The sequence below is a fragment of the Sarcophilus harrisii genome, chromosome 6, assembly GCF_902635505.1.
Source record: "Sarcophilus harrisii chromosome 6, mSarHar1.11, whole genome shotgun sequence".
Taxonomy (NCBI): domain Eukaryota; kingdom Metazoa; phylum Chordata; class Mammalia; order Dasyuromorphia; family Dasyuridae; genus Sarcophilus; species Sarcophilus harrisii.
The window spans coordinates 58,860,599-58,932,687 of NC_045431.1; the positions used below are offsets into that span (position 1 = coordinate 58,860,599).

Here is a 72,089-nt window from a genome sequence, read left to right on the forward strand (position 1 = left end):
TAAAATGAGATTTGAATTTTAACTATTGACAGAACTATTTTGAGTTCTAATGGCATATGAGATGATTTTCTATTTTGGTGAAATAGAGACAGATGGACAGAGAAAAACAAAATAGAGTTTTTAGGAAATAGAAGTCACTGTCTAGATTCATAATTATACATAATAGCATGAGCACTTCTTGTTTTTGTTAGGAGAAAAGGAGAAGTGGAGGGAAGTGATTAAGTTACAGAACAACATGGGGGAAGGAGATTAACTCCAAGGGCTCTATCTTAACCAGTCAGATTATAAACATTTATTAAGAGCCTATTATGTGTTAGCCCATTTTTAAGTGCTAGGGAATAAAAAGGGGGAAAATACAATCTCTGCACTTGAGAGTATAGCCCAATGGGGGAGACAATAAACAAACTACATACAGGATAAGCAGAAAATAATTAGGAGATGGAAAGCACTAGAATTAAAAGATGTTGGGAAAAGCTTCATGGCAAAGGCACAGTTTTAGTTGGGATTTAAAAGATGCCAAAAAAAGCAACTAGACTAGTAATAAGAAGGGAAAGAATTCCAGGTATGAGGAAAAAACAGAAAAAAAATAGCAAGAACCAAGAGATGACATGTCTTTTTTTGCGAAACAGCAAGGAGGTCAGTATAACTAGATCAAATAGTGGTGGAAAGTAAGGTGTAAGAAGGTTAGAATGGAAGGAGGGTGATTAAGAAGGACTTTCTATACACTGTCTCTTCATTCCCTTTGGTTGAAATCTCTTTTTTAAATTCTGTTCAATTGTGTCCACAGTGAAAAGAAAAGTCATCAACCTTCTTAACTGTTGGCCAGAATGGAAGAGAAAATGTTTTGATGCACAATGGAGCTATTACTGACACAGAAAAGACTAACAGTGTTTGAGAAACAGATTGGAAGGACTCATGCCAAACATTTCTTGATACCTCATTAGGCTGATACCTCATTACAGAAGGCCAAATCAACATAATCCAAGAACATAAAGTTTGAAAATTGGACCTCAAGTTCCATTTCAGAAATCACATAAAATAAATGGAATAAGCAAACTCTCAAACAGAAAACCAAATACTTAGCCTGATTTCAGATTTTTATTCATAATTTTCAACCAAAAGCATTCATTCATTTTGAGAGATTTTTAAAAAGCTTCACCTGATTAGGCTGAATAAGAAAACATATGTCACTGTTAATGCCCACCAACAGTTAGGAAATTAGTAGATTGTGCCAGTGTTGATGTTTTTGTTTTCTGACTAAGGGTTTCTTTAATAAGCTGATCCATGCTGTCTTCCCAGAAGGTCTATTCTCAAATCAAAATAGATCCTGTAAACTGCATAATGTGAAAAAAAAAATACAGTGTTTTAAACTCTTTTATTTACAAGGTTAATGAGATGACTTTAAATATATATTATTACTTATATATTTTTGACATATTTTAAAAATTGAGTTCCAGATTTTCTACTTTTCTACCCTTTCCCCACCCACATAGGGCAAGAGAGAGAGAGAGACACAGACAGACAGACAGAGGGACAGACAGAGAGAGAGACACAGAGGGAGGGGGATGTAGAGATACAGAGAGATATAGAGAAAGATACATAGGAAATCATGTTAATATTTCCATATAAGCCACATATCAGAGAAAAAACAAGAATCTATGACCTAAGGAAAAATGAAATTACCTATGACCACAAATAAAATTGAAATATTATAAGCATAGGTAGGATGCAATATATCACTATCATTTACCTAGATTAAATTAACAACATTATTATGAATATGAATAACAAGAAAAAGAAAATAATTTGCTTAGTTGGAATGTAAATAGATTAAAATATTGTCAGTGCTAGTATTATAAAGGAAACCATGAAAGAAAAATAAATTGAGTAAGATTTGTAGTGTATTGGAGAGATCCTCTTTGTAGGAGTTATGAAAAGACACAGGATAAGAAAGCATGATTTAGTTGTGATCTACTAGAATTCAAAAAGTACTTTCAATAATGATTTGATAAGATCCAAAGAAATGAAGGTACTCTATAAGCCTTTAAAAAATCCATCAGCCAGCCAATGTAATTTGATTAAAATTATAAAATGCTTAACACACTTAATCCATTATCTATCCATTATTAAATACCTTGGGTTTAGAAAAGTATGTATGTGAATGCATGCATGTGAATATTTATGTATGTCAGAATATGTATATATGTATATCTAGATTCCAGATGTAGTTTAATAATAAAAGATCAGAACAGGGTTAATCTATCTCTCATTACATATTCCTCTAATTGAGCAGTTTTAAATAGTATTAATTTTTTTAGCTATTATGCCATACTGTAGATTTGCATACAAACATGGGTGTGTATATTTAAGTAATGTATCATATATGTTTTTGTTAGTGAAAGATGTCATATAAACTAATTGATTTGATTCAATTAAAATTTTAATCCAATAAACATTTGTTGAACACCTCAACTTCCTACTAACCACTGCAATTACAAAGAAAAAAAGAACTTTGTAAACTTCAAATATCTTGTATTCTACTAATTATGGCTATAATGATTCTAAATAAATAGGAGTTTGAATGTGAAGGGTAGAAATAGGATTATTTTGTTGTTGTTCACTTGTTTTAATTTTATTCTATTTTAAATAAAGTCTTTTTTTGTTGTTTAATTTTGTTTTGCTTGCTTATTTTTTTCCCCTGCAACATGAGAACTCTATGGGCTATAAAAAGTCAAAATAGGTAGGCAAAATGACAGATAGACCCAAGTTAAAGAATAAGAAAGCAGCATTTGGATTATTCCCATAAAGTTGCTCACAATAGAATCATAATTTGACAGTCAAGGTAAAGACCAGGAAAGAACATTCAAGCAAAAACATAGATCTGATAATTTACTGACATTGTTTCTTGTACTGAGTTTAGTCAAGTCCCCTTACAGCCTATTTTCCTTCCAAGTCATTTTGTGGAAGAAGAGGGAGAGGGAAAAATAGAGAAAGAGGGATAAGTCCCTCCCAGGGTGATAGCCAACAGTAAACATTATTTATATCTTTTATTTACTGTCCACATGTTGAATAAAATAAAAGTTGGTGGCTGTCTAAATTTTTATCTGTGTGATTAATATTGATATTGGATAGAATTCTGGGAAGATACTTTCCCCTCAAAAGAGAGGGGGAAAACAATATTACTTTTCAGCACAATTGGTTAACACAGAAGAAAGTAATACATGATTCATTTTAAGAAGCAATAGAACTTGCTCCATCTCTACGTTCTTAGGATATATTTTAAAAGGACAATTGATTAAATCAATGGGGTAAAGCTGGTCTTAATACCAAAAAGAATATCACTTTTTTTCCTTCCCCATGTAATGTTTTAAAGATTATTAGATGATTAGGTTTTTCATATATTAAACCAGCACCCTGGGAATGCTAAAACTTAAAAATAATGAAAATTGCAAAAGCATGTATGAATATTTGTGTATTTTGTTACTGTAGGGTCATGAATTCTATAATTTAGACTAGGTCCTTCTTAAATACTTGATGTCCATCATAATCATCAATTCCAACATTTTTATTTAATAAATTAAAAAAAAAAACATAGAACTTAAGTGACTTCACAAGACTACAGAAGTTGATTCAGTGGAAGAATCTAAACCTGCATCTTCTGATTGCAGAGCCAGTGTTGTTTCCACTTCATCTTATTTCCTATGTTCTCATCTGTAAAATGAAGCTTAGTTTAGTTTTCCTCCAAAACTTCTTTTGCTCTAAATATAATGAAACCTTAAAAAAAACACCTATTATTTTCTGATTTTTCCATCAACCCTCTTTCTAAGAATGACAATACACTCTGTGGGACCTTCTCCAAAAGCTTCAAGAGTTTACACATTGCCCCATCTCTCAGTACACTCAGTACATGGATAATCAAACAAATGCATTTTCACTGTCTGTTCCCAGTACTAATCACATACTGCTTTTTCACACTTATAATATTTGAGTAAATAAAGACACAAATAGTCATGCAATAAGTAAACAAATAATTAGGCATAAAAATAAATAAAATGAGAGTATAATGTGGTGAAAAGAATTCTAGATGAAGTCAAAGAAGGACTATAAATAAACTGTGCCTATGAAACAAGTTGTGAAATACTTGCCAAATAACTTACTCTTTCTGAGCTTCCATATCTTCACTGAACAAAATGGAGGCAATGATGTTCACACACCAGCCCCAAGTGTCATTGTAAATGAATGATTTCACAAATCTTATAATAATAAAGAAATAGTAAAGAAGAAGAAGAAATAAATTCTGTTTTCATGAGGATTCATAATTAGTGCACTCAGGAGAATAGGAGGATAAATGAACTGATAAAACAAACAAATCTTAAATTTGAGTATGGGTATGTTTGATTTTTAAGTATCTGTAAAATTTGTCTCATATTTAATGGTATGAATATAAACACACATATATGAATATATACACATAAATACCCGTTATAAAATGAAGAAAAAATTTAAATGTGGTGCCATTGAAAATTAGATGGAAATCTGAAATGAAGAATTAAAATTAAAGTATTTTTGTAGATATTAGGTCTACTCCTATTGTCAAGGTAAGTGTTCCAGGGACATTTATAGCATGATAGATATTCCACATGCTCTAAAACTATATCTCACAATATTCCCCAATATTTTTATCTTTAATAACAAAATAATATAATTTATTGAAAGCAAAAAATAATAATAATGAAATTATATAGGGAAAAGGTAGTAACATATTCTTCCTATAAAATTCCTATAAACATTCTTCACAGAGTATCTGTGTTAAGAAGCAGGAAATGTTAAAAAGTGGGTGTGAGGAAGAAGGCATTCAGGGATATGAATATATTCAAGATACACATATGGAGGATTTTTTTTATAAGATATAAACATTCATATATAAATTTTAACAATGGGCTCCATCAAACTCATAAGAATGCATACTCCTGCTTGGAGATCTTCTACAGAGATCTTAATCTAGATTATGGCATTCATTCTTGGTGTTTTCTAATTTTAATCTTGGAAGCCTAGATGGTCCATTTTTCATGTAAATATTATACAGCTAATAAACATTTTTTCCAACATCAGATCTTTTCCATTCTTCCCTATAGATGAGTAGAAGGGTAAAAGTTATAGAAATAAAGCTAAGGTGAAAAAACTTTATTATCGCCTTTACTTGCTTATATTTAGATGTAACCAACAACCCCCACATAGATTTTGATCTCTATCTTTCATATACAAAAGCAGAGCTGCATGAATATTGTTTTCTTGTTTTGTTCTTTATGTATAAAGAAGAACTGCATTAATCATATGTATTATTATTTTTCTTTTTATCTATAAAGTGTTCACGGGTATATATATATATATATATATATATATATATGTTGGGTTATCTAAATATGCTATACAGGGGGCACCAATGAATATCTTTTAAGTATTTGCCACACTCCTCTACGAGACATTATAATTCCTGCTTCAAAAGAAGCAGATAAGGGCCACAAGAATTATCACCAATTTTTCTTGACCTCAAGACATGTAATGGACAAAAATCATATCTATCTCATACCCAAAATATTGTTAGCCGAGAGGCATGATATTTAGGTTAAGAAGCAAAAAGATGATTCCCTAGGTAATACCTCATAATCTATACACATTAGTTTGATTCCATGTATCAAAATTTTCACAAAAGACAATCATGAAGAGTAACTAGAGAGTAAAATTTTTTATTCAAGCAAATAACAAATAACAATCAAAATTATAAATATTAAAATATACTAAAATACATTCTCTAGGTACTAGCAGTATGAGATCTCAGTTCTTTCAAGGGAGATGGCCAGATCTTACCAAAGGAGAAATTCTCTGAAAATTCTATGAAGGCAAGCCAGAAATACTAAGAAGGCTATGTCCCATACATGTTTGAAGTTTTCAGAGGCTTATTATTTTTATTTCTGGAATTAGCACCTACCCCCCACCAAAAAAAAATAGTTTGGCAACAATAATATCCTCTCAGAAAGGAATGTATACTCAAAATATAGCAAAATCTCTCACCAATACTACCATTCAGTCATATTAGCATTCTCTCCTTCATGTAGTATTCTCTTTTTGTAAATGAGCAACAGGCAAAATATTCCAGGCTTAGCTTTAAAACTGGATCATATAGATTGTTCTGTGTAAAATAATATGAGAAAATTTCAGATTAAGGTATTAGTGAATAAGAAACTTTTCAAAGCACGGTCCTATATCTTTTGATGCACAAATGCTTATTAAAGAATCAGATGTTTTAAATTAATTCTAATATACTACATAATTATTAATCTATTGCAAGACACTGTACTAAATACTGGGGATAGAAAGAAAAAAAAAAGATGGAAATAATTTTTCTCTACCTTTAGGAGCTATTAGTTCATTAAATTCATTTAATATATTAATTGATATATTTGTGTATATGTTATTTTAAGCAAAAAGGTGTTACTGAGATCTAATAGGTTTAGGAAAGAATTCCTACATAAGGTTACATATCACCTGAGACTTCAAAGAGATTAAGAAGACTATGAGACTATTTGAAGCATTCTGTTTGGACTAGATAGAATGACAGAGTTGAACAAAATTAAATAGGGAAATGATCTTCAACTGGACTAAGGATTAGGATTTTGACAGTCCCAAAGGGAAAAAAGCAACATTCAGATCAATTCTCAACTACCACTTTCTTAGTTGCACATGTCTTAACATTTATAGAATTCTTTTGAAAATAAAGGAATTCATGATTCATCCCAGAATTAAATGCCCCCTACAGAGACTTAACAATTGAGCTTTATAGTATTACTTGTGGCCATAAAAATAATTATATTATGAAGTCAGGCAAATATTTAGTTTATATCATGGTGAGTTGGTTACACAGATTACTTCATTAAAAGAAAAGAAACTGAAGCAGGAGTTGTTATTGATATTTGTATTGCCCTAATAAGTACAATTGCATACTGCCCACCTCTTGAACAACTCTGCACTGAGAAAGTTTCTTAAATATAGAGGGTAAGTGACACTCAAAGATAGAATAAAGTTAGAAATTCAGTAAATGGTTTTTCACAGAATGAGAAGGAGGAAGAAGAAGTAGAGGCAGCAACTTTTCCTGCTTTGAGTTTCTAGCTTCTTTAGTAATAAATACATGACCAATTCAAAAAGAATAAATAGTATGTTAATGAAAATGCATATTATTGACCATGTATCTTCCTTCATGTGTGGGAATGGATAAAGTGAATATATGATATTTATATACTAATCAACATCAATTGTGTGTATATATATATATATATATATATATATATATACACACACATGTGTGTATGTATAAATATGCATATACCTATTTTGCATATATATATTCAAATACATAATTATGCAAGAGTGTATATATATATAAAGATATATATATATATATCTGTATATATTATTTGTGTGTATACACACACACACACACACATACACACATAATTCAATACAAAAAAAGTTTATATTTCTATCATTCTGGACATTAATACCTAACTCCTAAATGTCAAACTCCAGCTTGCTAATAGTTGATATTTATGTGTTATTAGCTTAAATGATACAAATGGTTAGTTTCTATTGCTTTACCACATAAAAGAGTGGCAACTATTCTTTGTCAACTTCTGCTTTTTTATAAGGATAAGAAATGCCTCTGTGCTTTTCTTGATCATTATCACAATCATAATCAACACTTCATTTTGACCAAAAAGAGCTTTTTCGATTTCTTAAGAATGAAATATTTCTAATAAATTGTATCTAACCATCTCCTGTTCCAGATCAAATCCCTCAACATTTTTCTTTATAATATTTTCTATAGCATCAGAGTCTACATAAGTGATGAACTAAAGCCAGATGATTTTTCTCTTCCAATTCTCAATGAAGATAAATAGTTGAAACTGACATTATTGGTTTAGTTAAAATTTGCTACTTACATTAATAAATTGCAATTAAAATGACAAAAGGTTTACCAGTAAACACTATTAAATAACAATCTAGAACTCAAAGCTCTTACCATTTTGTTATCTCTGAAATAAGCTATTATGACTAGAGCTATGATTTCATTGATATAAGAAACTCTCCAGAGAAAAACATTCCTCTGCAAATTAAAGTTGAAAGGTTTCATATAATTTATGGTCTGAGAGGTTTCCTAACAAACTTTGAAGTTAAGTAGTGTGGCAAAGTAAAAAAAGGTAGGATGTGTCAAAGAAGAATCTTGAACAAATCTTCCTATCTAATTTCCCTCTATTGAGCTATTTTTCATGTACCTGGGATGTTAAATTTCTTCCCTTGAAACATCTTTCTTTTTCTTCCTTCTCTTCCTTTCTTCCTCCCTTCCTTCTTTCCTTCCTTCCTTCCTTTCTTCCTTCCTTCCTTTGTTCCTTCTTTTTTCTCTCTCTCTTGCTCTCCCTTTCTCTCTTTCTTTCTCTTTTTTCTCTCTCTCTTTCTTTTTTAACATATATGTGTATACACACTATGCATATCTATTATATGTATACACAATACATATCCATACATAGTTGTGTTTCTACACTAAGATCTGAAATCATTATGGTAAACATTGGCACCAGAGGGCCATCAGGTTATCTAAAAAGGTATGAGCCAGTGTACAAAGAATTTGAGCTACTTAAAACTTTGATATTGATCAGTAATGAGAGCCTGAGTGATTACAGTACTTCAAAAATTGGAAAAATCCAGTCATCAATTTCTGCAAAAGTATCATTGTCATCAATCAATCATGGTTAAACCATGATATTTATTGCCTAATAATAGATAAAATATTTAACCTCATTTTCAATTGTCAATCTATGTTCATTTTTAAAATGAGATTCTATAGTTATTCTGACATAGATCTAGTTATTTATAATCAAAAATCCATTCATTATTTCACTTTACTGTTCCCTAGAATAGACACATGAGTACTTATTATCTTTGCACTGCACCTCTATCTAGATATTATTTTTGATTTTTGAACTGAAATGGAGGCTGGTTCAGAGACCCTCAGAAAACCAAACAAAGAACATTACAAGAACAGATAAGAATAAAATGTCTATGGGGATTGTTAAGACATGGTAAGATCAGAAGGATGAGTTCCTAATAATTCTTCTTTGGGTAGATGATAGCTGCCATACAGCTGACAAGTTTGGTCAGAGATGATACCTGAGAATTTTTTAATAGTTCAATATGTTATAGACTTTGAGAAAACATGATAGAACATTTAAAACGAATTGAGCAAGTTCTTCTTACCATGCTATACTCTTTACTACTAGACCCAGTTCAATATTCTGTTATCAGTATGGGACATTAAACATCAAGCCCTTAGATGAATAAAAAATATTTTATTTATCTGAAAAAAAATTGATCTTTATCATTGTTGTTATTTTTGCAAATTGCTCAAGATAAAGTGACTATATTTTAGACCCTGAATTCAAACCCTCAAACATTCCCACCTAACGTGACCATCTGCCATTGACATCTAAATTACAATAGCTATGCTTCCTTTTGTCTTTACTGGAGTGGATATGACTCTTTTTAAAATAGCCCATAATTTGGACTCATTTCCATTCTTTTATAAGCCATATCACTGCCATCTTCAGACAGTAATGTTTAATTTTCCCCCAAGTTATACCTCAAATCAGCCAAATATTTATATTATGCTAAGCAAATAAATTCCTTTTAGCTATAATCATATCCCTGGTGTCTAATATTTAATGCAAATTACTCTATATTTTAGTTATCAAGACTAGAGTGAGAATAATTCCTTTGGTTATATTTGTCCATCATTCTTTCCTCTTCCACACAATCCCTTATCTTTCTATCATGATATCAGTGAAAATGCTAGTAGTTATGCTGCACTAAGAGAGAAAGATTTTAGGCCTAGAGCATTGATGGTCAGTTTATTCCAATAAAACATTTCTGAATATTGTGTTCTTTCATAGAATTATATTTTAAATAGTATTATTAAATTGGAGGAAATCTAAAAATTAATTGGAGAAAATCTAAAAATTAATCAATGAAAAGACATTTATATAGTACTTACTATGTGTCAGTCACAGTTGTAGTTTCTGAGCACACACGTATAAAGAAGAAAACAATATTCATTCACAAAGAATTTAAATGCTAAAGGATAAGACAGCAAGCTAATGAAAGGCCTTGAATCTATGCCAATTAATGATCAACTGAAGAGAAAGAAGATATTTAGGCTGGAGAAAAGAAGACCTAAGGTATAATAATGATTTTTATTTATGTTTTCAAAGGGCAATGATATAGAAATGAGATTAAACTTTTTTAATTGCACCTAGAATAAAAAGAAAATCTAAGAACAATTGGTGGTAACAATAGAGAATAAAAATGTAGACTTCATATATCGTTACATCCTAGAATTGAAATTTGAAATATGCAATTTGAGGAAAATTAGTTTCCTATTCACAAGATTTTTTAAGCAAATATGGGATATGAACTTGTCAGGTATATTGTAATGTTGTAACAATTTTCTTTTGTGAGTGTGTATGTTTTTTTTGTTGTTGTTTGTTTTACATTAGTTTTTTAGGGGTAAATTAGATTATATTAGTTCTGTGGTCTTTCCTAGGTCTTATATAAATACCTCATTTTTGAGTGTTAATTATTTTTAAAGCACATCATCTACTGGCCTCTGTTATCAAATACTGACTGTTACAATGTCAACATATTATTTTGCAGAATTAAGGAAGATTTGATAAGGTTAACAAACCTGAGTAGTGACAGCTTGTAAAATATGGAATAAAATGATTCACGTGTTGGTCTGTTCAGGGACGACAGTACCAAAAAGTGTTTTTTTTTTCTTCGGGCTGTTGAACTACCATTTCAGACATTCTAGATGTTCCAAAATGGTTTCATGAGTCTGGAAAAAGTGAAGTGAAAATTTCATAAGCATGATAAAATATGCTTGAAATTCTTTTCAATTTCCCACTGAACTTTTGCACATGAAAAAGAAAATTGGGTCAAGGCCTTATGAACATGTTGCCTGAAGCTTCTCTTTCTCTCTTTCATGCCAACACTTTGATTCTTTGACTAATGAACTCAAGAATACACCCTTTGATCAGTTAGGGCAGTTCATCTTCCCTAGAAATGGAAGTTTCTTTGGTGGAGAACATTAGTTTAGCTAGTATGCTATTTGACATTGGAGAAAAAGACCCTAAATCTAAGTTTCTGGGATCCTGAAAAATTCTCTTCATTTTTAACTATTAACAATTTTAAGAACCTTCTGGTATGCCCCCATCCCTTTTATTCATTAAATAAATTTCTTTGAACGGCTTCAGAATAGGGGTGGAGCTCAGATGGACATGAAAAGCAATGGGGTTTATATGATATAGTTTATTTAGAAATTTTCTGGCTGTTTCCATGGTAGCTTGAATCTAAAAATGTGAAACCATATAAATTATTGAAAACCCAACTCCATCTCAAAGAAGTTTGAGTGGCTAACTCTTGAAAGAAAGAGAAACATCATCATATGGCTATTTTAGAGGTCTACGTCAATGATGTTAGTGCCAAGAAACAATGCAATAGAGATTTAATCATTTCAGAATGTACAAGAAAAAAAATTAACTCAACTTAATTACCCAGAGAATCTATGTCTTGTTAAGAAGGACTTTTATTGAAGGTTATAAATTTCAAACATGTTCCATACTTTTTCATGTGTCAAACTTGTGGTACCTCTTCAAGTCATAAGATATTTGCAGTTTATCATATCTTATAGACCACCCCTATGGCCTTTTGTCACTATGGCAACAATACTGTTTCTTACAGCAACACCTGGATCTCTCTTCATGACGATGGGATGTCTGTTGAACCAGTTCATAAATAATCCATGGGAAAGTGAATGCTGCTGTCATGTTAATTTCTGGCTAACCTGCTTTTGGCAAGTGCATAATTATATTTATAAAATGAATGTAGCAGATTGTTTGCTTTTTCTTCAGCAATGATTTAACACATAGAGACAGAAACAAATAAAAGGAGCCTCAACAAGCATTGCCTCACAAAACAGAAAGGACACTTTTGTTTTCTCAGAATGAGATTTACTAATTGTGGGCTGGCAGCTTATCTCCTCACTGTACTCTTGACTGTTTAAGTACAGAGTATGGAACCAATAATACTGATTAATGAAGTTGCTATTAAATAAATAAAGAATATTATTCTCATAGTTTACAATATTAGTTCTCATCTCCACTTACACATGCATATATATATGTATCCACTGCTGAATTAGTTTTTGGTGACTAGATATTAAATAAATTCTCACCACCCCCATTTAATTCTCTTAATTATACATTTTCATTTTGATCTTCATTATTTTTGATATCTTTATAATTTCTACCTTTTACCTTTATATGTCCTATAACTTAGTTTGCTTAAATCCTAATGTATGAATAATTTTCATTGATATAACTGAATTTGCTTTTAGAATGAACGACACTCTCCTATTTTACTCACTTATATAACATTGATAAAATTGTATTGGCTTTATAAATTATTTTTTTCATTCCATATGTAAAATTATCTTAATAACCGTATTATGCAGATCACTAGTTCTGGCATTTTCAGAGAAATAACATCTAAAAATATACTCTAAGCATGACTTGTTAAAGGCAATTTGGCATATCAAAAAAGAGAATCAAGCTCAGAGTTAGGAAGACAGGTTCATGTCTTGACTCTGACCCATACAAGTGGTATGACTGGACAAACTCTTGATTGAAAAGTGATTGTCTCATACTATATTTGGCAAAGAAATTGCCAATTTATGTTGCTAGAAGGAGATTCTATATTTGGAAGTTCCTTTTATCAATGAAATCATAGGTCTATATGAATGACATATCATAAAAGCAGAATTTGAAATTAGACTAAAAATAATTTACAGAAGGGGAGAGGCAAGATGGCAAAGCAGCAGGAAGAAGTGCAAGATCCCAATACTACCTAACCTAATAGTCCTCAAAATTCCTTTAGGCAGGCATTGAAAACACACCAGCCTACTCCTGATTGAGAAATCTAATTTTAAAAGTGCAATAAGATATCATTACAGCCCAGAACAGCATAGGAAGATAAAAACAAGAAAGGCTGTACTCCTACTCTTCTGAATGTCTCCATCTCCCATGCCCTTAAGCTTGTTTCTGTGTGTTGGCTTCCCTAATTGGATTGTAAGTTTGGGTATAGAAGTATTTTCTGCCTTTCTTTGTGTATCTAGCACTTAACAAATTTCCTGGCAAGTATTAGGTGCTTAATACATATTTGTTAACTAATAGGGGATGAGCCTGGCCAAAAGGTGATGATACAGGATATTCTTGGGCAAAGAAAGCTCCACACCAATGCAAAAGGACCTCAGTTAATCACAGAAGAACCTGACTTTATACCCAATGAAGGAATGGGTACCAATAGACATCTGTTGCTCACTACTCAGTTCTAGGTCATAGAATCAAAGCAGATTGAGGAGGGGATATGTACTCAGACATGTCATTATAACATAAAAAGTAGTTGCTGTCCCTAGACTATGTACTGAGAGAGAAGCAAATAAAGAGGGGGAAAAGCAGTAGTTTGATGACTCACATCCCTAGAACAAAGCAGGATCTCAGTTCTAGCCTCCAGCTTTGTCTGAGGTTGCAGCAAAATAATCAGGGCAAGTAGTTGAGAAATAAATTGGCATCAGCTGTTCTATAACTCTAATCCTACAAAGCTTTCATATAGGTAATGATGACTTAGCCTGAAAGAAATAACCTGAAAATACAAATAGCAATATTCATTAACAGTATTGGTTAAACTCAAATCCAGGTGAAAAACCTTTCAGAAAGCTCAGAAGAATGGTATGGGAATTAGATTTTGCCTTGCATCAGAATAGGAGCACTGAAACCTTACAAATACCTAGGCTCAGCTGTTCTCAAGGTTCCTAAACACAATACTTAGTAGCTCAAAAAAGCAATAACAGAACCAGATTAAATATTGCCTATAAAAGTCTGGACCTAATATTGTCTGAAGTCAGGAAGTATGGTAGAAGAATGAACAACAGCAACAACAATATCAGAAATCCAACATAAAAAATATATTTATATGGTGAAAGGGATGTTCAAGATACAAATCTAAAAGAAGGCAATACTCCAGAACATCCCTAAATAAAACTTCAAAAAAAAAAGGGAAAAAAACACTTCATGGGGAAAAATTCAAGTGGAATTCTTAGGAGAAATAAAGTAAGAATTAGGAAAAGGCAAAAAGAAAATTGTAATGCTCTAATTATCTGTTGATATTTCCATCTTTTATCCAAAATATAATAAAAAGGCAAAGAAATGATTTCTACTGATTCTCAACATAAATATAAGCTTGCAAATGAGATGATAGAAATTCATTTATTTTTGTCTCTATGCTTACAAACTAATTGTATACATAATGAGGTACTTAAGGTGCTGATGAGTCAAATAGAAAATAGCATAAAATGGGGATTATGATGCAAATATCATCAAATATGTGAATGCTTGTATGCACTCAAGATATTTTTCATGTGAAAACTCCTCAAATGTACCAAATATCTCAATCAATCCTTGACATCTATAATTCTTGTCCATGCCCCGTGAAAAATCCTCTAAATAGAATTTATACAACCTTATCTTTTTCAAATACTTTTAGCATTTTGTGGGTGCCTATTTTACATTTGGCCACGATGTCTACTGTCACTTTTTTGATATTATAATCTCAATTTCCCAATTATACTTTTTTTGTGAATGGTATCATTTGCACCATACATTTTGAATAAATCGTTGTCAGTAACATAATACAGTTATTTCTGGATTATTGATATTACTACATAGTTTTGTAAACATAATATAATTCACTTGCTTCATACAAATGTATAGTTAAGAATTGCATGTAAGCTTACATATATTGAAATATACTTAGATATTAAAGTGGATATATAATATATATATATATATATATATATATATATATATATATATATATATATACACACACACACACATAGTTTTTGTTTTTGTTTTCAGGTGTTTTAGTCACAATTGATTCTTCATGACCCTATTTCAGCTTTGCTTGGCAAAGATATTGGAGTAGATTGCCATTTTCTTCTCCAGCTTATTTCACAAATAAGAGACCTGATTCAAGTAGGGTTAAATAATTTGCCCAGGGTCACCAAAAACTGACTGAAGGTCTGATTTGAACTCAGGTGTTCCTCACTCCAGGCCTGGCACTCTATTCACTGTGCCACCTAACTAACTCAACTATATGTGTGTGTATGTATATATATATATATATATATATATATATATATATATATATTATATATATACACATATATATGTAAAAATCTATATAGAAATAAATATGCCTCTTCCTATACTGATATTATGGCAATGTCTATATCCATAGCCATATACTGAGTTGAGATTGTCTTAACAACAATCCTGTGGACTCTTCCTTTTAAGTGCTTCAGACTTCTGGACTATGTATCATAGTTTGCCTAACAGGCACAATGATTCTTATTGAAGTGGTTTGTGACATTCTTTTGCATCATACAATACAAACAATATTATACAAAAATAATAATTTTGGAACATGTCAACATCTATAACAAATGCCTATTATAAACAAAACATCGTTGGTCATGGGAAACATCATTGACATGGAAAAAATAAACCTTGGTGTATTATTTATATGGAGAAGAATTTTGGAAAAAGCACTCTGTGGATATATAGCATCATTATAAAACCTTTTTATGAGATACTTTTTAGGAGAATATTCAAAGTTCTATTTTAATATAGAGAGTCAAATATCTCTTTTAAAAATAATAATAGACACAATTGCTTCTTATACTTCCTACACATTTTGACCCTTAGTGAGGCTGTTTTATACAATAATTTATGAAACCCTGTTTTTTTTTCTTGTATTGTAGATCTTTGCTTTAAGATTAAAAAATTGATAAGAATATCATGCAACTCAATAAATATGGATGTTCTCACAACAGTATATTAAGTAAAATAACATTATTAGTATTCTTTTTTCCAATCAATCATTCAGTATCTTGACCTTTTTTTTAGCTATTTTGAGAATTATGTATAAAGGTATTATTATAAACACTATCAAAATTGAGGCAAAATCTGTATGTTTCTGTATTTCCTTATGAGTTCCTGTGGGTCTTTTTTAACATTATTTGTAGGGGGAAATAAAGACTATCTTGTACTCAATTTGCATTTACCACCTTAAATATTAATACAGGAGCTTAAGACCTCATTGCTTACTGGTAAAAATGTGAATGTATTAGGAATTTTTCCTCCCAGAATAACACAAAAGTATAAACAATGAGCCAAAGAAAAAAGAAAAGGAAACTCATGAACTCCACCACAATAAAACTAGACCTTGTCTAAGTTCAAAGTCTTGGCCTAGATTAAATTGAAATAGTTTATCTATGTTTGACTTTGGGATGAAAAGTGCGCTGTCTCAGCTATTGCAACAAGAATCAAGAAAAAAATAGCAAGACTGCTCAAATTTGTTATTTGTGTCTAGTGAAAATATTTATTGATCTGAGGAAAAAAAATTTTCATTTAGCTTTTTTTTTCTGCCTCCCTCCAAAAGCACCTACAATTGCCTCTTCATTTTGCAGATAAGGAAACTGAGGCTCAGAAAATATGTTTGTTTTTTATCTAATCTTAGGCAAGATTCATTTCCCTGCACAAAGTAGGCATTTAACAAGTGATGCATTATTACTAACATTATATGCTGCATTTATAGTGGAGATAATTTAATATTTTCTTGATGATATATGGTCATCATTGTGCACATCAATTAATATATTGCACAGGACATCAATGTGGCACAATGAAGATCTGAGCCAGGAATCAGAAAGACTTATCTTTCTGAGTTTAAATCTGGTCTCAGACACTTATTTGCTGCATGTTCCTGGGTAAGTCACTTAATACTGTTTGCTTCAGTTTCCTCATGTGTAAAATGAGGTAGAAAAGGAAATGACAAAGCACTCCAATACTTTTGCCAAGAAAACCCCAAGTAGGGTCAGAAAAAGCTTGACATGACTGGAACCAATTGTTACCTCCTCCCATGCTCTGCTATGGTTAGTGTTCCCTATTTCTAGAAATATGAAGAAGATTGAGTTCTCCATCCCTGGAGTTAAGGAGAGGTGACCACCTGCTCATCACCTTTTCCCCATCCACCAGTCATTCCTCTTTTATATCCCTCTCCTTGCCTGACTGATCCCTGAGGATCCTGTGTATGTATCACAATGATGTGTGAGGGAGAAAAAACAAAGCAAAGCAGATCAATGTATTCGGAAAACAGGTACATTATGTAACACCTGTAAATCTCACAATTCAAGAAAGAAAAGAAAAGGTCAGCACACCTAAATAATATATAGAAGACAAGACACTTTAAGCATACACAAAGCTCTGAGAATATTACTTCAGGCTTCCTCTCTGTTAAAACACATCCAGAAGACAAGATACTTATAGCATGAGCCACAATAATTAATAACATTTCAGACACATCAATTTTGGTCTCTGTAAAAGGCAATATTGTTTGAAATGCCTTAGACCTTTTATTTTGGTCATGAGAAATAAAGGTAAACTGAGACACAAACATATTTAAAATATACATGTATATAGGTGTATGCATGTAGACATGTGTGTACACACATATATAGTCTTCTGAATTTCTTCAGCTTCCATTTTGTGCAAAAGGGCAGTTGACTTTTTATGTTTGAATTTTCAATTTGTTATGTCCTTCTAAATTGAGACTTCCATTTAGTTTTAAGTTGGGAAATCCAATGCCCAGAAATGTTTGGCTTCTGTCTAAACCAAGAGGGAATGGGTCATGATCTAAGTAAATCAGTCTATCACTAAAAAGTATTTAACAGTTTAATGATGATTTTTCTTGCTAATAAAATAGAGTAATTTATTTTTAATTTATTTATTTTTGACACATGTTACTTTATGAATGATGTTGGGAGAGAAAAATCAAAACAAAAGGGAAAAACTACGGGAGAGAAAAAAGTGAATATAGTATGTATTAATTTACATGCAATCAAGATAGTTTTTTTTTCTGATGCAGATGATATTTGTTGTACAAAATCTATTATGATTGCCTTGGATCACTTAATCGCTGAGAAGAACCATTTATAGTTGATCATCACATATTCTTGCTGTTATTCTGTACAATGTATTACTGCTTCTGCTTGTTTCAATCAGAATCAGTTCATATAAATCTTTCCAGGCTTTTCTAAAATCAGTTTGCTTATCATTTTTATACAATAATAATATTCCGTTATCTTCACTTAAAACAGCTTATTCAGCCATTCCCTAATTGATTGGCATTTAAAATTTTCCAACTTTTTGTTACTAGAAAAATTGTTGCTACAAGCATCTTTCCACATATGGGTCCTTTCCCCTCCTTTATGATTTCCTTGGGATATAAACCTAGTAATGGTACTACTGGTTCAAAAGATATAGACAGTTTTATAGCCTTCTGGGCATAATTCCAGATTGCTTCCAGAATGGTTGGATAGTTTCACAGGTCCACCAACAATGCATTAGTGCCCTAGTTTCCCCACATCTTCTATAATATTTGTCATTATTGTTTCCTGTAAGCTTAGAAAATCTGAGAGGTATGAGATGATACCTCAGAGTTGCTATAATGTGCATTTCTCCAGTCAATAGTGATTTAGAGCATTTTTTTCATATGACTTAGATGGCTTTAATTTGGTCATCTGAAAATTGTTCATATCCTTTGAGCATATATCAATTGGTATATTCTTATAAGTTTCTCTTAGTTTTTTTTTACATATTTTAGAACTGAGACCTTTATCAAAAACACTGGCTGTAAAGTTTTTTCCTAACTTTACACTTTCCTTTTAATTTTGTTTCTGTTGGATTGTTTGTGCAAAAACTTTCAAATTTAATGTAATCAATGTTTTTGTTTTTCATTTTGTGTTTCATAATGTTCTCTCGTTTTTCTTTGGGCATAAATTCCTCTCTTCTCCAAAAACCTGATAGATAAATTATCCCTTGCTCTCCTAATTTGCTTATAGTATCAACCTTTATGCCCATATCATGTACCCATTTTCACCTTGTTTTTGATATAGGGTGTGAGATGTAGGTATATGCCAAGTTTCTGTCTCATTATTTGTCAATTTTCCCAGGAATTTTTGTGAAATAGTGAGTCCTTATTCCAGAAGCTGAAGTTTGGGAATTTAGATTGCTAAAGACCTTGATTATTGTGCCATGTATATCTAATCTATACAACTAAGCTACTACTGTTTCTTAGCCAACACTAAAAGGTTTTGATAATTACTGTTTTATATTATAGTTTTAGATTTAATACTGCAAAGCCACCATCCTTTGTATGTTTTTCCATTAATTCCCTTGATATTCTCGACCTTTTTTTCTTCCAGATGAATTTTGTTATTATTTTTCTAGTTCTATAAAATAATATTTTGACATTTTGATTGGTATGGCATTGAACGAATAGATCAATTTAGGCAGAATTATCATTTTTATTATATTAGCTTGGCCTACTCTGAGCAATTGATATTTTTCTAACTGTTTAGATCTTCTTTATTTTTGTGAGAAATAGTTTATGATTGTGTTCATATAGTTCTCGGGCTTATATTTGCAGGTAGACACCCAAATATTTTATTTTGTTTATAGTTATTTTAAATGGAATTTCCCTTTCTATATATCTTGCTGATAGTCTTCATCAATCATATATAGAAATGCTTATGATTTGTGTGTTTACCAATTTTGCTAAAGCTATTAATTGTTTTCAGTATTTTTGGATGATTTTCTAAGATCCTCTAAGTACATGATTCATCTGCAAAGAGTGGTAGTTTCATTTCCTCATTGCCTAAAATAAATGAATTTCAAAGCAATGACTTTATATTTTTTGACAATTCAAAGTTTTTTCCTTGGTTATTGTTTTTTGGTTTAATGGAGTTTTGCTGGATAATATTTTAATATTTGTGATGTGCTATTGTATTGTCATGAGAATCCCCAGTACTTAGAAAAGTTCCTACCACATAATCTTTCATATAGTTGCTAAATTTATCTTTCTAAAGAAGAGATCTGAAGAGCTCATTTCCTTTGCGCAAGAAGATTTGGGATCTCCATATTGTTTCTAGGGAAAATATAAACTCCCCCTGTGATTTTTTAAAAAAATTTAAACTGTTGGAATTCTAAAAGCACCCAAATTCCACTCACTTTTCCCATTCATGCCACCTGTTCAAATTAGTTTTAAGAATAGTCTAATGAATTATAGTCTTATTACTTTAAAGGATAAGTAAATTTTAAAAAAATTCTCTCTGCTCATGGAAAACTATAACTTTTTATCAAATTAAAATCTTAGAGAGTTTCCAAGAGTAGTGAGAGTTTAAGTGACTTGCATCACAATCAGCATATCTCAACTTCAAATCTAATGCTCCACTATGTCATATAAACTTTTTTCCAAACTTGTTTTGTTTCATTCTCTTTGTTCCATTTGTCCAAGTATACATTTGTTCCTTGTACATGACCCATCATTTCCACTTATATGCCATCACCATGTCCTGCAGCATGAACACTAGACCTTAAATGATCTCCTTTCCCACCTAATATTGTTTTCGAATCCTTAGTTATCTTCAATCAATCAATCTTAATATTGTGACAGGCTTTTCAAAAGGTCAGCTTCAAGTTTGATATCATATGACTGGGTTTCTCTGATGTCTCTCTCTAGTCCTTCAAATTTGCCCATTCTTTCAAGTGACTTTACATTAGTTTTATATATAATCTATTTTTATTCCAGTTTGTCCCTCCCAGGTTCCCCCCAGTAAAATATTGTCATATACTTTATTTTTGTCTTCATAGCAATGCTATCTAAGAATACTTGACACATAACAGGCACATATTAAACACTTGCTGCTTTAATCTGAATTGTTCCCTTAGAAACTATATTGGATTATCACAGTTATCAGTCAAAGCATGTGTATTTGACAAAAATATCTTCATCAAGATAGAACCTTAATATTTTAACAATGATGGATAAAACAATAATTGCAGCATTTTAATATGCTCTTTAAAAAAGAAAGCTAAAAGATTTTTTCTGAATATCTTTTTTTTGCTGTAGTTTTGTTTTTCCCTCCATGCTTTTGATATTTTTGAGAGAAGAAAAATCTTATGATAGCATAATACTTTTACACACAGTAGGAGGTAAAATACTGCCCTGAAGGGTGCATAAAAGAACAGAGAAAATGTGTTTTCTGCACTGTAGACCTAAATTCTGCATCAATTCTACATTGTTCAACAGTATATACACACAGCCTATGTGAGTATACATAATGGATCCAGTGAGTACACCTGGAAAAGTAGCAGAAATGTGAGTTTCCCATGCAGGGGCTTTTGAATGCTTTTCTCCCAAGACTATATGTGTACAGAGGTGCCATATTGATGAACAGAGGAAGCCTCTCTTGCTCCTACCTATTCCTCTCACCCAATAACAATGCAATCTAATAGGAGTTCCAGAAGTAACCCTTCCAGCAACTAAGTAAACCCAAGAATCATAAGAATTGAGAAACCATAAATTGAGAATCAGGAAAGCATAAAAAAGAACCTAAATAAAGACTTCATAAAATATATGTTGCCTGTGATATGAGAGAAGGAGATGCTGAGGGAAAAGAGCTAAGAACTGAATGTTCTCTTAGCAGGCATCAAGATGGCAGTTATTCATCATAGAGTAAGATGTTCCTCTATGATAGTGAATTTTTTATTCATTCTCAACAATTTTTATCTTTATTTTCAATCTAGATTCAGCTGTGTCAGAGAGTAATGTTTGTTCTCCTATTCTAACACAAGGAATTTAAAGAGAGATGAAAAGTTCTTTTTTTAAAAAAAGATACATTCAGTTACAGCACTATAGAATTCATTTTAAAAATGTCCAGTGGCTAAGAGACCCAAATTATCTTTAATTTTAATTTTATGGAAAAAATGGGAGTCCTTTCATTGTCTTCAAATCATATTCTTTTCCAAAAGCCTAACATATTTACTATTTATAATTATTGTTTCTAGAAAATTCCAAACTTTGAATTACTTATATTTTGCTTTGTTAAATATGTTATTATGTAAAAACAAAACAAAACAAAGCAACCTAGTTCAGTAAGTTGCCTATATAGAGCTATTTGATCAAAGTCTGTTGAATAGACATTTTTTATTTTGTTTTCTAAATATAACTAATTCAAGGCTTAACAGCTGTGAGACCTATTGGATGAAATGCCTAAGCCTTTTCACAGGAGAAAATTGTGCCTGAATGTAACCAAATATCCAGAAGGGCATTCTAGTATGGAGAAAAGATGCCTTGTTTTGGAGAAAGACTATAGGAATTAAAATAAGCTCCTCTTAATTCTTACGTGACTTTAAGTAAGTTTAATATAGATTTTGAGTGTAAGGGATTTTATAGGTCTTCCAGGAGGTTGTTGGGGTACACAGGGTACTAACAGTCAGTCACTTCTAATAACATTCATTAAGCACTTTCCATTAACCATATGGTGTTTTAGAATTTGAATCCACAACTTCTGAATTCAAATTCAATTTTCTTCCCATTTTATCACCTTTCTAGATTTCAAACTTTTTTTCTTTTGATTTGTTTTCAGCCAAATTATTGCTAAGAACCCTTACATTTTAAATTCATATAAATTCAAAATTAATTTCTAACATTCAACATGATTAGCAACCCGGTTTGAGTTTCACCTTATACTATCTCTGATTTGCCTTGTTTCTTCCTTTCCCATTTTCATTTTCCTATAATCTGACTTGCCACAGAACTTTCAAACTTGCACTTATCCTTCCCCTCTTTAGTCTCTGCAGAGTGAGCATGACATTGACATTACAATATTAACCATTTGGGAATAGTTCTGGCACTAAATTTTATCCCTATAAATATATAAACTTCAAAGAATTTGGAAACAATTCTACTGGAATTTTTACATTGACTTATTTTAACTAACCTTTTGAATCTCTAATTTAATTCCTGGATGAATGTTCATATACAAATATTATTAAAGAAATTACCTATACAAATAGGTGGCAAAGGATGTAACTTTCTTAATATTCCACATAATTATGTTTCTTTTTTCTAAATTTAATGCTTTAGTGTCAGCATTCAGTAATTGATAGAGGGTTTTTGTTCTTTTTAAAGTACATTTTATTTTCCTTCTATATTTCAGTTAGCATACATTCTATTGTTTCAGTCAGCAAATGGGTTACAACATGTTTTTTTCCACTTGTTCAACATCAATAACAATAATAAATAGGTAAAGAATCCCTGTAATCAATAAAAATATTTAGGTGGAAGCTAAGAGGATTGAGAAAAAAAAACAAAAACTAAAAATTTATCCATACCTACTCAGGAAATCCAGAGTATGGAAGAATGGATATTTTATGTTGAATCAAGTCAGAATGACAAGTATCCATTCAATATAAGAACAAAAGAATTTCCTTCAGAAAAAAGTTGAATTATTTCATACAATTTTAGTTACTGCTTAAACATATTACAAGATTTCTATAAGAAATTATAACAGATATTCCTGTGATGTTGTTGCGGTATTTTGTTTAATAGACAGGATTAAGGTTTTGCTCAAATCTGAAATGAGGGGGGTATCTAGTGTACGAGAGGGCATTAACACAGAAGAAAACAGTATCTAGGACTTGAAAGGAATGTGGTCTGATGGATTGAATAATAAAGAAACCCAGAATATAGAAGGCAAAGTGGACTCTAGGGGCCAGGAAGGGAAAGAAAGATAAACAGGGCCTTGAAAATGCATAGGAAGGAGAAAAAGAGTATAGCTGGGAAGCAATAATAAATTGAGCCATAAAATTAAAAAGAAAGATGAAGACAAGTAAACTAAGAAAGAGAGAATCATAAGTTCCCAAGAGAAGGTCATGATAGAAGGTTATGAGAATTGAAAATCGCATCTAAAAACATCAGCAGAGGAGACAATTTTGAAAGATTAATCAGGTTCTAAGTGCTGGGATGTTTTTATGTGCTATTGGGAAATGTTTTAAAGCATTTCCTGCCAGATTTAAAAATAAAATATATACCTGCATTAACCCATCTGTTTAACACTAAAAATACATATTCCCTTAATATACATGCATATGTGCATCCTCTTACACATATATGTGCACATACATGTGTATATGAATAAATATGGCAGTACTGAGAAGCTTAAGGCTAGGTTTGTCAATTTTCACCCTTTTCCTGGGTTCACTGGTACTCTTAAAGGTGACTCAGTCTGGCCAGTTTTAAAGAATGTTTTTTTTCAGCTAGTTAGCCCAAAAGAGGATGCTTTGTTCACTTATAGAAAAGTTGACACAGGGTGCTTCCGTGTTTAATAACCTAAACAAGCCCCTCTACAAAATAAAATTGATTTTTGTTTATTCAAAATTTAGCAAGACTATAAGCAATCCCAAATGAAATTTGCTTAAAAAAAGAATGACAAAAATAATGTCTCACAACCATAAAATCTTTCACAGACACTTCTAGACTGTACAGCAATAATAACATATATATATACACATATATATATATATATATGTATATTTCAAAATACTTAACTGATACCTAAAATTACTTTGAACTTAAATAAAAAAATTAATTGGTAACCAAATTCCCCAAATTGGTTACTGGAAGGGAACAGTTGCAATTATTTTAATAAAATTTTAGTAGATTTCTTTGAATTATCCATTTAATTTTTTTAACTTATTCTTTGCTCCTATCTATATCCAACCACTGAATCATAAATTCAGTATTTCATATGATGGTAGAAATGCTTGACAGTATAGGAGGGTATAAGAGTTACAGGCTTTTTGGAATCAACCATTGCTTCCATTCACAATAAATTTGTTTGAAGAAAAAATTTTTCACAAAGCTTTCATATACTTCCAAAAGTGGGTTTTAGTCTGTCACTAGAATAATCCTTCTAGACATAAGTCTAGGATGAGGGGGCATCTGTTAAAGTAAATGTGGTACCCAGGGATACCAGTGATAGAACTTTATCCCAAAATACCATAAAAGCAAAGTGAAGATCTGTCTGGACAGATTAAAAAAATAACAAACTCTCCAGGGTTATAGAATGACTGGATGTATTGTGCCATATTAACATGGCACGATAATAATGAGATATCATGATGACATAAAATGATAAATATGAATATCTGGAGAAATTTGGATCTATTCAATAGTTCACTTATGCTTTCCTACTTTAACTTGATTTAAAAAAAGAATTATCCCTCACCACAACCCCAAACAATCCCAAGTGGGGATACAGACTAAATATTCTGATGTTTTCAAAACACTTACTTTGACTTTGCATATTGAAGATAACTACTCATAAATATAATTTACATTAATACAGACCTAAAATACCACACAACTCTTGCCTCCAAGTTTATTACTGATTTATGTTTTGCATTCTGATTGCATGTTGTGATATTTTGTGCTGTCCAATAGATAGAAGCAAAATGGTATATTTCAGAGAATGTTAGACTTGAATTTGAGGACACACATGTAAACACACATATGTGTGTATCCACATATGTACTGTGTATGCAAATGTATCCATGTATACACATAGATATAGGTTGCAAAATACAGTTATATACATGTATACATGTATGTAGATATTGTGATATATATGTGAGTTAGATGAATACATATGTACCTATGCATGCATATTTAAATGTGTATAGATGTATATATCTATATCTACAGTATACATCCATATATCTACCCCGCACATATATGTGGCTATATGTTGATCTGTATATACATACATGTATAGCCACATACATGTTGATCTGTATGCACATATATTCACATATGTACATAGATTCAGATATAGATATACTTATACTATGGTGTAAGTGTGGCTCTAAAGACAGCTGGGATAAAATGCAATAATCACAAATCAGATAATAATGAACAGAGGAGGTTTGCTTGCCCTAATCCAGCAGGAAGACACTATTCAACAAAGATACCTAGCAAGGATCTAGTGGTTCTTAGCTTTTCTGCACACAACTTTCCTTATTTCCACATGAAAACAGAGCTGGGGGTCATCAGATTAAAGTATATGGCCACTATTATTACTATTTCAGAAACTCATCAAGTCTTGGAAGTCTCTGGGTATTTTATTGACCCTAAGATGCTGTATCAGAGAAGCTGAGTCCAATCATGTGGGAAGGAAGCTTTACATAGCAAACAATACATATTATGTATCATACTCTGTGCTAAATTCACAAGGATATAATTTTAAAATAATAATAATAATAATCATTTGGCTAAAGAACTACACAGTCTAAATGAGATCATGAACACACAAGGAGGTAGGAAAGCTTGGGAGGGGGAAGAAGAGGGACCCACCAGGTATACAGAGGTATCTTGTTCCATGGAGTTGAAACCAAGTAAAACAGCAGGGGCAAAGTTGAATGAGATGAGTCCCTTATAGAGGAAATGCATTGGGAGGAATCTGATAGTCTGCCCTCCAAGCAGATGACAGAAACAGCTGAGAAAGGTGTCAATCAAGCTTGGAGGTAATGAGTTTGGAAGAGATGAGTTTATCATGGGAAGGGTATCTTGTTCCTTGGAAGTGAAACTAGATTAAGCAGCAAGTATCATGTAGAATGAGTTGAGTCCAGTCACTGCCCTCTCTGAAAGACATAATTATATGTTTGTATACACATTTAAACATGTATTCATAGTCATATTATTAAAATATTTTACAAAAATGTCTATGTTGTCAGGTGATTTACATAGTTTGAGAATTAGAAGGTGGTAGAAGCTTACTGCCAGGAATTAATGTGTATCTACATATATTTTCCGTCTTGCTTAGATTAAATCTCAAACCTTAGCTTAAGAAAATATTAAAGCAAATCCATGATTTGCTCAGGTCCTAGGAAACCTCAATCACAATTTTCCCTGAATATATGACAAGGACACAGAGGTTTGAGAACTACTAAATTTTAATATCAAAGTTCTCTCTTAATTAAGAGGCTTTTTATGTCACTGAACAAGGGGGTGGTGGGGGTTGACAGTTTGAATCTTTGTAGGACTCTGTAGGAGAATACTAATCAGCTCTTTGACAAAGTGCCAAAGCACTCCATGAGGGCCAAGATTGCCTGGTGGAACGGACCATTAGAACATATCATTTTAGGGTTTAACAAATAATGATGGCCAAATCCTGCTATCCAAAAAGGTAACATACATAGGTAAAAACCTATCCTTAATATAGATTCCATTGTAATGAAGGACTCCTGATCTGGACATTTTTTCCCACTAATTCAGAACAGTAATTTATCTGTGGTTTATATTCTTAGACAGTCACTTCACACACTGAGGGTTTGAATAAATTTACCCATGATTATACATATATAGTGCATGTTTGAATCAAGACCTGAACACAGTTTTACTGCCTCCAAGGCCAGCTTTCGTCAGCTGTACCCAGACTCTTGTATATCCTAATGAAAAAAATTGTACTTATTCTAATATCTTGTTATTTCACATGTCACATTGGTGAAAAAAATTATTTTTTAGTCAAAATAATATAAATGAATCAAATAAAACTTGAAAATAGTATTTTTCTTGATTTGTAGCAAAAATGAAATGTTCTTCTTAGGATGCCAATTCTCAAGGGTAGCATTGTATAACAAATAGTGTGCTAGACCAGGAGCCCTGGGTTAAAATCCCACTTTAAATGCTTGACTATATGTGAGACTTAAGGCTAGTCAACTTCATCAAGCCTCATATTTCTCATCCATAATGGAATAACCCCTATCTTCTAAACTCACTGGGGAAATTAAATAAGATAATGCCTGTTAATTATGATAGTAATGGCTATTAATAATAAGAGCAATTGTTATTTATTATTAAAGCTTTTTATTTTCAAAACATATACATAGATAATTTTCAGCATTCATCCTTGCAAAATCTTTCATTCCAAATTTTTTTCCTCACTTCCCCCAACTCTTTCCCCATGATGGCAAGTAATCCAATATATGTTAAACATGTATAATTCTTCTAAACATATTTCTATATTTAACACTCTGCACAAGAAAAATCATATCAAAAAAAGGAAAACAAAATGAGGGGAAAAAAAAGCAAGAAAACCAAAAAAAAAAAGATGAAAATACTGTGTTGTGATCCACACTCAGTTCCCACAGTCCTCTTTCTGATTGTAGATGGCTGTCACCTTCACAAATCTATTGGACGTGGAATGAATCATCTCATTGTTGAAAAGATCCATGTCCAACAGAACTGAAGATCCTATAATTTTGCTATTGCCATGTACAATTCTTTAAAATTCCCAAGAAACTTTGCAGATATTATCTCAATGAGTCCTCACAAGTATTTTGTAATGGAGATACTTTATTTGTCCCTATTTTACAAAAAAAAAAAAAAGGACATTAAAGTTTATATAGATTAAAGACATATAAAGGGCATACAATCAGCAAACATCTCTAGCAAGATTTGAATATAGATTTGTAATACTAGTATTCTATCCACTAAGCCACTTTATAAGCATTAAAGTATTATTAAATATTGTTATTATTATTTCATTAAAGTTTATATAAGTGAAAACTATCATATGATAAATGAACCCTTCTTAAATATTCTTACAAAATATAGGAGAAAATATTTCTAATCTAGATTAAACACAAATATAAACAGGAGCTCATTTTACTCCAAGCTGAGTATGGCTTTCTACAAATTTTTTTTCCAGAAAATGGGCCTAGAAGTCCCAACATTGGCAAGTATACCTCATTCAGGTGGTTGTGCTATCCATGTGTGAAATCCTCAGTCTGTGCAAAATTAGAAATCACATTATGACATATCTTCCTGCCTGGGAAGAGGCAAAAGGTGCCAAAGTATTATTACAAGGGAATGAAGCATGCCAAAGGCTGTAGGGAGTATATTGTCAGAGCAAGCACCTGTGTGTATTCACTAGAAGGAAAGGTTCTTCTCCTTCTGACTGCTCATGAAGTCTTGATCATGTACAATTATGTACTATGAGAATCATTCTGGATCTCACCCAAACGTACATATATATATATATATATATATATATATATATATATATTTTTTTTTTTTTCACACACACACACACACACACACACATCCCAAAGGAAATGGCTCACATACTTGGTGTTCCATATTATAATTACATTTCTCCTGGTGTATTTCATTAAATTTGTTATGCACAAAAGTAAAAAAAAAAAAGTTTACATTGAAGAGGGTGATATAACAATAAGAATAATAACCAATATCTATATAGTACTTTATTTTTCAAAGTGCTTTTTACACATCACCTCAGTTGATCCTGTAAACAAAGTTATTATGATTGTATAGCTCCCAGCTTCTTAAACTATAGGTCATAATATATGGTCCCATAACTTAATGTGGGGATCACTATCAGTAAATGTTTGAGTCACATACTTCTTTTATATACCTATATACCTCAGTTCACATAAAATTTCTTGGGTAAAAAGGGGTCACAAGTGGAAAAAGTTTAAGAAGCCCTGCATAGCTAATGTTATCGCCACTGTTTAGATGAGAGCTGAGATTTGGAATAGCTGAATGACAGAGTAACATTAAATATGTTCAGGATGGGACTTAAACCTAACTGTTTTCTAATTCCAAATTTTATCCTTTTATCCTGCCCCCTCTTATCACTTTGTGAAGAATTATCCTAATTCACCTTACCCTGTAGAAGAGGGTAGAAGTGTCTGGTCCTCATAATAAAAATCAATATAGAATATAGGCATAATATAGGAATATGGAAATAAACAATATAGTAATAAAGGGATATCAATATAGCTAAATGACAAATGTCAGCAGCAGCTTTTAGAAAAAAAAGTTTTTTCTTGTTATATTAAAAGACTTTTTTGATATTATCTATAAAATAAAAATTGTCAAAATGTATATAGTACTTTGCATTTTATCTCATTTGATCACATTAACAACGTGAAAAGTAGGTGGTTTTTTAATCCCTAGTTTACAACTGACTAAATTGAAACTGAGTTTTTGACTTACTTAGGGTTATTCAGAAAATAAGCATTTGAGAAAGAATTAGAACTTAGAGTTGACTTGTCTCAAAGTCCAGGACAATATTAACTTGCTCTCTAACTCCCACATCATAATTATTTCCTGATATACCACTCATTGAACCTATCATCCTTCTCTTATGAATAAAAACCCAACTACTACAGAGGCTATATATATAGGCTTATGCATCATTGAGAAACTAATTCTCTCCAACTCTAATGAAAGAAGGAAGGGGAATTTTTCTGCATCTGCTCAAGTCATGCTTTGCGATAGAGTATATTAGTGAAGAAACTGAGACACCAAGATGTCAAGCCATTTTCTCAAAATCACACAGGTTGTGAGTAAATCAGAACTTGAACAAATGTCTCCATCTCTATGATCTTTACCATATAATATGTGACTAATTAAACTAGGGGTAAGTATTCCTACAGATTAGAGGAGAGGAAATCTCTACTGGAAAGGGCATGTATTAAACTTTGTATAATAATATGAATGATATGTCAAAGTCAAAGTCAAACAATTTCACAGAGCTAATCAGGATTAAACAGAAGGCTGTGATATATAGTGCAATGTAACTGATCCCCAAATGTTAGCATAATGAGAAGTGAGAGGTGGATATGGAAACAGAATAGATGTGGTTTGAACAGATTAAATTCAAGAGTATCATGGAGGGAAAAGGATAAATTTCCATCTCTATCCAAGACAATGATATTAGTTAGAACCCTATCCAATCCTATGAATGTATGTCCAAGTTGGACAGTAGCAATTCAAAATATATACATTTTGGGAAAAAGCCTTGAGGGGACTATATGAGAATAGGTTAAAATATAACTTGGAATTGGCTTATCAAAATCCTTTTTTTCTGTACTGAAAGTGAATAATCATCTAACTGTCTCATCTATGTGAGGCTCTTATCAAGAAGAGAAATATATTCAGGTATGTGCTGAGTCAGCAAAGCATATGAGCAAATCTAATCAAATTTTCTTTCTAATCTACTCTAACCAAGTCACTTTCTCAGATTATTTGCATTGCCCATATTTAAAAAGAACTTGTACTTTAATACCTCAACTCTTCTATATAGATGCAGTACTAACACCTGGTGGTCTCAATAACATGAAAAGAAAACATAAAGATACCCACATACACCCACAATATTGGCAGTGAGTGAATCCTAAAACTTTGATCAATATTATCTCAATCTGTCACATAGGAATATTTGCCCAAAAATAATGCTATGTCATTCTCTGACTCAACCTGGTTTTAGATAATCAACAATTTGAGAGAAATCCTGATTGTGGCTTTTATACCTCTTAATTAATTAGTTTTCTGAGGCTAAAGCAGAAAATAACCTGGTCTAGATATTTTATTCAATATACTATGAGTACGCTAATGTGAATATATATGACTGTAGTTACCTATGCTACTAATGATAGATCTATTTTTGTTTTAATAAAAGGAAGCCAAAAGATTTTTTGTTGTTTTTTATTGTCTTTGACAATAACATTTTCCAGATGCACATTTACCAGTCAGTAGCATATAATTTCATCAAAAGTATCATCCAAAATTTTTGATTTTATAGACTAAGTGACTACCATTACCAAAATAGATTGTAAGCTATAACTCAGGAGATAAATCTTAGATAAACAGACTCAGAAGAGTTATCTTATTATAAGTCTTGTCCATGGTTACTCACTTGGTTAATGAAGATTGTAAACAGTTGATCACTATGAAGCATGCTGCTTTTCTCCCCACACCACACAGAAAAAGATGTAAAAATACCAAGTCATTTCATATAGCATATGTCATATTGTGAGTCCCTAACTTATTTTCCAAAAACTCTTGAAGAAATTTCAAAAGAATAATTTTGTTTTGCTTTATTTTCATAAAATTGCAAGAAATTAGAATCAAAGGGAACCTTTGTAGTAGCCATTGGTCCTTAGAATCTTAAAATTTGAAGGCACTTTAGTGATGATTTTATCCCAACTTTGTCTCTGAAAACTCAGGAGAAAGCTCAAACAAGTAAAAGTTAAGTGATTGTCAAATGTCTCACATCTTAATGCAAAATTAGACCTACAGTACTGGTCTCTTGGTTTTAATTCTTCTATGTTTTCTCCACTATGTTATGAAAACTCTTACTTCAGTGACAGTGAATACACTGAATGAGTTGTATTCATTTTTGTCTACTCTGGACTATAAGGCAAACTTCTATATAAAGGATTTTTTGATATTCTCATTTGCTAGTGTCATTCTTCACTATAATCTGCTGTATCCATTATGCATTTATTCTTTATGTATTTAGACATTAACAGGTTATGTCCTTAAAAACATAAAAGACATTTGAGAACAGAGACTGTTTCATTTTTTCACAGGGCTTGGCAAATAATAGTTGCTTAATAAATACTTGTTAATGGATTGATTATCATTGCAATTGCTACATCAAAGGAAGTTATTGAGGAGACCATTGTAGTTATACATTTTTGAGGTGATGAGGACCTATAAATGAGAATAGAGTTAGAAGGATAGATAATAAAGAAGATGATTTAAAGGAAAAACCAACATCTAAAACCTTTAACATATCTATTTTTGACAGCTGTCCATAAAGTTCAATAAGGTCTAATTTAAATGCAGCAAAACTAAGATATGAGAGTCTTAAATGTCTTCTAATACTTTAACACTAAGGAAAAGAATACATTTTCAGCACACTCAGAGATAAAATGTAGTAGAGGATTGACATGATAAAAGACTAAACCAGTTAAATGAATACATTTATGTCAATCAGCCTTTTCTGTTTTAATCCAAACAACTCTCTGAAATGGATTCCTGTTAAGAGACTAAAGCTCAGCAGTGCTCAACTGAGACATTATGCAGAGACCCTAAGACAAAATCTAGAACCATAGCCTATTAAAGAATGTCAGCTGTAGCTCTGGGCCACCAAAGAAATGCAATTAACCACATTGACAGTACTTAGAAAACTCATCTAAGAGCTTGGAATTCATAATAAAAATGACATTATTGATCCTCGTCTATAATGTTATGTACAAAAGCAACTCATGTCAACAATTTCACTTAACAAAAAGAAAAAGTAATGTAAGCAACTAATATTCTACTTTTAAAATTTTGCCACTTGTCTTTTGGGATTGTGTGGGTGGGTGTATAGTGTGTGTACACAAATATTTTATATAGGTATATATACATATGCATGCATATATGTACATAAATATATGTAAACGTGTAATATACACAAAGACCCATTGTATGCATGTTTGTGTACATATGTATGTATATATATACACACACACACACATATATATATACACATTTATATGTGTAAATACATATGTATAATATGTGTATACATTATTTCCTGATATACCTTTACCTCTACCCTTGGAACCCTTCTTGATACAAATAAAAATAAGTAAGCAAATCTAACCACTATAAAGGCTATATCAGACATGTTTTGGAGCAAGTTAACATTTGTTCTCTATTTATTGAGAGAACAGAAATTGCGTTTCATGATTTTTTCCTGCCCTGGGAATTGATTATTCATGCTTTTGATCCTAACAATTACAGGTAACCCCCAAAATGTAAATGAGCCACTTTAGAATATCAAATATAACCCCTTTCTGGAGTCTTGAAGTAATGGTTGGATGAGCACATATCAGATGGGTTTTAATAAGGATCATATTTAGTTATAGTTTGGAGTAAATAGCAGTTGACATCCCTCCCAACTCTATAATTTTGTGAGTCTTTTTAATGCTTTCTACTATATAATTGGAGTCACTGCTATATTGTTTCCCAAATTTTTCTGAATTCATTTTATTTTTGCACACTTCTAACTTTATAATTATATTCTATTACATTCACATAATTTGTTCAGCCATTTCTTAATTTATGAGTACTTGTTTTAGATTCCAATGGCAAATCTGTCTTTGTTTTAAATGGGAAATGGATGGTTTTTTTGAGAATATTTCCACAAATTTTATATTTTGTTATAAAGTTAAAAGTAGCATACCTTTGAATCATACTACAATTAAACCAGAGACTTTTAATATATCAGAGCTTAGCTATAATCATCACACATGAAAGTAACCCTTCTGAAATGTGCCTGTCAGAGAAAAGCCTCCTGATTCTACTAATTCCTTAGAATTAGAAAGTCCAAAGCATAAGCCAAATTTCTATAAAATACAAAATAGTTGTAATTATTATTTCAAACATAAATTTCTAAGGTTTTAAGTTTTAATATATATACAATATATTTATAGGTACTTATAAACACATGTGTGTAAATGTATTCCTTTTTTTAAATGTTGTTCAGTCATTTTACTGATGAAAAGTTTTGTAATCTCACTTCTTATATCCTCTTTGGACCTTATTAACACTCATACAAGGCACACTTTCAAAACAATTAAAGAGGAATTACACCTTCACCTTTCATAGAAACAAGTATAATGAGATGTATATACCCATATCTAATGACTCACATGGAAAATATATACTATTATGTCAAGAAGTTGCATATTTAATGAGGATTCACCTGCTGCACAGAAAATCCCTTTGATAAATAATAGTAATGGGACTCCCCTACGTAAGGGACATGGAAAACCCCTTAACAACATTAGTCACTCTGCATCAGAATCCCCAAATACTCTAGGGCCCTTTGTGGAAAACACTGTAAGTCACATGCTGGGGAAATACAGAGGACATCAGTAATAAGAGAGTAGTAAAAGTGTGGAAAGTATTTCCCTCTGTGTTAGTACCCTGGCCAAGTGTTTGCATATTTTATAGAATTATGGAATACAATTGGATATAGACCCCAAGGGCACATTGCAGGATGTCACTCCAACTCACTCTTTAGCATGGGAGAAATCTGGTGCCCAGGAAGTTTAATATCTTATCTAGTTAGTAGCAACAAGTTTTATAGAAGTGATAACTGAGGAGCAGAGAAATGAAGTAATTTCTTTAAGTAAATCTTAATTGATGTCTGAACTGGGACTGGAACTCTTATCTCTTGACACAATCCAATATTTTAAAAGTATAAAAAACTTATTCATGGAGTGTTTCCTATGTATGAAACATTGTATTATGTGCTGGAAGTACAGAACCAAAACTGAATCAATCTTTTTTAGAAAAGTGATTTTTACTTAAACACCAAAATATAAAATTTAATTCTGTCAACCACACAGAATGTTTACTAATTTATCCATTAACTTTTGAGTATTTGGAAGTAGCAATACATAAGAGAGATGGAGAGAAAAAGGAAAGGAGGGAGGGAAAGAGGGAAGAAAGAGAGAGGAGAGGAAGGGGGAGAGAGGGAGGGAGGGAAAGAGGGAGGAAGGAAGGGAGGGAAAGAAGGAAGGAATGAAGGAAGGAGGGAAGGAGGAAAAGAGTGAAGGAGATTTAGAGGGAGGGATATCTAGTCTTGAAGTCAGGAATCTAACATCTATCACAAATTAACATCAATCACAGATCTTTAGCAATTGCTTTCACTTCTCAGTATCCTAAGCAATTTTTAAAACTTGGAGATGCACCATGGTGTAGTGAGTAAAAATAACTTTCTTTGCAATCGGGCCATATGGGTTCAAGTAACAATTTCCCAGTGCCCTACCCCCCCTCACCCAAATCTATGTGTGTGTATAATAGAAAAGTACTAATCTTCATTTCATCAAGGAACTTCAACACAAAGTTCTTTATATTAATGAAATCTCAATTCCAAACCCTTTGGGACTCCCATAAACATTAGAGATGAGTTGCTGTTTTCTATCAGTGCAGTAAATTCCATTCATCAAAAAAATCATATATCTGAAAAATAAGTCATAGATACAGAATCAGAAAATCAAGAGTTGGAAAAAAATCTTAGAGATAATCTGGTTTATTCCCACCCTCCAACAATGTTCTGAATCAACTTGCATTCTACCTAGCACATGTGTTTTTTAATTATACTTGAACAGAAAGGTTTTTTAAAAGGTCATTAGAGCTTATAATTTATAACTAGTTATTTAAAAGATCTATGTGCAATGAGTATAGGTGAAGGGTGCCGAACTTAAAAAAATTATAACTCTGGTACTTTCATTTGATAACATTTCAGCTTCTGCCAGTGGGAGGAATGTCTCAGGATGTATGAAGCTGTTCTAACAATGTATAACGTTGAAGACTCAGGAACAGAGAAATGCATTTATCCCTCTGCCTCTCAAGTGGAACCATCATAAGGAAATTTGGGGTCCTAACCTCTGAAGCAGTATAAATGATAAATACCCAATCCAGCTTCCTATGAGTTTAGTTTGGCTTTGATATATATTATGCACTCAGACCAGTATCTTAAGATCTCTGTCAAGTCATTCTGTATGGTGCTTTTATTCTATTTGACTCACTGAACTCTGTTCTTAATATGTGTTCAGTGAATTAAAATGTTAAACGACAAAACCAGGATTTCTCTGTCTTACCTTTCAGCTGAACAAGGCCACCTTTTAGGATGGTTTCCTCAACATAAGCCTGAAAATACTTTTTGCTTGCATTGTGTAGTCATCAGACCTGAAAACAAAACAATTAAAATTAAATTATGCCCCCAGTGCCTTAAAACTAAGGAGATGATTAAAATAGCTGTTTGTAAGGGAAGTTAATTTGGGGAAATCTGTTTACTGCACCAGGCAGACCTCTAAGGAATTCTTACACGCTGTGTGCCTGAAATGATGTGTGTGAGGGATTCCTTTTCAGCCTGTTAAGTTTCCCAAACAGAAAGCTTTGTAAAAATAAGTGAAGAAAAATATGGGAAGCCAAGAAGCTATGGGGTAGATGCACTATCTTATATGTTTATGCAGAGAATTCATTCTTCATTGCCCAGTTTCATATGGGTTTAAATGTTCGCTAGTAGTTTACATGATGTAAGGTCAATCTTGATAGCCTTAACATTTCTCTCAGGCAATCTATACACATATTCCATATGGAAGACACCCTTTTGCATCAGTAGATCCTGAAAAACTCCACTAGATAGACCAACTGCTGTTTGGTGGGGATGAACACATCACAGCTCTTTAGTTCTGTCACTCTTCAGTTACTTTTAGATATAGTTCTGCTCTTCATTTTGACGTTTTAGGTGCAAACGTGTCTCCGAGGTACTAAAAAAATTACCTTGGAGAGCAATGTTATACATCACTTTCATAGTACAGAGAAAAAGAAAGACTAGCACTCAATTTCTCCCTACTTTTCCATCCATGATGGCCAAAGTAATGTTTAGTTCACTTGGCCACACTATTTATTGTGAGAGGGTTATTACTATTTCACTGTCCTTATATTGTTTTCAAGACTTAAATGTCTGAATTTAAAAGGGGCATTTGTGTATAAAGTACTGAGTATGTTTCTAAAATGAAACATGGTCCATTGCTTCTCAAAGCTTATACCCAAAACAGGAAATAACATAGAGGCAATGATTTGTTCAGAGAGAAAGAGAGAGAAAGACATTTAGACAGATAAAAACAAAGAGAGTAAAGGCCAAAGGGACAAAGAGGGCAGAAACAGAAAGATAGGGAAACAGAGCAAAGGGGAGAGAGAGAGAGACAGAGAGAAACAGAGACAGACAAGAGATAGAGATAGAAACACACAAATAGACAGACAGAGACAGAGAGACAGAGAGAGAGAGATATCACATTAAAGGGGATTATTTTTTAAAGTCTAATGTACTTTTTGAAAAAAATAATGGCTTATATATGAATAAGTTATAAAGCATCCTCATATTTGCAAGTGTTTTATAGATATAATAAAATTATGTGTTAGTTATTTGAAGAAAAGTAGGATAAAAGATGAAAAAAGGAATATGAGGAAGAGAAGAAAGAAGAAGGGGAAAATAAGGAATAGGAGGAAGACAAAAAGAAGGAGGATGGAAAGGAGGAAGTAGAAGAGTAGAAGTAGGGATTGTAAATTTGCATTGATCATAGGGGAAATTTCTGCACTGGAAAATTCTTTTTCTAATTAAATCACAAGTTCCAGCCAAAAATGATCATTAAAGCTGGACTTTTTGAATGTACAATCAAAGTTTTTTTGGCTGAAGAGAGACTGTTAGGAATTCTAATTTGCTCCCTAGTAAATCCATGGCGACCACCATACCTTCGTGAAACATCCAAATCCAACTTGTATGAAATTTTGCAAAATATAAACAGTAAAAAAAAGTCAGGACTCCTTAACTGATGGGTTTCCAAGGAGAAAAGTTAATAATTTTCTAGTTTACAATATGTTCCCTAGAGTACTTGTTGAATTTCAGAGTTCTTATTCCTCCTACCACTGTGTAATTTAGGGAAAATCACAAGAAAGGAAATTCCTTCTTCATGTTCTCCCACTGTCATAACCTGATCTGCTATTACCTAGTGTTCTAAGTCAACATGCATTTCCATAGCAGCAGCTAGTGCCCTGGGATTTGTTAATTAGAAGGATGCAGGTGGCTTAGCCCCACTGGACTCTGGCACCTGCCTTCCCCACATCTTTTGCTTAATTGTGTGAGATATGTTTTATAGTCAGAGAGCTCTCTCTACTGATGATCCTCAAATATTTCGAAGCTCTCTCACATATTCTTTTACACTTACATCTACAGACCTAGGAATTAGTAAAAATTTGCAATGATCATGAATCTCTATTACATGTTGTTATTGTTATTCATTCAGTCAGTCATATCTGACAGTTCTTGTACCATACCAAGTCATTCTATCCTCTACTGTTTGTTAACATTGGTCTAACTTCATGTTCATTTTTCTTGTGATATTCTCCATCCATCTCATCCTCTGCCATTTCCTTTTTATTTGGCTTTCAATCTTTCCTAAAATCAGGGTCTTTTTCAAAGGGTGTGTCTTCTTGTTATGTCACCACGATATTTAAAATTCAGCTTCAATATTTTGACTTCCAAAATGTAGCCTAAATTAACTTTATTTAAGTATTTATTGACCGACTTGATCTCATTGCAGTTCAAGAGACTCACAAAATTGTTTTCTCCAGTACCACAATTTGAAAGATTTAGTTCTGTAGTGCTCTGGTTTTCTTATATTCCAATGCTCATAGCCATATACTGGGGGGAAAAATCACAACAAAACATAGTTTTGACTAAATATGCTACTAAATAGTATCAGCATACTATGGCTTTAAATAGGTTTTTATAGGTTTTTATCATATACATGTATAATCTATAGGTATATTTTCATGGATGAAATATAAAAATTTGCATACATATATAACATATACACCCATACATGCAATTGTATGGATGTCTCTCTGTCTCTGTACATACAACACATACACATCAAACATGAGCACTGAGGCTGGAGTCAGGAAGATCAAAATTCAAATCTGGCTACAGATACTTATTAAATGTGTGACCCTAAGCAAATCATTTATCCCTCATTTTCCTTAATCTATTGGAGAAAGAAATGGTAAACCATTTCAGTATCTTTGTCAACAAAACTCCCCTACACAGCATTACACAAAATTGTTTGTATCTTGGATACCACACATTTACATGAGATTTTTTTCCTCATTTGAGCACTTCTTTTCTTACCTAAGAGCATTACTCTGTGTGTGTGTGTGTGTGTGTGTGTGTGTGTGTAAAATTTTTGGTTTTGAATAGTGAAAGTTATTTCTTTTATCTTTTGTAATTGCAGTCTCTTGTTTAAGCACACATCTACTAACTATAACTGTGAGAAGTATATCTATTCCTCTTTTTGGTGGTCCTCTTATCTTTAAAATTAAGATTGAATATCCAATAAAAATATGCTATGGGGTATGATATATGTCATGATGTAAACCTAATTTCTGCCAGAATGATTTCAAGTTTTCCCAATAGTTATCAAATTAGGACGTTTTGTTGTCATTGTTGTGTTGTTGCTGTTGTTTGAGTAATGTATACTTTCCACTTTATCAAATTCTGGGCTGTAAGCTACATTATTTCTAATTTTCCCTAAACTAGTCTGTTCTATTTAGCTATCTCTAAATTCTGAAACAAAAGCCAGATGGTCTTAAGGACAATTGCTTATAATATACTTTAAGGCCTGGAAGTATTATATTCCCCTTTGTACCTAATCTGTTTCCATCATTTCTATATCACATATTCCTTGCTAATCTCCCTACTTTACCCTCCATACCTTTTTCTATATTCTCCTATTTTACAATGTAGTATTAATTCATCTGTAGTCAGGGTATCTCTAGGTTTTTTCCATAATGTGCCTACCTCTTCACAGTTACCACCACTGGATTTTTGCCTTCATTCTTGTCTCCTTTTGTACTTGAAAGAAGTTTCTTATTGTTGTCTCTGTTATTGCTTCCTTGTTATTACTGTCCTTGACTACTGCATTTATTCACTCCTCTTAAGTCCTTTTTTCTTTTGGGTAGTCAAGAAGCAAAGGGTCTATTTGTAATTTTCTTTCTAAAAGTATGTTGCAAATGGCTCTTTATTATTGAATATCTATTTTTCTTCATGTATTGTTAAACTCAGATTAACAGAATAGGTCATCCTGGGATGTATCTTGACTTTCATTATTCTTTGGAACACATATTATTCTATTCTTTCTTGAATTTTCTGGTGGTTGTACTATCCACCTTTAATTTTCTTTAATTCATTCCTTTTTGTTTGAAATCATTTTCTTTTTGTGTGTATTAATATATTTTTCAGAAATTATTTTCCTGTTATATTTATTTGCTTTTACATTGAACAGTTTCTGTCGCTGTAGCTCTATAGTTTAGAAAGGTGGGAAGACTATTCCTCTTTAAGAGGGAAATGCTGAGAACTTTCATTTCAAGTCACTTAGGACCTATTATAGTTGAGTAATGTGGCCATTTAGAAATTCAGATCTGAGTATAAGTAGGAGCCAGCCCAACTGAATCCCAGAGGTTCAAAGATGGAGGGCATTTGAAATCTGTATACCAGATGTTCAGCTACTACTGTGAATTCAACAAGAAAAGATGGGTTGCTAATTGATAATATTCAAGTTCAACATGGAGGTAAAAAGTAAAATAAAATCTAGAACTCTTATCTCGTATTTTCATGTTGCAAAATTAACATATGTCTATGAGCTCAGTTTCAAACTATGCATGAAACTAATGGAATATGGCTCTTCTTTTACTCTCCCTAACATATATATATATAAAAAATAGACTCTTTCCTGCATCAAGGTAGCTTTTCATTGTCTCTTTTTCTTTCTAGAAGATTTCCCTTATTTAAGATTTCAACTATAAGGTTAATGATCAATCTCAGTTTTAAAATCCCCTGGCTCATTTTTTTCAGCCTATTTCCTCAAAATCCAGCGTATTAATGGCTAGGCAAGAAGCAAGTTCCCTTGTGTAATCTATACTTTCGAATCCGTGTCAGAAGGTTTCATTCTAATCCTGAGCTACCAGAAGCCAAAGTATTAATTATACTTTTCCATGAAGGCAGAGGCAACATCAGCAGTGACTAAAACACCCTCTGTTTAGGTGACTGAGGAAGCTGCTCCCAGATCAAGTTTTGTTTCCCACAGGGAAGGCATCTGTCTTAAATTACCTAACAAGGAGGTAAGGAAAAGGTTGCAAACAATCAGATACTTCCCAGGGGGAGAAGGAATAAGGCTCTAACTCAGGTTAGCTTATTAAATAAATAAAATCTTTGACTTCTGTCACTAGCTTCCCAACACAAGCTAGAAATCAGAAAATATATGAAAACATAATTTTGACAATTCTCTGATGTATTTTTCTGGCTTAGAATTCAGGTCTAGATGCTAATTTTTACTTATAACATAAGGGTCACATTCTATTTTGGCATGTTTTATTTAGCTGCGCTTTTCTGTTGAAAATAAGAAAAGAAGAAAAAGAATGTTAAAGCTGCTTATAGGAAGCTGAAAGCTCCTGCCAAAGTAATCAGCTTTGAGAATGACCCATGAAAAGTAATGAGGATCCTAGCTTTACTGAGCTAAATCTGAAAAGGATCTCAATTTCTTCTGTAATCTTATATATGTTATGGTATGCATTTAAAACATTATCTTTTGTCCTTAGGCTTCACCAGACAAATCACGGAGTTATGAAACACATACTCAATAGATTCAGATTCCCTCATGTAATTCAATCCTTTTATTTTACAGATGAGGAAACTGACACCCAATAAGAATATGTGACTCAGCCTGGATGCCAGAGAGAATAACCATCAGAGATTCAATTTTAACCAATTATTCTGACTCTAGATTCATTACTTTTCCTGTATAAATATTCTCTAATGCCTACTATATTCACAATCAGCCATTTCTGCTACCAAACCTAAACTAATTGAAGTATTGTTGTTTGGATATGTTAATACAATCCACAATATATATTTTGCTCATTCATATAAAACTTACTGAAAATTATAGGCCTCTATGATTTTTAGCCAATGATGATGTCTTTAAAGAATCAGTTTGGCAAAGGAGTAAACCCTTCGAGTAACACCTTATCTGTGAACATTAAAATATTTAGTTGTTTTATTAATAAACATAATATAGTTAATAATCTCATTTTAAAACTGAAAAGTCTCTATGAATTCAAATTTGATGTCTCAAAGCCAGCTTGTTATGCTTTCTACTTGAAAATACCTTCTACACCTCACAGTTTATTTGTTCTGAGTTTGAGTCAGATCAATTATGTAGTTTCCACAGATTACAGCAAAATTAAAAGTAACAATTTAGAAATAGGATAATTGCAAACACCTTGGCAAGCACCTTGGCAAACACCTTGGAAGCAGTAAAAAGTAAAAGTTTATAGACCTACAGCAATAGACACCAATAAACAAAACTACAATAAAAATTACCCCCAAAAAAAAGCATTCTGGAATTCATCTCCATAAGCCCTAAGGACATCCTGATGTAATAATTGGCTCACTTAAGCAATAGAAGAAAAGAGAAGTGAGTTCAGTATACCTTAGATATATTTTTAAATGATTTCCATCCAAAATGTAAAAGAATGTCTTTTTCTTCCAAGGAATCAGGTCACTTTTTTACATTCTATTTAATTTTGTCTGGATGTAGGAACAGCAGAAACATTAAAGATCATCCTGTCCAAATTCAGATGTTTATAGTCAGACCTAATGATTATTGGATTTTTATTTTTGCTTTTTTATAAGGACATGAAATGTCACCACCAACAACAAAATGGGGATTAAACTATGGCCTTTGACTTCAGATCTGCTGCCCTGTCTGCTTTGCCTTATTGAATGATTTCACTTGGAAATCACCTCTTCCAGTGACTGACCAAATGCAATCTGAAAGACTTTGATGTGACAGAGATTTAATGATATGTGATGTCTGAAACAGTGTGTATGGAGTCCAATCTACTATCTTTTCCCTTAATATCTTATCAGCTCCCTTAAGTTTATTATACCAGTCATTTAAAGATATATATACAGGATAACTTTGAAGAAATTATCATTAGCAAAACTATACCTTTTAGTCTCCTCTTAGAGTTGAAAAGAAATATGTCTTTTATTCAAAAACAAAAAGTATTAAAAAGTGTGGAGGGCATTAATGATAAATCCTGTATTGAAAACCTAAGGGAAATTACTTTCCAATAGAAAGCCAAAGGAAAAAAAGCACCAAATCTCAGGATTGGACTTCAAAGATAAAGTTCATCCCCTACTCAAAGAAAAAATTCCCTCCGAAGCAGAAATGATAATTGATCATCTACCCTTTATGAGACAACTTCCAAATGAGGGAACTCAGTACCTTGTATGCCCTACTTTCAAGGAACTCCAAATTTTAGGAAGTTTCTGTGCCCTCCCCATTCCCTTAATAAGGGTCTACACCTGCCTCTTCTACTCATTTATCTCAGTTCAGCATATGTGGCTTAGTATACCAAATATATTTTTTCTTTCATGTAACAAGCCTTCAAATATTAGAATATAGTTATCACCTGTCATGTTCTTTTCCTCTCCAAGTATTTATAAAAGTATGTACTTATATATGTACATACATATTATAAATATAATATCTTTTTATTGATGCATATAAAAGCTAATAATCTTTAGGGTTTTTGTTTTGTTTTGTTTTGTTTTTTTACTGCTGCTTCTGTGACATGGTGTCCCTGTTTCTTCATCAATCTAACCTCTCCCATATGGCTGTATGCCAGTTTTTCAATGCCCTTTCTAATATGGTATCCAGAACGGAACAAAATAAAATATTTAAATTATAATTTGGCCAGGAAAGAATAGTTCAGGATGCTTCCTACCTCTTTTTGGGAAATCAGCTACTTTTTTCTTGACGTTAGCTGGGCATTTTCTTTCCAGATAACATTCTCATTCCTTTTGTTAATATGATTACAATGTGCTTCTCTCTATTATTCTGCATAAATTTGTCCATTTCCAAAAATCCAGACCTTTGTCCTTTTATAGCCTTAAGACAGCCTCTTAGGACTTTGGCCTTCAAAAGCCCCACTGGTATCTCTGCAAGTGGAAGAATGTAAAATTTCAGAGCTAAGGTTTTGTTGTTTTTGTTGTTGTTGTTGTTATTGGTTTTTCCTTTGAAATCTTGAGACTCAGCTCTTCAGAGCTGCAACTATAGAAATGGCATGCTTTCTGTCCCTTTCCTTTTTGTGTTCCTTTTAAAGAATTCTTTAGGCTGCTCTCACAATAGGGTGGCATTTTCATTTCTAACCCTTCTGTGGCCTGGGTGCGACATAGCTTATTATCTTAATAGTGTAAGAATTTATTTATTTAATTCATGTGGGCATGTGGGTACATGCTTTATTTCTTAGTTATCAACTTTATGAGTGGTTTGAAGACAGAGAAAGGTAGAGGAAAGAGGAAGAAACAGAAAAAAACCCATGGTATCTCCAGATGATTCTGCCTAAAGATAAGTAGTAAAATTTTGCTATACTGATCTTAAGAGGAAAAGAACAAGTTAGGTTTCAAGCTGACAATCTTGAGTTCTATGAGCTTAGCTTTGAAGAAATCAAGGCTTCCATTTATTGAGGATGAGGATTTAAAGAAGGACTTAAGGAAATTTAATTATCATAATTCTTTTTTTCTTAATTTTCCATGAATTTTTTTTAGAAATAAGTTTAAATCCTCATTTTTTTCACATATCTCAAAATGCCCAAACTTGTATCCCTAGTGAAATACTCCTCCAGAGACCTATGTCTCTGGAGTTGCATCTTCTCAATTTATGATCTGAAAGAATCCTAACAAGTTGAAGTATGGGAAAAAAAACCATTACCTTCTCAGAATGCCTCTGCCTATTTTAACTATGATTTACTTGGCAATAAAAGGGAAATGCTAACATTAACTAACTTAGAATTTCAAAGTCATTTGTGCTATACAACATCTGCTTCTTTGTCTCTCATTCTATTTCCTGGACTTCTTCTGCCATTGGGCCTCCAGACTCCACAGCAGCATCTATTTAAAATGATTGAATATTAAAAAAAAAATTGCAAATTGCAAATTGATATTTTGTACCCTACAGTCTCTTATGCAATGGACATCAGCTTTGGAATGTTTATATTGTAAATTAAATCATTGGATAAGCTAGCATAAGGACTGCCTGATAAAAATCCTTATGAAATCCCACTGTGTCTGCCCAGTAGTAGCTTTACACAATGAAACATTTAAGAGGCTTAGAAAAAAACAGAATACGATTGATCATCAGATCATTTGCCAGCTTTTACTCTCAAATTAAATGAAGTGAAATGAAAGCCATTTGTGAAAGTGATACAACCACCTTCAATAATCAACCAGTGAAATATTTACTTAACTTTTCTTTCCCCCGATTTTTCTATCTACTTTGATTTCTTTGATATTGCTTCCATTTGCATTGAAGATAAAAGAAGAAGTATATTTGCTGTAATGGCATTTAACATACTATTGAAATCAATTGAGAGGAAAATTTTATTAGACAGGCAAAATATAAGAAAAAAAAAACTTTTTTTTTTTTTCAAATTCACCTTTCTTCCTTATTTGTTTATTTGGAGCTAATCCAAGAAGAGTAGCATTTTTTGAATAGAAATATTAATCTATTTTCTGATTTGAATCATTTAATTGGATATATAGTTACCCTATTATGACTGCTAGCAATACTACCACCACTATCATCATCACTAACACCACCACCACCACCGCTACTAAAACTATTACTACTACTACTACTACCACTACCACTACTATTACTACTACTACTACTACTACTACTACTACTACTACTACTACTACTACTATAATACTAGGATTTTATTTAAAGCATTATGATTAACAAAGCATTTTTTATTCATTTGCAATACTACATAGAACTTTGCATTCCCACCTGGCTTCCAAATACAAAAAGCAGGAGCTGAAGTCCTCACAGAAAGGTCCTTTTACTCTGTACTAAACCATAAATATGATCCGCCATCCTTTCTAGCCCTCCAGTCCTTTATTTTCTCTTTTTGTCCTAGAAAATGGTATGCACAATGATTATAGACATATTAATGGAAATTATGGATACATTAATGGAAATGAATGGTCATGAACTCAATTTTAAAAGCTAAGAAAGAGGTAGAAGGTAATTATATTTCTCTAAAATTTTTGCTGAAATTCAAATGATTTGTTGTATGAGATTTTAGTATGGACACAATAGTAGAATATGACATAATTTCATTTAAACCTACAAAGTAGGGTGAAGTAGGTTTTATTATTAATCATTTTTCACATCAGGAAACTAAATCTGAGAAAAGTAGTCATATAGGTCATAAGTGTTAGTCATGATTGAACCAGGTCTTTGTGTTTAGCTTCCTCGTTATTATAAGATCATAAATATAAAGCTGGAAAGGAATATTAAACACATCTATACAACATTCACACACACATACACTTACAAACATACTTCATTTTAAAAATCAGAAATCTCAAGCTTAGAAAGATAATGATTTGCCATGGTTAAAGAGATTAGGAGTATGTGAAAATAGAGATTGAAATTTAAGTCCTTCCTCTAGACTGGTACTCTATCCATGTGAAGTTGAAAATGAAATTATAGCGATTGTATTTATAGCTAATAAAAGCATCATAGTGCAGTGGAAAGAGAAGCAGTCTTTGTGTTGGTAAGATGTGGATATTAGTCCTCTGAATTATAGAAAGTTCATTTAAACTATCAATGCAACAAAAAATTCTTAAATTTTAATTCAAATTTGGGGAAAAAAGAGAAAAAAATAAAATAGTGAAGGGGGAAAGGAATAAACAACTGTACTGGATCTTTAGGATGCTACCTATATGTTATAAATGAAATCATGACATTAAGGGACTACAAAAATAATGAATTGGGAAAATGACCATGAAAAAAACTTGCAAATTGACCTTCCTCTCCAGAGAGTTTTACATTTATTATTCATGACTAAAGTGGGGCTAAGGGAGAGAAAAGAATTTATCAAAATGAAAAATTTCCAAGTTCTTTCAGAACATCACTGAAGGAGCAAACCATATTTGGAATCACAGCAAGAGCTGATATAACTATGTTCTTTCTAATCGGTATTGCCCATAGTATGATCTATGTTGCCCTATGCTTGGGCACCCCCTGCTGGTGTAGCAAGGAGACAAATAAAATCAATGAATATCATTTTCAGCATGAGATATTTCTCTTTTATTTTCCTCTCTCTCTCTCTCTCTCTCTCTCTCTCTCTCTCTCTCTCTTTCTCTCTCTCTTTCTCTCTCTTTCTCTCTCTTCCTCTCTCCTTTTTTCTTCCTCCCTCTTTCCCTCTCTTCCTTCACACATATATATATGTATATATATATATATATATATATATATATATATATATATCTTCCTTCATTTCTTTATTTCCTTCTTTCCTATCCATCAATCTGTTTATCTCTATCAAGCCATTCATCTATATCTATCACCTATATTTATTTAACCAATGATATGCATCTATTTTTCCATGTATATCTGTCCATCTGTTTATCTATCTATTTATCTATCTATCCATCTCTACCTAAGTATCAATCCATCTGTCAATTAATCAACTAGATCTGTGATTAAACTCATATAAGAAACTTTTAGATGAGGAATTTTCTTCAACTAATACAAGTTGTACTAATACTTGGAATTTTAAAACTTGCCCCTATTATTGAGCAGTTAAATGGCTTACACAGAATCACCTAGCATGTACGTGTCACATTCAGAATTGGATGCAAGGTGCTTTGTGCTTTGAGACAGAGTCTATTCAGTATACCATGTGGAATTGCATCTACACATACATATATACATACATACACATGATTGAATTTTGCATGGCCTTGTAAGAGCACAGAAATTTTAATTACTTTCAGTTGTCTTATGAAAACTATAGGGTTATTTAAATGTTTATCAGGACTTTCTTACTCCATGTAAGTCAGTCACTACACCTGGTAATATAATACACTGGAATAAATGTGGGATTGGGAATCAAAGGATTTCAGTTTGGCTATGCTCCTCACTATCTGTGTGACAATAGGCTTTCTACTTGACATCTCTGGATCTATCTCAGTCTCCTCATTTGTAAAATGAGATTTTTCTTGTTTTAAATGGTCACTAAAATCCTTATAAGCTTGAACTTTATAGTTTAAGTTGCTTGTGTGTATTGTAAGATATAATACAGTGATATTGAGTGTTAGACTTTCACCAAACTATATCCCCCATATCACTATCTTAACACATTGATGTCATGGGATTTTTATCCAATATCAAATGTGACAAAATGAGTTGTAGTGAGAAAAACATGAGACTTATAATCAAAAGGTACAGACTTTCATTCCATATCTGTTTTATTACTTGTTTGTCTTTGATCAATCTTTAATTTTTGAATTTCCTTTTTCATAAAATATAGGGACTTGAATACATTATTTGTAAGATTTCTTCTGCATCAAATACATGTAATCTTTTCTAAGTATTATTTCCCAAAATACATTAAGATGAAGATAACATACATTTTTATGAAATTATAAATATTAAATTAGTTTTTTTCTTTCTGATAATTCTGGATAGAAATTCTATTTTGGAGATGAGAAAAAGTTCAATGACTTGGTAAATATCACTAGGAATAATAATAGTTTAATATAGTGATAATATAATTAGTAATGAAATTGTATCTCACCTCAGATTTGATAACTTCAAGTTCATTATCTTCCCACTGTACTTCTGTACAAGCAATGCCATCAATCACCAAGCATGTAGATTTATCATTTCAATTGTAACCCTTGCCTACATTGCTGAAATACATGATTAAAATAAGGGTAGAGAAAACCACTAGAAACTAGATGGTAGAAGAGAGATCAAAATGCTTATAGTTATATAGATTTTCCTCTAGTTTCTCTATTAAAAATATTTTTTTAAGAATTCAATGTTACACAGGATATAACCATTAAACATTCTTAAACTAAATATATGAGTAATAAAACCATCATTGTTATTATCTCTTCCCCTAACAACTTCTTTGTTTCTCCTCCTCCTCCTCCTCCTCCTTTTTCTTCTTCCCCAGTTGTGGTTTTTATAAATGAAAACAGTCCTGTTTCTGGGAATCTTTCTTGTTCCTCATTTATTCCAGTCATAGCTGTCTCTCCATGACCCCATTTGGAGTTTATTTGGTCAAGATACTGGAAAGATTTAAAATTTTTCTCTAACTCATTTTACAGATGAGAAACTCAGGAAACAAAGGTAAGTGACTTGTCTAGTATCACACGGCTATTGAATGTCTGAGACAGATTTGAACTCAAGAAAAAAAGTATTTCTGATTTGAGAATGAACATTCTATCCACTGTGCTACATAGGTATTAAGTAAAAAATGTCACATAGTAAAAAAGGACAGAAAGCAATCTTCCTTATATAATTTATTTTCTAAAAGGTCCTCCAGCTGTTAGAAAAAAAGAAATATTGTGAGGGCCATGACTCCAGGGCTAAAATTCCTCTAAAAGTGCTATCAAATAAAAGCATTCTCTCATGTACTCCCTGCAATAGGAATTCATCAAAGGAATGACCTCCTTGCCAATCAATTTCATCAAACTTCCCCAAATACACTGGTATTAGTATGTTGATGATTTAAAGCTAATTAATTGTATCCTATTTATTAGATATGAAAAAGGAAAAACATACTTTTGCTAAATCATTCGACAATATCTCTTATCTTTTCATTCTTTACATCTATTGAAATGAAACATTTTGTTTTCATCCTACATTCAGAAGTCATTGTGGAATATTAATGCTAGTTTTCATGTAGCAAGACAGTCTTATTTCCTATATGCTTATTTAATGTCATGATGTGATATAGTATAACATTATCTTCCTTTTATGAGGGGAATTATGAAATGATGTTTTCTTTTATAAAAAGTGAGTTGCTTTTATGAAATTTTATTTTTTTGGAATTCTAATCATCATCTTTAATCAATGGCTAAGAATAAGTCAATATGTAATTTAATTAAAGCATACAGCAATATGGTAAATTTCAAATATTCTGAGTAGAGAGTTTCTCCAACTATCCCAGGATAGCTTTTATTTTTCTATGAATTCTTAACATTGAATATACTGAGTAGATTGGTATTAACAGAACTCTTATTTATGAGAAAAAAAAATTAATTAAAAAAGTGTCAGGTTAAAATTTGTATACAACCTGATTCAATCAGTACTGGCTATGTAACCATGGCAAAAATAACTAACTTGAAAATTTATGTTCTAATTTATAAAACTGAAATGAGAGTAACCATGGCTAGAAGTTGGTCTTGGAGTTATGAAAAACTTCATTGAAATTCCACTTTTGATACTTGTAGGCCCTGTAGTACTAGAAAAGTCATCTTTCATTGCCTTTTAACCCATAGCACATAATCTTTCACTTTTGTTGTTAGTGATCGGATGGCAGGAAAATAAAAAGAAATGATACAGGCATTAAAAGTCATCAAGTTTTATAATTTAGAGTTTAAAAATAGAAGGGATCATAAACAGTGCCTTGCTCAACCCTCTCAATTTGCAGCTGAGCAAACTGAAGAACAGAGAAGTGAAATTTGTCAAAGCCATGTAGCTTTTAAGTCATAATTCCCAAAAAGCTCTGAGTCTTCAATGCTTTCTCACACTCACAAGAACTCACTATGACTAGAGTATTTCACTATATAAGTGACAGGAATTCAACAATCCAATAATCACTTGTGAAAATATTCAATCGTGGAAGTGAAAATATTCAAATGTGTAAGTGCCTTTTCTTCTTTCACAAATTCCTAACTGTAGGGGGTTTCATTTTTTGTGATGTAGAAACAGTACAGCTTTTGAAGGTGTGAATAATAAGATCTAGGAAATTCACTTGACTTGGGAAAATGCTATTAGTGACTATCATTGATGAGAACTGACCTCTAATTTGGATTAGAGATAGAGGCTTGTTAGGAGATCCTTTATTTCTCCACAAAAAAAGATAGAGAGAAAAGAACTGGAAACTATTTTTTAGTAAACTCACTTTTTTTCTTCATTGAACTATCAGAGTAATTGAGATAAATGATAAAATAACTCGTTTCTTTTTAAAAATATTGTCAAAAATATATTTAAATGTCATAAAACACTTTGAAATGTTATATATAATTGTCTTTTGCAAATGCTATGCAATATATTACTTTATAGCATATACTCAAGTACTTTTCAATAGGGATTTTATTATATAGAAATGGTCTTTTGCAAGTGCTGTAGAACATATTACTTATATAGTATATATTTGAGTACTTTTTTAGAAGAGATTTTAAATACTAAGTAGATCATTTAAAAAAGCACATTTTGAATTCACAGTCTATGGGTAGAAAAGAGAAGGCATGCTAAAAGATAAAATACAACCTTTCTTTGTGTTTGAAAAAAAAAAAAAATGAACCTTAAAAGACATTCCGGAAAGGATATTATTTATAGAAGCTGGAATCTGAAAGGAAATGCCAGATGTCAAAACTGATTGAAACACTCAACCTTGACAGCTCTTAAATTTGCAGGTTGAATACCTGCCACAATTTGTGAATGATCCTTTATATTCTTCAACCACTAGGTTGGCTATCAGTGTGATATAAATGGATGAGGAAAAAGAAGAACCTATAAGTCATTTGCTGAGTTTCATTTCACTCCTCCAGTTTTGCATTATGCATATTATTCAGTGTCACAATAAAGCTGAGACTGAAGGGAAAGGAGTGATGCTGATCAGGGAAAGGTGTATGTGTGTCTCTGTGTGTGTGAGTGTGTGTGTGTGTGTGTGTGTGTGTGTGTGTGTCATTAGATTAGGTTTTTATACATATAAACTTTCAAAAGATTTTGTACAATGTTTCTTTTATTCTATTAGCCTCTTTAATTCTGTCCTTAACATAATCCTATGTTTTATTGTTGTCAGTCTAATATCTCTCCTCTTCCACACTTTCCTTCGAAGCCTCCAAAACACTGAGCTAGTTCTGATAACATGGCTGTCAATCTCATTACCAATGTGGACATCCCTGGAAAATACACTGCCAAGGTAAGAGAACTTATTCACAACATTGAAAACTTTACCATTTATTGCAATGGATGGTTCCACATATGGATGGTATGAAGCTGACTGATAGAGAACCTATTTTCTTGGTGCTAATTGTTAAGCCAAAATTTGTGCAAGCTAAAGTGACAAATTAGCAAAGTGATAAATAGAAATTTGTGACAACTACCAAAACAGGTAGTTCATTCCCAGAGTGAACCACAGCCTTGAAGTCAGTCAGTCAATAGATATTTATTATGTGACACTAAACGTTGAGGACACAAGGAAAGGCAAAAGATGGATCTTGTTCCTAAAGAGCTCCCAATCTGAAGGAAAAGACAATAAGCAAACAATTAGGATAAGCTATATAGAGGATAAATATTAAATTGTTAAAAGAGAAAGAAGGTCTTAAAATCAAGAAAGATTTGTCAAAGATGATTTTTAGCTGGAATCTGACAGAATCCAGGAACATCAAGAAACAGGGATGAGGAGGAAAAGCATGACAGACATGAGGAACAGACAGAGAAGTCATGCCTAAACCCTAGACAAGGAATGTCTTATTCATGAAATAGTAAAAAAGCCAATATTATTAGATTGAAGAGTATATGTAAATAAGGATTATAAGTTATAAGAAGACAGGAATTTGGGAATTGCCCCCTTTAGGGGCAAGGTTAAATTATGAAGAACTTTGATCACCAGATGTTTTGTATTTGATTCTGGGGTGTTGATAGGGAGCCACTGGAGTTTATTAAGTACCTACTATGTACCAGACATTTTGTTAAGCACTAGGGATACAAAAGGAGGAAAAAGACAGCCCTTAGCCTCAAGACTAACACTACAAATTCATTTTAAAATAATATAATCAAGGACTGAAATAGTAATTTCTTACTATGAGCTGCTTCAAGGGTTTTATTTATGTTCCTAAGGGAAAATAATTTTTTCACATGTCTGTATGTCCAGAAATGTATATAGATAGATAAATAAATTTATAGATATAGACATATACATATATATATATGTATTTATATATATATATATGTGTATATATATATATATATATATATATATATATTTATAAACTTTTGTTGCTAAATTCACATGAAGATAATTCCTAACACACAATTATGGAATTTAGAAATAGAAATATAATCTAAATATAAAATGAATTGGCTGTGACTTATAAGTGCAATAGTCATTCTAGATTTTTTAAAATGTCTTCTCTCTTTTATTCCAGTATCTTAAAGCTCTTCTTATCTGAATCTCAGACAAGTCTGATAGCTTTTTTTTTTTTTATCAACACCTATTAATACTAACAGTCAATGAGATTCAGAGTCATTCATTATCCAGTAAGTAACAATAGTGATTAAATCCCACTACCCTGAAATTATTGATTTAGCTAATGCCAGTAATATATTTTTTTGGAAAATAAGTGTTACAAATAGCTTATATGGTTTCCATATTTTACTAAAATAGTCATTTATGTGCAGGGGGACAATAATTTAACAGAAGAAATGCAAATACACATACCTACACACACACATAAAATAGGGCTCATGAATGTTCCTGCATATAGAACCCATGAAATGGGAATTCTATCCACCGAATTATCTTTGATTTATTAATTAAGCCCTAGATAATTGTCTTTAGTCTATAAAGGACAGATCTTTGCAGAGTCACAAAGATGTTATGTATCAGAGATAAAATCTGGGTTGAGGCCCATGGCCTGCTACACAAAGCCATCCAATACCATTGCGCAAATCATCTTGTATTTGCCAAAATTCAATTAAATCTAAAGAATATCAACATTAGTATTACTTAATGAAAACTGAGGGTTTTGCAATTCTTGATCCTTCATAAACATTTCTTACACTATTTTCATAAATCATCTCAAGTTGATTTCCTTGTAGAGAACTGGTCTTAAGCCACTTGATTCAGAAGCACAATGAATGATGATTAATTGGCAAACTCATTTGAGATGAATTATCCAATGGAGAATGAAACTATCTGAACTTCCAAATATTTTAACTTATCTCATTTATTCATTCTCTTACTCATTAATTTCACACAGGCCTGAGAATAATTTATGGATTCATTATATTAAGGACACTAAAATTTTAAAGTCACCCAAGACACCCAGATTGTTAATATCTTATGCCTTATTAAAACCAATAGAAGGAAATTACTGTGATATGGTCAGCTACTTTTAAAAACATTCTTAACCTTTATTTGACATCATTCCTTTTGTTAATGTTTTTCAGTTATTTTTAGAAGCTCTAAATTAAAATTTTCTAAAGATTTTTAAACTTTAACTGTAAATTTTTGTAGTGAAGGCTAAAAGATAAAACTAATATGTAAATTCATGTTGTTGCTGTTACTAAGTCATTTCAAATGTGTTCGTGCTTCATGAACCAATTTGGGGTTTTCTTGGCAAAGATACTAAAATGGTTTGCTGTTTCTTTTTCTTGCTTATTTTATACACGAGGACCTGAGGTAAACAGGATCAAATGACTTGCCCGGTATTATACAGCTAATAAATGTCTAAGGCCAGATTTGAACTCAGGAAGATAAATATTCCCACCTTGAAGTTCAGCAGTCTGCCTACTGTGCCAACTAGCTGACCTATACATGTATGCACATTTATATATGAATATATATATATAATTTATGTGGAACAAGGCAAGACTTAAAAGGATCTCAGGATCTCAGTAACTATTAAGCATGCCTTTGTTGACCTTAGATTCTTTGTATTTTTATAAGGTTTTTAGTATCTTAAGTAAGTTTCATGTTAGCTATCATTTTTGACAGATTTGGAGTTTTATTTTACATGAATGGTAAGTTGAACAGAATATTGATTTATGATAATCATTATAAAAGAAGCACTTTTATGTTACATTAATAAATCATAATGACTCAAGAGACTAACAAAAATGACTTGCAAAGCATATGTGATATGCCAATATTCTAATCATGTAAGTTATGGCAGTCTATTATAAAAAAAATTATAACAGAAGACAGAAGGAAATTGTATCAATATAATGTCTTATTGATACTTCTAGCAGAGGAAAATAAAAGAACTAACACAACAGATTGTGCCATGAATCCAAAGGCAAAGGGAAAAGTTACTTCATGATATAGGTAATTTCATATTGCAGAGCTCATGATAACTATTTGCAAGAAATAAAAATAATTATAATTTATGCACCAGCACTTTCTTTGAAATTAGTTGAGAAATACTATTTAGAACTCAATGAGACCCTTCTAATTAAATATAGTATAATATAAAAAGAAAAATAATAATAGGATAGATTTAAAAATCCATTGTATCAACTATTCAAAGAATAATTAATTGTCATCTTACATACACTTTTAGTAGTAATATAAAGCACCCATATAATTTCTTTATTTAATAGAAATATGGTTTTCATTTTTAAATCAGAGAGTAAAATAGAACAAAAAACCTATGGACTTAAAAATAGTCTTCAATGAACATTGATGCAATAAATTAAACTAAACATTTAAAAGAAGGCTATAGAATTAGACAAGTTATTTCAAATTTAGGAGATTATTACCTGTTATTTTAAATCAGTAAGATGGGTGGTTCAAAATAATAAGGCTTGTTTAGTAATGCAAATAATAAAAATTGTAAGATTTAATCAATAGATACTAAAAATGATTTTGACACAATTCAGAGTCTATCAAAAAATGTTAAAAACACAAAAAAAGAAATGGAGTTTTCCTAAATATAGTAAATAATATATTTCTAAACACAAGAGCAAACACTGTAAGCAATGGAGACAGTTGGAGGCTTTTTCAATAAGATCAGTCAGTGTTAAACTAAAAATGATGATCACCATCATTACTATTTTACATAAAACACTTATTGCAAGAAGACAACAAAGAGAAATTGAAAAGGAGCCTAGTTAAAGAGATAAAAATATTGATGTTTTTAGATAACAAGTATATTTGCTTAGAAAACTCTGAAGAGTTAACCAAAATTAATTTAATCAATAAGTTAATCAAAAGTTGCAGAAAGAGTATAACTTCCAGGAGCCATGATGATGGAATAAACCAAGGTTTATTCTGTAATTTGCTGTAATCCTCCCATGTTTATCTCCAGGCAATCAAAAAATACCACTTCAAAATTGGTCAGGGACGGAACCAGTAAGGAGATAGCATGAAGTAATCTTTTAGCTCAGATAATTTGAACAATCAGCAAAAGGGGTCAATTTCATTTGGATAAGATGGAGAGGGGATAGTTCCAAGACAGGAAGCTTCCCAATGAGCCAGTAGTCAGCCATCACTGTATCCTGTAAACCATCAATAATAGTAGTAAACCATCAATATATCCTGAGCCACAGTGTGATGGAATGGGTGAATATTGCTACCATACCCCCTTCCCCATACCATATACCTTGGCAAAACCAGGTGAGCTGGTCAGCTTCATCTCTGGAAATCACCATTGCTCTGGTGGAGCTCAGGCCAAACAGCATCTTCAAGTGGACAGACTATCAATTGTCTCAGAACAATCAGGGGCAAACAGGCAACATCCATTGACAAGACAACCACTTGCCTTAGGGTAGCCCTAAGTAAATAAAATACAGAAACACCCCACCTGCCCTAAATACATACCACCACTAAGATCCCAACTGTCCTTCAGGTAAGTTGCCAGACCCCTATAACAATGCTACTCTCCTCCCTACCCAGAACCCCTCCCTCAACCAGCACCAGATACAAGAATCCCCTTTCAGGACAACATCAGTGTAGTGTCAGACTATAAATTCAGGGCCGGTAGCCACTGACAAAAGAAGTCTGAGAATGTAATCCTTCTACCCGGAGAGCAGAGCTCAAATATAAAAAAAGGAAAAAGCTGAGAAAGGGTTTATGTGTGTGAGAGAGAGAGACAGAGACAGAGAGAAAGACAAACACAGAAAGAGAGCAGAGAGAGACAGAGAGACAGAAAGGAAGAGGAGGAGGAGAAGTAGAAGAAGAAAAAGAAAAACAAGAACAAGGAGAACAAAACAAGAAGGGAGGGAGGGAAGAAGGGAAAGAGGGGGAAGAGAGAAAGTGAGGGAGAAAGAGAAAAGCAGAAAACAACTAAAAAATCTAGACATAGAAAGTTATTATGGTGACAGTGAAAAAACAAGATACAAATTCAGAAGAAGACACTAATGTCAAAATACCTGTGGGAAAAAGCTTAAAGATAAATGGGAAGTAGTTTCAAGTACAGAAAGAAATCATGGAAACGATCAAAAAGGGTATTAAAAATTAAAATTAAAAGGTGAAAGAAAAACTGGGAGAAGAAATTAACAATGATGCAAAAAAATCATAAAAATAAAGCATCAGCCTCTTGAAGTACTTCTTGAAAAGTAAAAAAATGGAAAAGGAGATACAAAAAGGTGGTCAAATGGAAAAGGAGATATGAAAATCCTCTGAAGAAAACAACTCTTTGACCAATAAATAAATAAAGTACAAAAGCTAATTGAAGAAAACACCTTTGAAAAACTTTAGAAGTCTAATTAATGTAATAACAGAAAATTGAGGAACAAACATACCACTTAACTACTTCCAGTGAAGTGAAAATTAAAAATGCAGACAGAGCTATTCAATATATTGACAATTGGTATTTGTTTTCTGATCTCTGTATGTCTATAATTGTTTTATATTTCTTTTGTTGTTGTTTTTGTTCACTTGGAATAGAAGATAATGAAAAAACAGATTGAGAATATGTGAATTTTTTTTTTTAAAGAAATTAAATGAGATATATTATCAAGTAAGGGATAGAGAAAAACCCTCAGTGGTAAGAAAAACGTGTTTTAAGTCCTACTTCAAAAATATATAATCTACATAACCTTCAGTATGCCATAACATCTCAGCAACACAAGCAGCAGAGTATAAATTCAAGCCTGGGTGTTAATTTGCATTTCTTCACTGGCACTTTCCTATACAAATAGAGTATTGGTTTACTATCCCTAACTCCCCAGCAAGAGTGCTTTCTCTCTCTTTCTCTGTCTCTCTGTCTCTGTCTCTGTCTCTCGCTCTCTCTGTCACACACACACATACACACACACACACACACACACACACACACACATATATATACACACAAATGATATATAGTAATAAATTTACTGGTAAGAATGAGTAAGGGCTTTGGAAAATATGTAGAAATTATAGAACATGAATAGGTAAAAAAACAAAAAAAGAAGCCAAAAGTTTATATTTCAAATACTTCCTTTAAGAAAAGCAACCAGGATTTCCAGGTTATATGACCAACAAGATGGATAAGTAGAGTATGTTTCCAGTTCTCACTCCTCAGAAAAGGAGATAGCTGTAGACATTATGTACCAGAGAAAGAACAATACAAAGAGTAAGAAACAAAAAGCACAACAAGGTAACTGACAACTTTAAAAATTAACAGTGAAGTATTCTGGTCTATAAAATACTCACTCCATATTCCTATCCCACTGAATTCCACACATTAATAAGATGACGAAACTTATGTCAAGGATAATGTTTTGGAACTCACACAGGAAGTTCATTCTTTTTATAAAGGATAAGTTGTTCAAGATTCCATTTATCTACAGGAAAAGGAGGGAGATAAAGGAGATGTAATCAGTTTTCCTGCTGCCAACTTTGATATCTATACTAGGAATACCCATGATCTCCATAAAACCAAAAGCCAGTATTTGGAAAACATTATATACAAAATAACTTAAAAGGACAGAATACTCAAAAGTAAATAATGAATTGAGTAACCTAAATACCCTGATGAAAGAAATAATACAAGAAAATTGTTCAGAACTTCTGATTACAAAAAAAAAAAAAAAAAAAAAATTCAGTTGACAGAATCCACAGATCATTTGTCTTTGGATGAGAGGAAAAAAATAAAAACAACAACAACAAACTCTATGACAAAAAACCCAAGATTTTTAGTGATTTCAAATAAAAACTTCAACACCAGCAGAAAGACATTAAAATATAAAATTAAGGAATATTAGGGGATAAAAATGATTGCTTTGTGTCCACTAGAAACTTCAGGAAAAAAATGCTATAACCATGGGTTTTTGTTGTTGTTTTGTTGTTGTTGTTGAGCAAAAGAGTACATACTGCGTCTGTATCTCAAAGAGATAAATAAAAAAAGAAAAAGAATCTACTTGTACAAAAATGCTTATAGCAGCCTGTCTGGTAGTGGCAAGAAACTGGAAACTGAGTGGATGCCTATCAGTTGGAGAATCACTAAAAAAGTTATGGTATATGAATGTAATGGAATATTATTGCTCTATAAGAAGTGATAAGCAGGCTGATTTCAGAAAAACCTTGAAAGACTTACATGAACTTTCGTAAAGTGAGGTGACTAGAACTAAGAAAACATTATACATAGCAACAACAAGAGTGTGTACCAATCAGCAGTTGGTTCTTCTCAACAATGAGGGGATTCAAGGCAATTTCAATACACTGTGGTGGAAAGAGTCATTCACATCCAGAAAGAAGACTATGAAGACTGAATGGGGATCACAGCATGGTATTTTTACCATTTATTGTTGTTTGTTTATTTGTTTGCTTTTTCTTTATCGTTTTCTCCCCTTTTGATTGGATATTTCTTGCACAACATGATAAATGTAGAAATACATTTAGAGGAATTGCACATGCTTAACTTAATTTCCATTGCTTGCTGTCCAGGTGAGGGGGAAGTGAGGAAGACAGGAGAAAAGTTTGGAACATAGGTTTTTTTGGGGGGAGAAAGTTCAAAACTATCTTGCATGTACTTTGAAAAATAAAAAAAAATACATTATTATTTAAAAAAAAGCTCAAAGTGCCACCCAAAATAACATAATCTTCTAACCTGACCCTAATTGTCAATGGAGAAAAAGTGGGCAGTCAATAAAAAGTATCTTTTGAAACATTCATGATTATTTGGTTTGCAAACATTCCAAAAAATATTAGTTGAAATATTAATAAATATAATCATCAAGAAAAGAATTAGTAGCAAAAACAAAAACTAAGTTATTTGCATGCCTATTAAAGGAAAAAAAAAACAGAAAAAGTAAATGTCTCTTATATTTTAAAAATGGCCATTAATATACTTCTTACATAATAAATATAAGATATACAGGGTGTTAAGAGGAAAGCAAAATGTAAATGTACATGAATAGGAAAAAAAAAAGTTAGAAGAGCCGATTTGAAATGCCCTACAAATACATTTTTAAATTAATTAATATATCTAATATACTTAAACTGCAGTTTGAAAGAATTCATAAAGAGGAAACAGTAAAGAAGAGAGAGGATAGAGTAATCTGGTTAACTATATAGGTGAACAGCAAAAGGAAGATAATTTGTTTCATGTCAGAGATAAAAGAGATGAAGGAGAATCAGAGAGACAGTAAAACCAGGATAGAACATGGAGAAAAAAAAGAAGAGATTGCAAAATAATGGAGGAAGTGGTTCCCACTGAAAACCACTGCATGGGGTAAAAAGAATATTCTTTAATGGAAAGCAAGAGGAACTTAACTGTGGTTCTAATCTGCCATCAATTTTTGCAAAGAGGACCATTTTCTCTGTGGGGAGCATTATGCCTCAACTAGAGCTCTTAGGAAGGACTAACAACCAAAAATTTCACAGAAAATTGAACAAGGAGAGAGATTACAGAACACAAGGGGAAAATAATAATCACAAGGAGGGAAAGAATTGGAATTTGTAGGGTACAAGGAAATTTCTAATTTAACCTCTGTCTCTATTCTCATTACTTCCAATAAATTGATATTTTTGAGAGTGAAATAAAACAGAAAAATGGGCAAAGGGACTAAAACTACAAAGATATTAACTAAAAGAGAGTATTAAAATTTAGTATCAAAAAATTCCATGAGAAAACATGAGGAATAAAATTAATTAGTAAGAATATGAATGATGAAGCAAAGAATAGAAGTTCAAAATGTAATGAAAAGATTGAAAACTAAGAGAATAAGGTAAAAATATTCTTAGAAGAAGATGCAGAAAAAAAGTATATTTTTGAGGGAATGGAACCGATATTGCATATAACCATTTAACTAAGCAAAGAGTAAGGAAGAGAACAAAAGGGAATAATTATATAATTAAATTATTTTAAAAAGAAAGTCATTAAAGAAAAAGAAAATGAGACACTGAGATGAACATCACATAATAAAACAAAAAGGAAATTAATTATATTTTGACAGACAGAAAATAGCTGTTAAAATTACTTGCATATATAACTATATATACAACTGAATCAGTTGTCTTTGCTCCATTAGACTAGGACTTGACAAAGAAGAGATCAGAATTACTACTTAGATAGGAGGATAAGGGGCTGTTTTATCATTGTATTGGTATAAGGAGTTCCCAAATGAGGAGGAAATCATGCCTACCAGTGGATGATGGGATCTTTTGGCAATCTGTAATTTTAAAATAATTGTTCCAAGCAATGAATCACACCACCAATATGTGACATCAAAGGGATCAGAATCATGGTTATATTAGATCTAAGGCCTATTCTTTATCTCTTTTATCTCTTATCATGAGGCCCCCTCATGAAGCTAGAGGAAAAAAATACTTAAAATAAGAAAAAAGCATTCAGTTAAAAATTATTTCAACACAATATGATCTTTTAAAATAGGTTATAGATAATGAAAATATAATTTAAACAAAACATGACAGAAACAATAATCTCTTGAAAACTTCAACGTATGTAAATCAATTGACATAATGAGAAAACCAAAAGAATGTATAAAATACATTAGTAAATAGTTGATTTTGTTGTCTATATAACATAAATTGTAGCAAATGGGTAACAGTGATTGAGAATATAAACTGTATTATAAAATTTTTTGGAGAAGTATTTTGAAAGAAAATAATGATGAAGTGGAACCAAATGATGAGGTGTAAGAATTGGGGTGGGAGAGCCTCTCTGGGCAGAGCCACAGGTCCAATGCAAAAGAATTCACGAACCTGAAATCTGTGGCAAAAGGAAATTTATTTCCCAGAAGAAGACAACTTGCTAAGAAGTCAGCCTTTTTAGTGGGCAGGGAATAAGCAAAGGTGGGTTACACTGAAAAGAAGAGATCTTCACCAATAAGCATGATCCCTTTTAAAATGTCTGCAAAGATTTCTGTGTTCAGAGTTGTCTTTTATGGGCCTTCTGAAGCTGTGGCCTTCAATTCAATTTAAAATTGAATGAGATTACTTAACTGGGAGTTTGAACCACTCAAAATTGATTATGCCCCAGGCCTAGATTTCCAATTGAAAAGAGATTACTTATCTTGGGAGTTTCCCTTGTGAACAGAAGTGTGTGGCCCCTCCCAAGAGGCTGGGAGAGTTTCAGATCCCAAATCACCCTTCTTTCATAGATCAAAGGGGTCCGAATTTATATCAATAAAAGTACTCAAAAGTTAACCTTTCCAAAGTGAAATTTCTCTTTCACTGATGGATAAACACATTTATATCTGTCCACATGCCCTGAATCTTGTTTGTATCCTCCCAATAAGTTTAGCAGAAAAAATTATACAACATGTTGGGGCTTTCCTAACTTTCTCTTATCAATTATAAGATGTATGCATTAAAGAAATTATTTTATTCACTTCTAAATTGTAACTCCCAAGAGCAGACATCTCATGTTATACACTTTTGTACCCTCAGTCATCTAGTACAATACCTGAATTCAAATAATGTGTTCAAAAATTTAATATGCAATTCAGGCACTTAATACTGCATGAGTACAAGTAAAATAATTATTATAAATTTTAAAATATTGTACCTGAAAATATCTCAAAAGATCCAGATTTGAAATCACCTAAATGAAGGAACTTTCAAGGGAAGTGGAAGAAGTCCTGAAGTTTACCGGGTATTTTTAAAGCAATATATGTGTAGAAAAATAAGGTTAGCTTTATGAAGTTGTAAAGTAATGTAGTATAGCATTATGGAACTGAATAGCATTGACCAGCATCAGAATCTATTAAAAAAAAAAAAAAAGCAATTTAAATGTATAGTCAAAAAATCTCTATAAAGTTTCTGAGAAACTTTGGACAAGTTTAGAAAACACAAAAAAAATGGTTCAACCATTTTGAATGGAGTGATACTGAATGAAACTGAATTTCATATCAGTTTTCTATGTGTTTCAATATGTATATTTACAAGAAAGAGATTTTGAAAATAAATATGTATATATGTATGTATATGAGCATATGTTGACGTATATGTATATGTTATATATATATATATATAATTTATATACATATGCATATATTACAATGTTGTATAATATTCAAATTCTTAATGGCCCTTTAAGTACAAGTTAAATGAGTAACAGGAAGAAGTAAGCAGCAAAACAATACTAGTGGTAGATTATAACTGTCCCTGTTTAGAACTCAATAAATCCAATGAAAAATAAACAGAAAACTAAGGAGGTGAATAGAATATTTTAAAAGTTAGACAGCACTTTGGAAAAAAATTAAAGGGAAATGAAAAATATTTCTTAACAATACATAGCACTCACAGGGGGAAAATATAATAGGGCATAAAAACTTCAAAATCAAGTGTAAAAGGTAGAAATATTAAAAAATATTCTTTTGAGATCTCAATACAATAAAATAACATCTAACAAAGGGCAGTGAAAATATAGATTAAAATTAATTGGAAATGAAATAATCTATTCCTAAAGAATAAATGTGTCACAGGACAAATAATAGAAACAAGCAATTATTTCATAAAATAGTTACTTAATGAGACAGCATATCATAATATATGAGATGCAGACAAAATAGTGCTTAAGGAAACATTTATTTCTCTAAATTCTTATATCAACCAAATGGGGGGGAAAAAATCAATGAATTAGGTATATAACAAAAAATGCTCAGAAATGAACAAATTAAAAATGACCAATAGAAAACTCGATTGGAAATCAATCCAAAAAAAAAAAAAAAAAACAATCAAAGCTGAGATTAATAAGATTGAAAATATGAAAGAAACAAATAAAATTTGAGTTAACAAATAAATAAATCTAGGATCTGGTTTGAAAAACAACAAGAAGAAGAAGAAGTAGATAAGCCCTTGATTAATTTGATTTAAAAGTGAAGAAAATCAAAAATCCAGTATGTACATACATACATATATATATTACATATATATATAATATTGTCACATGATTAATTCAATAGAAGCTAAAAAAAGTCTTTGACAAAATATGGTAGCCATTACTATAAAAAGGAAACAAACACTAGAAAGCCTATGAATAAAGACAATATTCTTTAATTAGCTTTATCTATCTAAAACCATCTCCACATAATGAGGGTAAGCTAGATGCCTCCTTAATAAGCATAGGGTTTGAGCAAGAATGCTAATTATAACCACTATTATCAATACTATATTAGAAATACTAGTGTTATCAGTACAAGAAGAAAAAGAAATCAATGAAATTAAAATAGGCAATGAGTAAAAAAAAAAAAAAAAAAAGAATAACTATCCTTCTTTGAGATATGATGGTATACTTAGGATATCTAGAACATCAATTTTAAAAATTACTGGAAATAATTTAGTGAAGTTATAGAATATAAGATAAATCCACATAAATCATTACCCTTTTTTTATATTACCAACAAGGCTGGACAGCAATAGTTAGAAAGAGAAAGTCCATTTAAAATAATTGTAAACAATATAAACTACTTGGGAGTCTATATGCCAAGACAAATTCATAAACTATCTGAATACAATTAAAAATATTTTTCACAAAAAAAATAAAAATCATATCTGAACACTTGGAAAAACATTATTTGCTCATGTGTTGGCCTAGCCAATGTGATAAAAATGACAATTCTGCCTAAACTAATATAATTATTCAGTGTCATACAAACTACAAGAAGGAAAAACAAACTGATTTTGTTTTTCTAGATTAAAAAAAAAAAGATATTTTCTAGATAAACTTTGTTTATCTAGAAGACCAAAGGGTCAAGAATTTTAAAGAAATCATTTTTTAAAAATACAAAGAGGGGCAGCTAGATGGAGCAGAGAATAGCACACCAGCCCTGGAGACAGGGGAATCTGAGTTCAAATTTGACTTCCGAAATTTAATACTTACTATCTATGTAACCATGGGCAAGTTATTTAGACTAATTGCAAAAACAAATAAAGAAAAATAAAACAAAACAAAACAAAAAAGTTCTTAAACTATATTATAAAGCAGCAACTATCTGGTACTGCCAGAAATACACTGATGGATTAGTAGGATGGATTTGATGCACAATACACAATTGTCAGTTACAAAAGTAACCTAGTATTTAAAAAAACAAAACAGAACAAAACAAAACCTTAAAACCCGGACTTTGGTCATAAGAATTAACTATTTGTCAAATCTACTGGGGACATTGAAAAACAATAGGCCATTAAGTATTGAAAAACATCTTTCACCATTTGCCAAGATAAGGACAAAATGTATGTATAATTTAGAAATAAAGTTTGAAACCATTTGCAAATTAGAAGAATTATAGAAGGAAGCATTTATGACCAAACAAGGGATAGGAATATTGCAAAATATAAAATAATGATGATTATATTAAATTAAAATACTTTTGGTTAAACACAACCAATGCAACCAAGAATAGAAGGAAAGCAGAAAGCTGAGAAAATCTTTGTAAATTAGTATCTCTGATAAATTCCCTTTTTCTAAAATTTGTAGAGAAATAAATTAAATTTTTAAGAGATACAAGCCATTCCTCAGTAGATCAATGGTCAAAAGGTATGAAAAAGTAGTTTGCAATTGAAGAAATCAAATAAATCAATGAATAAGCACCTTAAATCACTTTTGAGTAGAGAAATGCAAATTAAAACAATTGAGAGATACTACCTCACACCTATAAGATTGGCTAACATGACAAAAAAGGGAAGTGATAAATCTTGGAGAGGATGTGGGAAGAAAGTTGGAATACTAATGTACTATTGGTGGAAATGTGAACTGATCAGATAATTCTGAAGAACAATTTGAAACTGCTGCTCATTTTCACTTCTTAAGAGTTGTAGGGTTTAATTGCTCACAGATACAAAAAAAAATGGTAAAAACTGTGATTTGAGTGTAAATATTTGTAAATATAAGTAAATTTTTATGTTGTGTTATAAAGAATATTTTCCTTGTAAAAGATAAAAAAAATCATGTCTGTTTTAACATATATATTAATTAAAGTTCCAGCAAACCACGTAAAATCATTGGGGCCTCTGAATTATAAGAGCAGTTTCCAGAACTGTTATGAAAGATTGGCAAGATTGGCAGGAAAGATTTGTCACACTAAGGTCAGAGGGGAGTTAAGACCCAGGTCCAGAAAACCAAGAATAAGCCTCAGGAGCCAATGAATCAGGTAACAGTGGCAGCAGCAATAGCAGATGCTCACAGAGTTGGTAAAAGGGTTGTACAGTTGGTCAGAAAGAGATTACAAGGGTCATTTTACTGGCCCTGAGGAAGGACTCTGTTGTTTTGCACATACTCAGATCCTGGATTAACTCCTGGTTTAAAGCCTCAGGGTGAGAAGAAGCATTAATATACTGGAATTTGCAGCAACACTAGAGATCCTCTGTATAATTTTAGGGCAGAAAAGAGTACTTGTGGTTGCTGACCACAGTACTGGCCCAGAGAGGAATAATCATTCTTTTTGAATCATACCAACTTGGAAAAATTGAAAATTTTCACGTTCTTAGTAGAATTCTGAAAACATTTGAAGTTTGGGACCCTGGAAACAGAGCCCAACTTTAAGAAAGAGATAAAAGCCAAGTAATAAGGGAAATGAACAAACAACAGAAAAAAATAATATGAACGGACCACATAAAGTTATTATGATGGCAAGAAAGCCCCTGCATTCAAAGCCTTCAGGAAAAATAAGATTTGGTCTCACAGGCTATGGAAGAACTCAAAAAGGATTTTTGGACAATCAAGTAAAAGAGAGATAGAGGGAAAATGGAGAAGACAAACGAGAGTATTGCAAAAAAGAAGTACAAAAAGACAGTGAGAAGAAGAATGCCTTAAAAAGCAAAATTGGCCAAATAGGGGAAAAGGTACAAAAATTCACTGAGGAAAATAATTCCTTAAAAGTGAGAATCGAACAAATGGAAGCTAATGACTAGAGAAATCAAGAAAAAGGAAAATGAAAAGAAAAATCTATCACATTTGATCATCATATATTCTTGTTGTAATCATGTACTATGTTTTTCTGGTTCTGCTCTCTTCATTCAGCATTAGTTCATTTAAGTCATTCCAAGTTTTTTCTAACATGAGCCTGCTCTTCATTTCTTACAGAACAATAATAATCTATTATATTCATACAGGATAATTTATTTAGTCATTCCCCAATTGATGGGTATCTACTCAATTTCCAATTCCTTGCCATCAAAAAAAAAAAAATCTGCTACAAATATTTTTGCACATTTATGTTCTTTTTCTTCTTTTAAGGTCTCCTTGGAATGAAAACCCAATAGTGACACAGGTGGATTAAAGGATTATATTACCCATAATTTGTGGAATGGTCAAATAAATTATGCTATAAGAAAGTAATGGAATATTATTTTTCCATTAATAATGAATGAAAAACAAACTGATTTTGGAAAAATCTGAATAGACTTACATGAATAGGTTCTGAGAGAAGCAAGCAGAACAAGAAATACATTGTACACAGTAACAGCAAGAATGTAGGATGATCAACTAGGAAAGACATGGTTCTTCTCAGCAGTTCAATGATTTAAGGAAGTCCCAATATGCTTTATTAGAAAATGCTATCTGCATCCAGAAAGAAAACTGAGTTTGAATATAAATCAACACATGCTGTGTTCACTTTGTTTTTCCTTTTTTAAATCTAATGATGTTTCCCTTTTATTCTGATTTTTCTCTCTCAACATGACTTATAAATGTGTATTTTAAAAATTAATGTACATGTAGAACCAGAAAAAAAGAAAAATTCAAAATAGGATATGTTTTATTGTCCTTTGAGCACTCAGAATTTCTCAAAGGAAAAAAAAAAAAAAAACCTGAGATAAAACAGAAAAAATATATAACATTATATTTCACATACAATATACTTTTTTAGGATAAGAATGAAAGAAAATTAAAAATATATTTTTTCAGAAGATTCAAAGTTTCTTACATATTGTCTTGCTGTAATTCACATAATTCTTTTGGTTCCAGTTTTGAATGTTTAATAAAGTATTCTGGGATTCTAAAAATTCTAACTAATTTTGTAGCTCATCCTAAAAAAACATTTTCCATTAGTTTCCTAGTAACTTAGGTGGATAAAATATCAACGATACATAATTTCATAATTCTTGTTCATATGGTTCCTAATTGTAGAAATTTTCCTATCTATAGATTTGACAACAGATAAAATCCTTTAGAAAAGAAATTGGAATGATTTGTTTAATCAAATATTTATCATTGTCAGTTCAAACATTTGTTTGTCATTATACATGTAAACACTCACTGTATTGTTCACATTAATTAAGTGGTAGAGTGAATATGTAGTATAATACTTTGAGTGATGAAGAAAAAAAAACAAACTTGTTAGCTCTCTGTTTATATTATCTTGTACATTCTCATCCTTTACATTTCTAGGTTGTTTTCTTTTTCTTTTTTTGTTTTGTTTAGTAAATCTCTAGTTTTGGTAGAAGAAAGTATAAGAAAAAATGCATGATAGGTAGCCTAGAAATGGCTGAAGACTAGAGTGTAGAATAAGAGAGCAATGACTATTTTTCTCTGATCATTAGAAGCTAGACCTTAAGTAAAAACAATGAAAATAGCATGATATAAAAAATTAGGATAACCATTCCTATATTCCAGAGATAAATAACAACTAAATTTAAAATAAAGCCCAAAGGCAAGAAATAGAGGGGCAGAAAATAAGCAAGTAATAAAAAAAGTGCCTGAACAAAAACATATAATATGGTGATATGGAAGTTCAAAATGCAAAGTCAGAAGAACAAATCAATATGAAAACATCTACATGAAAAGGATGAAAAATGAAGAATTGATACAACCCCACTAAGAATTTTTGAAAGATAAAGAACAAAGGTTTTTTTTTTTTTTCTTTATTTCTGACAATAAAAAATAATTTGAAAACAAAATTAGAATGTGTAGGAAAAATAAGAAAAAGAAATGAGAGTAAAGAATATTAAAGAATTAAAGAGAAACAAAAGCAGTGAAGAATTTAAATACTCAAAAATCAAAGTTGGCCAAATAGTAAAAGAAATAGAAAACTTTACTGTAGAAAATAATTCTTCTGGAAATTGATGATGTAAATAAAAGATATTTGACTCTATAACACATGAAGAAATAAAACAAAATCAGACTAATGAAAAACATGAAAAAAAATGTGAAACATCCAATGGGAAAAATAACTTACCAGGAGAACAGTGTGAGGAGAGATAATTGAAAGAAATATTGGACTATCTGAACATTTGGTAACCTCTTCATATTTTAGTATTTGAAAATAAATCATTTACTATCCAGGATATTAAAAGATTGTGTCCAATTAATTATCCCATCTATTTTTTGTTTCATTCTCAAATGCATTTTCTACTTAGGCATGCAGTAAACTGGGATTATTAAATAAGAATCTAATTATGTGGACTTTCATTGTCAGAGAAAATAATTTCATAATTTGACTTTTAAAAAGTTTCTTGATATTTTTTGATTATAGATCAATGCACTCCATGACAGGTTTCTTGTAGGAAAATTAAACAATTAAATACAACTATCAAAACAGATATCTCTTCTAAAAGTACAGATAACATTCCACAAAAGCACAAGACCACTCTTTATTTTTCTTAATTGATAGAAATCTACTTTGTCTCCTCTCTTTTTTGTCTAAATGAAAATTAAAAAAAAACAACAAGATAAGTATAATTTTATGATAAACATGTATAATCAAACAAAACAAATTCAATTTAAGGAGCTCAAAGTTTCATGTACCAACAAGTCTTAATTTGTAGATGGTCTAAATTGGAATTTTGTGATTCTTTGCCCATTCTACCATTTTCCTTTTTTTTTTTTTTTGAAAACAAGAATGAAGATATATCTTTGTTCATATTACACATAATTAATCATATTGAGTTGGAAGTCCACTGAAATATTTATCTCTCTCCCAGCTCTCTGAAATTTTAAAATAATTTAATAAAACCATACACTTATCTGTCCAAAACGTTCCTGAAAAAATATTATCATAGAGGAACAAAGACATATTTATATAATATTTCACTGAACATTTTCTTACAAGACAACTATAGTATCATTAATTATGACTTTCAATCTAACTATTCAACTATCTCCTCTATGTGATGGGAGTCTAATTAGTTAAGGTCCTTCTGATTTATTAATTGCAAGTAAAATTATTTTTTACTGAATAGTAGTGACATTTTATTTGTATAGATTTTTAAAAGTGTATATAGTTTTTATATTTGTGAATTCCCAACTGAAAGCTATTACTTTTCTTAATAATATTCTAAAATGAATCCTAAGCCCCAAAAGGCCTATAATGTAGCTATTCATCAATAAAGACTTACAAAGAAATAATATATCAGATCAATTCATTACATATTTTGCACAAATATCTTTTTATCGAGTTGGTCAATATTCATTTTTAAGTGCTTCCTCTTTGTTAGGCACTGTATAAGACATGAAGAATTCAAATACCAGCAGACCTTGCTCTCAAGAAGCTTATATTCTTTTCTTTGTTTCTTTATGTTTAATACACATTCTTTTATGAGTTATGTTGATAGAGAAAAATCGCAGCAAGATAAAAAACCATGGGAGTAAAAAAAACAGAAAAAAAAAATAGTGAACATAGCATGTATTGATTTACATTCAGACTCCTTAGTTCTTTCTCTGGTTTCAGATGTCATTTTCTGTCCAATCTATTGGGATTGCTTTGGATCACTGAATTTCTGAGATAAACCAACCCTGTCATAATTGATCATCGCACATTCTTGCTTGTTGGTGTATATAATGTATTTATTCCTGGTTCTGCTTGTTTTGTTCAGCATCACATCATTTATGTTTCTCTTTCTAGGTCTTTCTAAAATTAGCTTGTTCATCATTTTTTATATAACAATAATATTCTATTACCATTATATACTCAACTTGTTTATCCATTCCCCAAATGATGGGCACCCACTCCTTTTTCAATTTTTACTACCACAAAAAGAGCTACTATAAACATTTTTGCACATTGAGTCCTTTTCCCTCCTCTATGATTTTCTTGGGTTACTGTAATGCCAGTTCTGGGTCAAATTGTATGCACAGTTTTAAAGCCTTTTGGGCACTGTTCCAGATTGCTCTCCAGAATGGTTGGATCATTTCATAACTACCCCCAAAATACATTAGTGTCCCAGTTTTCCCACATCCCATCCAACATTTATCATTATCCTTTCCTGTAATCTTACTCAATCTGAGAGGTGTGAGGTGGTATCTCAGAGTTGTTTTAATTTGCATTTCTCTAATCAATAATGATTTAGAGCGTTTTTTCATATAACTATAAATG

General features: G+C 31.6%; 1 long non-coding RNA gene across 2 annotated transcripts; it reads right to left on the reverse strand.

Moving 5' to 3' along the window:
- Positions 1-3,568: 3,568 nt before the first annotated feature.
- On the reverse strand, positions 3,569-46,541 carry LOC116419899. 2 transcript variants are annotated; one of them, XR_004230230.1, is made up of 4 exons: positions 46,422-46,541; positions 36,603-36,690; positions 6,073-6,190; positions 3,569-3,711 (listed from the first exon to the last, which is right to left on the reverse strand). It is a non-coding gene; the product is annotated as an uncharacterized LOC116419899 (long non-coding RNA). The 2 variants fall into 2 exon arrangements; XR_004230229.1 differs by lacking the exons at positions 3,569-3,711; positions 6,073-6,190 and adding an exon at positions 35,586-35,961.
- Positions 46,542-72,089: the final 25,548 nt, after the last annotated feature.